General features: G+C 36.3%; 4 protein-coding genes and 1 pseudogene across 4 annotated transcripts; all 5 read left to right on the top strand.

Moving 5' to 3' along the window:
- Nucleotides 1–14,177: 14,177 nt before the first annotated feature.
- Nucleotides 14,178–14,765, top strand: LOC142635839 (inactive cytochrome P450 76AD1-like). The gene has a single exon (XM_075809907.1). It carries the CDS (start codon nucleotides 14,178–14,180, stop codon nucleotides 14,763–14,765), a length of 588 nt encoding a protein of 195 aa, XP_075666022.1.
- Nucleotides 14,766–23,386: 8,621 nt separating this feature from the next.
- LOC142635838 (cytochrome P450 76C4-like) lies at nucleotides 23,387–24,697 on the top strand. The gene is made up of 2 exons (XM_075809906.1): nucleotides 23,387–23,542; nucleotides 24,035–24,697. The coding sequence occupies exons 1-2, from the start codon at nucleotides 23,387–23,389 to the stop codon at nucleotides 24,695–24,697; spliced, it is 819 nt and encodes a 272-aa protein (XP_075666021.1).
- A 13,562-nt stretch (nucleotides 24,698–38,259) lies between these two features.
- Nucleotides 38,260–43,515, top strand: LOC142633713 (cytochrome P450 76T24-like). The gene is made up of 2 exons (XM_075807954.1): nucleotides 38,260–39,290; nucleotides 42,775–43,515. The coding sequence occupies exons 1-2, from the start codon at nucleotides 38,406–38,408 to the stop codon at nucleotides 43,381–43,383; spliced, it is 1,494 nt and encodes a 497-aa protein (XP_075664069.1). The 5' UTR covers nucleotides 38,260–38,405; the 3' UTR covers nucleotides 43,384–43,515.
- An 814-nt stretch (nucleotides 43,516–44,329) lies between these two features.
- On the top strand, nucleotides 44,330–66,776 carry LOC142635837 (cytochrome P450 76T24-like; annotated as a pseudogene).
- Nucleotides 66,777–67,636: 860 nt separating this feature from the next.
- LOC142636911 (cytochrome P450 76T24-like) lies at nucleotides 67,637–71,165 on the top strand. Its single transcript, XM_075811206.1, has 2 exons — nucleotides 67,637–68,560; nucleotides 70,422–71,165. The coding sequence occupies exons 1-2, from the start codon at nucleotides 67,676–67,678 to the stop codon at nucleotides 71,028–71,030; spliced, it is 1,494 nt and encodes a 497-aa protein (XP_075667321.1). The 5' UTR covers nucleotides 67,637–67,675; the 3' UTR covers nucleotides 71,031–71,165.
- The last annotated feature ends 924 nt before the right edge of the window (nucleotides 71,166–72,089 follow it).

Raw genomic sequence — 72,089 nt, 5'->3', positions numbered from 1 at the left:
TGAGAAATCTTCATGTCTTCAATGTAACCACTTGTAATGATCATTTTGAACCTACTTAGATTTACCAAAATACAAGTAAAATGTGTTTTGTCAAAAGATATGTCAATTACATAAAAATGTCCCTTACATCCTTTATAGACTTGGAGAGACCACCCGATAGGAAGGCTGAAAAAGGAAAGATTAAATAAACGAAAAAGTAGAACAAAACCCAAATATGTGGGCAATGGTACAAGACTCAACAATATGCCAAAACCCAAATTTATTTATGCCCAAAAGGTTTTTATAGCAAGACATTGACTTTAAAGGCCGCTATCTTGAGCTCATTCCCTTTGGACTTGGAAGAAGGGTATGCCCTGGATTGCCAATAGCTAACATAATGGTGCACTTGATGTTAGCTTCTCTTGTTCGCTACTTTACTTGAAAGCTCTCAGATGAGATGAGGCTAGAAGACATGGACATGGGTGAGATGTTTGGGCTTAACTTACATAGGGCAGTGCCCCCTCTGAGCTATTCCCATCAAATCTGTGTAACTTTAATTGTTTGTTCTTAGCCCAATATTGATGTAAATCTGTCTCTTTTTAATATAATGTCTTTAATATTAGGATTTTTGATAAGTAGAATAGAGGAAAACAATTATATATCATATATCATTATTTTGTTGTTCTATAATGAGTTTTAGTTAGCTCAATTAGTGAAGTACTTTATTGTCAAATAAGGTTCGAATTCCGCCTACAAAGGCCCAGTAATCTGGCTTTCAAAATGGAGATAATCGTTTGGCATTTATCCTAGCCCTCGTACTTGTTTGTCCAAACTTCTAGACGAGAGATTGTCTCATATGGTCAATTATTATTGGAGGTGATGAAATTAAAGATTGCAAGAAAATGGAAGCAAAAGTTAAAGTTAAAAGATAAATAGATAACACGAAGTGATTACTTGATTTATCTAGCTAGCCTGAGTCCACAAAATGAAGTCCTAGGTGGCTACAGCTTTTATATTCTCAATTTTTCTTACAATATACTCTAAATAGGGTATAAACAACGAAAAATTTTACAATATGGGATTCGAAAATATCTTTAACAGGACAATTTGGATCCCATCCAGTGGCGGGGCCAGAAAATTTTGCCAGTACGGGATAAGCTAAATATAACAAAAAATTCATAGACTAAATTTTTGTAAATTTACTTCAACTTGTGTCATACGCACTTTTATGATACAAATATTATATACAGTTAATATAAAGCAAGTTTTATTAGCAATCTCTCGTTTCATATACGCAGTTAAACAATAACTGAAAATGCATTCTCAATCTTGGTAAGAATCTTCGTTTTGATAAGTTTCATGTTGAAAATACACATTTCATGGTTGTTCTTTTTTTTTTTTTTGGCTAAACATTTCATGGTTGTTCTTAAAACAACAAGAGTAAGTCCAAGTCTAATTAATCTACCAACAAGATATAAATGGTTGATTTTTTATCTCTTACCCACCCTTATGATAATTCAAAAAAAAAAAAAAATGGTAGATAGTGAAGTGTAAATTATTATTTAGGAGCTGTTTAAAAAACCAAACAATTGCACAAAATATAAAACTTGTATATAAAGCTTCAACGTGTAGCAAACAAGGCATTTCTTTTTCTTCAAAAAACCTTTAATATTATAGAAAAAATAACTTTTTTATAACTTTATACATTTTTCCTGTCTCATCAAATATATATATATATATATATATATATATATATATATATATATATATATTTTTTTTTTTCCTGAATCTTTATACATTATATTATATATTATAACGTTCAGACTGTTTAGTACTCAGTAGCCATCAAAAAATAAAATTAAAATTAAAAAAAGCACTAATAAGTAGCCAAGATTTGAATACTATTACTTTTGGCCTTTTGCATCTAAATCGTGTTCTAAACATCTAGTCCTCGATCAATTTCAAGGACACCCCAGATACATGTACCATATCAACGCATTTAAGTCCATATTCTTATTTTGCTTTCCTCCTAACACCGTACAAAGTATATAGGACACACCGAAGCATGTTTTATGTGTTTCCTTATTGATTGTCTTCTTTATAATCTATGCTTGTACCCAACGAAAATAAGACACACAAGAAACATAAACCAACTTCAAGAATTAATGGACTACTTATACTTCCCATTGTGTGGGCATCAATTCGTGTGCTCACCTCCAAACTAGCAAGCCAGACTCTTCCCCCAGGGCCTCACCCAATTCCAATCATTGGTAACATCTTGAAGCTAGGCAAATTACCCCACCAAGCAATTGCCAAGCTCTCCAAAACTTATGGTCCCTTAGCTAAAGAAGCACTTCAAAAAAATGACCAAGCTTTCTCTAGCCAAACCATTCCAAATATGGTCCATGTATTCAACCACCACAAAGTTTCAATGGCTTGGATTCCCATAAATACTCAATGGCGGAACCTTAGGAAAGCTGGTGTTACTGTTACCCACATATTTGCTCGACAACGACTTGATGCCACACAAGCCCTTCAATTAGCAAAGGTACAAGAACTACTTGATCATGTTAACCAAAGTTGCAAAAGTGGTGCACCCATTGATATTGGTAGAGTAGTGCTCACAACAGTCCTTAATGCCATATCAAACACTTTTTTCTCTATTGACTTGCCCCAATATGACTCAAATCTCTCCCATGAGTTCCAGCACCTTGTGTGGTGTAACCGAAGAAGCTGGAAGGCCAAATATCGAAGACTATTTTCCAGCACTTCGTTTGATTGACCCCTAAGGTGTACGCAAAAGGGCAATGATTTATTTCTCAAAAGCATCTGGGATTTTTGATGTTATCATCAAGGAACGACTACAATTAAGACCTTCATCAAAGGGTTCTAAATAAAGCAACGATGTTCTAGATTCACTCCTTAATCTCACTGAAGAAGATAAGTCAGAGATAAGTCTCCTCGATATCAAACACTTGCTTCTGGTAATTGACTACCTCTTTAAAACTTTGTTTCAAAGTAAATATATAACAACTATACTTAAAAATATAATTTAGTACTCTATAATGCCTCAAGTATGTGGTTCGAACCTCACTTCCCCTTCTCTCTTCTCTATTATTTACCTTTTTTAAAAAAAAAAAAAGAAGCAAATAATTAATAATATTTAATAGTAGGCTCAACAATTAGTTTTCTGAAAAATAATTTTGAGTTTTGAATATAAATTTTGTTCCCAGTCAAATATTGCTTTAATCATGGTATTAGGTTAATAACTCCTAGGGTTATAAATGAATCAAACTATTTATGAACAACTCGAATTCAGCTCGGGAAAAAACTTGTTTATATGTTTGCTTAACAAATAAGTCAAGCTCAAACTCAAATTTAGATTCAACTATTAAATGAGTCAAATTCAAACAATACATTGTCTTCATGAACAAGTTTGTGAACAGGAATACTCGAATAAATTATATATAATATTATATATTTATATATATGTATACATTGTATTCATGAACAAGTCTATATATGTATATTCATATAGACTTGAGATTAAATTGTATAAGTTTGTAAATAGGTTCATATAATATCACTTTATTATTTGTAGTTTTAATAATATAAATAGTCTGTTCGTAATAAAAATTCATAGATTTGTAACAAGGTTAAAAATTTTAGTTGTAGTTTTAACTTTTAATATATGTTGGAAAAGAATAAATTAATCAACTAACTTGTGAAAAATTTTGAGCTTTTTTGACAATAAAATGAACTAAGTTTGAACATGTAATTTTGTTTGGTGATGAGATCAAGCTTAACTCATTTTCAAAATAAAAATAAATGAAGAAGTTTGAACTTTTAATACGCCACTCAGCTCGACTCGATCAAAAGCCCTAACAGCTTTTGCTTTTATAGGGTCATATATTCTGATTTTTTGGGATATGAAGAACATTATATAAATTGAAACAAGGAATCACTTAAGATATATATAGAGAGAGAGGTTTTGATAAGGGGGATTAATTTCACGAGACCTGTATCAACTTTTTGCTATTGTTTTTCTTTATTTTATATTTTTTATGTAAGCTTTGAATTTTTTTAAGAATTATAATAATTTTTTCATACTTTTAGGAAATGAATACAAATTTTCTTGGTTCTAAGTATTTTTTATTGTGACAGTGTAGTAGCACATCATCATTATCAATAGTGTGACGTCAACATGATATCATCGTAATTTTGACAATTAGGTGTTTGGTAATGTTGTTCTAATTGTTTGTATTTTTTAAAAATACGTGTGGGTGAAAAAGTATGTGAAAATACATGCACTACAAAAAAAATTGCTATTTGAGATAACAATTTTTCAATGATTACAAAAAGCCGTCGTAAAAACTAGCTTTTTCGATGACAAGTCTTTTCTGTCAACAATGACTCGTCCAATATCAACACATTTGTGACGGCAAAATGAGTCTGCCGAAAATGCCTATTAATTTTGTCGAAAATGTGATTTTTTTTTTTTGGGAAATGTTCTTGCCTTACTTTTACGATAGCATAAAAATGTTCATCGCTAGTAAAGTATTATTTTTTATGACTGAAGAAAACCATCGGAACTATTAACACTTGTGACGGCTTTGGTACATCAAAAATACAAAATACTTATATTATTGTGTTTGTATTTGCAACAAACATGATTCCATCGTAAATAAAAATAAATAAAATAAAAAAAGGATATTAGCGACAGATATGAAGCCATCAAAAATGGTAAAATATTTTGGAGGGAAAATTCACCCCTTACTTTTCACATTTGTGACAACATTTATCCATCGCAATTGATTTTTTTTTTTTCTAATTGAGTTTGTATTTACAACAAACATGCTAATTGTCGTAAATAGTTAATTTACTTTAAAATAAAGAATGTATACTTTAAAATTTGACAGCAAATTTTTTTTTCCTTTACTGCCACCCCCTCCCTCCTTCCCTCACCCCTCTCAAAATTTAGAATTTGGCAGCAAAAAATTTAAAATTCTAATCATCCTAAAAAAAATTAATTTATACTTTAAAATTTTATAATTGACCCTTATAAATTTGTCAAAAAAAATTTCAAAAAATAAAATACAGTTGGTACAACAATGTGAACAAACCCATCTTCTCAACAAAAAAAAAAAAAAACAAGGGGGGGGGGGGGTTAAAAAACCCAAAAATATACAAAATTCCTTTCAGGTAAACATATCCCTAATTACAAAAAAAAACAAAAAAAAACAAAAACAAAAAAAAAAACAAAAACAAAAAAGCCCAAATCTGTCTTCCTTAACAAATCCTAATTCCCTATACAAAAACCAAAAAACAGAAAAATAAAAAACGCAACGCTGTCTTACAGTTTCTCTCTTGCACCGTCAGTATCTTTGCTTATCTCTACACCAACGTTCTCCATACTTGCCAGAATCCAATTGCCTTGCTGAGCCACTGATATCACCTACTCTCTCTCACTCTCTTTGTCTGCACTCTATTTTTTTGTACAGTTTTAATACTGCATATTCTGGTTAAATGAATCCACAGAATAGAGATAAAGTGTAGTGGATGGTTGGGTGGTGAGCCAAAAAGATAATGAATGAATGACTGAAATTTTTTTTTATTATAAAAATATATTTGAATAATGGTTGGTGTTTGTGTATTTGTGTTGTGAGTATATAATAATATAATATTGATTAGTGTACCGTTTGAATAATTTTTTTCTCTGTCAAACTACAAGGGGAGACTAGAATAGTACTATTGACCACTTTTCAATGATATAAGTATTTGTTGAAGTTGTAATAATAGTATAATAATAGTATTTGTGTTATGGATATATAATAATATATGTATACCAGTAAAAGTAACTTTAGCAAATTTTTTTTTTTTTTTTTGGTTCTAAAGTTTAGTAACTTGTTGAACCTATGCATGTTATATGTATATAATTATTTAATTAAATTACTGGACCTCTAAAGTTTAATTAAGTTTTTTGTGTTAGTTTACAATATATTCAAAGGTGGTGTTGTTAATTTGGTGCTTTTATTTTTAACTTTTATAATAAGTTTATCTATCACAATTTAGACAAGAATAATTGTTAATATTTATGTCAATTTTTGAAGGGTGTAGATATAATGCCGATTGATAAATCTTGGATCAGTCTTTCTAGTAGGTCATGTAAGGAATATATAAATGGAGTTATATAGTTTGTTGATTATGCATTTCAACGTATCAAAGACGAAGATATGAAGATAAAATGTCATTGTAATGATTGTAACAATAGATATAGAAGAACACAAGTTGAGGTTACAAGAGACCTCTTGTGGAAAGGGATGAGGCGTGATTATACTAGATTGCATCTCCATGGAAAGGGAAATAGTGTGAGGATGAGGATAATAGTAGTGATGATGAACGAAATATTGATGATATCCATAATATGATACGGGATGCTTATCCTCATATAAGAGATGTTGAGGAAACAAGTGGGAGTGAATCACAAGATCCAAATGAAGAAGCAAAGGAGTTTTATAGATTGGTTAGGCAGACCAACAGCTTTATTTGGGATGTAAAAAGTATTCCAATTTGTCCTTTATTGTCAAATTAATGTACATAAAGTGCAAGAATTCATGGAACAACAACTCATTCACAATTTTATTGGAACTACTAAACGATGCATTTCCAATGTGCGAAAAATTGCCCATATCCCACTATGGGGCAAAGAAGATTGTGAGTGATCTTGGTCTAAACTATGAAAAGATCGTTGCATGCAAAAATGATTGTATGCTATATTACAAGGAGCATTCGGAAGCAGATAAATGCTCAGTTTGTCAGATCTCAAGATGGAAGTTGAATAGCAAGGGTGGTAAAAGGGATGCTAAAAAAGTCCCATGGAAGGTATTGCAATATTTTCCTCTTAAGTCGAGGCTAAAAAGATTATTTATGTCATAAAAAACAACTCCAAACATGAGATGGCATCATGAGAATCGTTCTAATGATGAAGTACTAAGGCATCCCGCAGATGCTAAGGTTTGGAAATCATTTGATCGAACTCATGAGTCCTTTTCCTCAAATCCTCACAATGTAAGGCTTAGGTTAACTACCGATGGCTTTAATCCTTTTGGAAACATGAGTGTTAGCTATAGTTGTTGGCCTGTTGTATTCCCTTACAACATTCCCCCGTGGATGTGTATGAAAGAGTCTTACCTATTCATGTCTCTACTTATTCATGGCCAAATGGGTCCTGGCAATGATATTGATGTATTTTTAAGGCCATTAATTGATGAGTTAAAAGAATTATGGGAAAATGGTGTTGAAACCTATGATGCTTCAACACAAGAAAACTTTCAAATGAGAGTTGCATTAATGTGGACTATCAATGACTTTCCTACGAACGCTTATACCTCGGGTTGGAGTACACAACGGAATCTTGCATGCCCTTATTGTGGTAGTGAGACTTCTCATCGTAGGTTAAAGCATGGTAGCAAAATGTGCTATATAGGTCATCGTCGATTTCTTCCTCCTGACCATAAATGGCGATCACAGAAAGCACAGTTTGATGGTAAAAGAGAGAGAAAAGGGGTACCAAAACGATTATCTGGTGATGATGTGCTAAATCAACTTGGTACTCTACTACCAGTAACACTAGGCAAGGCCGTTAAAAGGAAAAGGTTACCTGGGCGTGGAAAAAGCCACAATTGGAAGAAATGTAGTATTTTCTTTGATTTGCCGTATTGGAGAACATTGTTGTTGCGTCATAATTTATATGTGATGCACATTGAGAAAAATATATGTGATAGTGTGATGGGGACAGTATTAGATATTGATAAGAAAAGTATAGATTCCTTAAATGCTAGGCTCGATCTAAAAATGATGGGTATACGGAAGGAACTTCATCCTGAAGATGGGAAGACTACTTTTCCTCGTGCTTGTTATACACTCTCAAAAGATGAGAAAAAGGCTGTGTTTTAGTGGTTGCAAAATGTAAAGGATCCGGATGGTTACTCCGCAAATTTATCTCAGTGTGTGAATGTAGGGGAACTGAAGATTTTTGGTACGAAAACTCATGACTGTCATGTCTTCTTGGAGAGATTACTCCCTCTTGTAGTGCGTGAATTATTACCTAAAAAGGTATTTGATGCTTTGATCGAGCTTAGCAATTTTTTAAAAGAATTATGCTCTAAAGTTTTATGGTTGGAGGACTTGGAGCATATGGAGCACACAATCCCTATAATTCTTTGCAAGTTAGAAAGTATTTTTCCACTTGCTTTCTTTGATGTAATGGTACACTTGCCAATTCATCTACCTTGGTAGCTAAAGTTGCCGGTCCAATGCAATATTGATGGATGTATCCGGTTGAAAAGTAAAATGAGGTTTTTTTTTTTTTTTTTTTTATAAGTGAAAGGTAAAATGAGACATTATTTAGAATATAGTTTTTTTTAATTACTCATATTAATTTGATGAATCAATAGGTATTTGTGTAAGCTCAAGGGTTATGTTCGTAACAAGGCACACCCAGAAGGGTATGTGGCGGATGAATGTCTAACATTTTGCTCACGGTATCTAATTGGGATCGAAACAATATTTAATCAACTTGAGTGAAATGATGATCGATGTCTAGCAACATGTGATGATACCCCTCGATTACCCATATTCTCTAGGAGAGGCCGCCCTTCTAGGAAGAGTGTAGTATGAGAGTTAAACAATACTGATTACTATGCAACATCGCTTTATGTCCTACAAAATTGTGATAAGATCGAGCCCCTTGTTCAATAAGACTTACTTCTTGTACATCAACTCTTCAATATTCTTGTATAAACTTTGAAGATTGACTATTATGATATCGTATATGTAGAGAACATAGGAACATCCTTGTAGACTTGGGTGTCAATGTTGACGAGATGCATAGACATGAGTTCATTTGTTTGTTCAAAGAAAGGGTACAATCACATTGGTTCATCCATTTAAAAAATTAATTAATTACTTAAGCATGAATCTTACATTATTTATATATCTTTGTAGATCACAAAACTTTATAATGATGGAAACGAGCATATGCGATCATTGGCTTGGGGTCCAGATAAACGAGCTACACATTACCAAACTGTTGTTTAAACACTAAAAAATGTTGTTCTAGTTACACTACCAAACAACCCCCTAAAATAAAGACATTTATAACCCATTAAGACATTTATGACCCCCATTTTGCCAAATGTTCCTTCTTCTTCTTCTTCTTTTGAGAAACCAGGCCAAACCATTAATCTATTAATCAAAGAACAATAACATCTACAACAACCAAGTAAGAAATGTCTAGTGGAACAAATTCTAGCCAAACTTCAAACGGAAAAGAAAGCTTAGCTCTCCTAGTTAAGGCATAGGCTAAAACATTACCTTGCCTCCTAGTATGAGATAAAGAAGGGATTTGTAAAAAACCCGAGATTAACTTAGTGCCTTTAACAATATGACCTACAGATGAACAAGGCAAAACCTACCCGGCTAAAGCCTTGATAATTGTTTCAAAGTTCCCCTTGAAAAAAGACCAATAGAAGCCGATCGAGTTCTACTTTGAAAGGGGCTGCCCTCAAACCATACTTTGATTGTTAATGCATATATATATGATCACCATTTTAGAACGTTAATTGGTGCATCTCGTGCATCTTAGGAATGTTTCTATTTAATTTTCAAAAGTAAAAAGAACATTTAAAAAATATTTTTTAATAACTAAAAAATTTACAAAGTGATATGATTAGTTTGTTTCACATCAACAACACAATAAACAAATTTCTAATTATTTTTTGGCATAAATGCACTTTTAGTCCCTTTATTCTGGGGCTTTTTTCTATTTTGGTCCCTACATTTTATTTTTACCACTTTTAGTCCCTAAACCAATTAACACGTGACATTTAAGTCCTTACCGTTACCCAACTAACAGAAAATGCTAACGTGGCTAACGAAGGAATAAAATATTATTAAAAATCCACCGTGGCACTCATCACCCATGCCACGACAGATTATAATTAAAAAAAAATAATTTCTCAATTTTAACAAAAGAAAAAATATGAGTTAAAATAATAATTTCTCAATTTAGCAAAATAAAATACAGAATTAAAAATTAAAAGTAACAAGAATTAAGATCTGAATTTAACTTGATCAAGAACACAAACCCAATTCAATATCATCAGTTAACCCATCACATACCCAAATGTTAACAAACTCAAAATACCCAAATATGAACAAAATACCAAACCGATTTACAACCACAATATTAATCAATATTAACACACCCGAAATAAATAAATAAAATTTAAAAACATGGCTGCCATGCGTTTGTATATCTCCCAATTCCCAATTTCCAAACATTAATAGATGGGTTGGATGCCACATGCAGGTTTTTAATTAGATTTTTTGGAAGAATAAGTTTTTCCCAAAGAACATTCATATGTTCTCTCTCTCTCTCTCTCTCTCTCTCTCTCTCTCTCTCTCACAGAAGCCGATTTTCATTTATGGAATTTTAGTTTTCTGAATTTGTATTTTGGTGGTTGGTTCGAGTTTATGGATTTATGGGTCTTTGATCTTTCTCTTTTCCTTAACTGATTGAGTGCTTAAGAATGGGACTTCATCTAGATCAAATCTCAAACTCGGGCTCACTTCAACAATGGAGCTTTATGGACCAGTGAAGGCAGGTAACCACGCCGAAATCAAAGACTTTGACACCTCCACTTGAAGGCTTAGATTCTCAGGTTCAAAATCTCAGATCTTCGGTTATGGTTTTAGTTTTATATGGGTTTGGGTTCTCAGTTTCATATGGGTTTGTTTGTATTGGGAAGTTGCAAGGATTGGTTGGGTTTGAAGGGATCTTGCTCTAATGGTCTTTGTTTGTTTTGAATTTTTAGTTCTGAAATTTATGGGTTCAAAAAGAGCCGGTAACGAATTGAGAAGATAACGAGTTGACTGATGGGTCGGTCGATTTGCCCTGGTGCGCCATTGTGTTTGGGATTGGAGAAAGCAACGTGAAGTGAAGAGAGAGAGAGAGAGAGTGGCGTAGCTTTTCCAATAGGAATCTAGGTCCGGTTCCGTCTCGGTGGAAGGGAGCTTGTTGGTAGGTGCTGGGTTCGACTGGGTTCGTTGGTTGGGATTGCAGGGTTTGTTGTTGTTGTTGGTCTTATCGATGTGGGTTTGTTGTTGTTGGTTTGGGTGTGGTTCGGTCTAATCGATTATGTTGATGTTGATGGTCTTGATTCTGGGTTTGATGTTTGATGTTCATGTTCTTGATTTTGGGTTTGTTGTTGTTGATGTTCATGTTCTTGATTTTGGGTTTGTTGTTGTTGATGTTCATGTTCAATTTTTTGTTTTTAATTTTTTTATTTAATTAATATTAATTTAAACGCTAATGTGGCAATTTTTTGATGTCAAAATAGATTTTTTAATTATTATTTTACTGTACCGTTAGCCACGTCAGCATTTTCTGTTAGTTGGGTGACAGTAAGGACTTAAATGTCACGCTTTAATTGGTTTAGGGACTAAAAATCGTAAAAATAAAATGTAGGGACCAAAATAGAAAAAGCCCCAAAATGTAGGGGACTAAATGTGCATTTACGCCTTTATTTTTTTAGTAATATTGTAGTTAGTACAAATTTTACTACATATAATTCTAACAAATATTTATAATATCTAAAACCTAAAGCATATCATTTATTGTTACTACACTTCTTTTGAGTCACATCAACATAGCAATTTTGTCCACTTTAGTCCAATTTGGTTCATTTTGATCCACTTCAATCCATTCAGTCCAAATAAGTCCACTTCGGTCTATTCGGTCCAATTCAATCCATTAGGTCCACTTCGGTTGGTACAGTTCGGTCCATTCGTTCCATTTTAAACTAAATGTGCCTTAAATTAATTCCTTTTGTAGGTTGTCTTTTCCAATTTTGGGCTCAAAATTTTGTTCCTTAATTTTTGGGATGAACTATATGAAACTTTATTTTATTTGGGTTAGACTCTTTAGTTTAGGGCTAAAAAACACAAACAAAAAAAGGCATTATAAGTTAGAGATATGAGCCCTAAAAAACCTATAAATATTCAAAATATTCAAAATATTACCTTAAAATTCAAGTTTCAATAATGTAGGCAATATACTTATAATTGGAAAGGAAAAAAAAATTCTGCAATTCTAAACTTATATAATAATTTAAAGTTAATAAAACATGTTACATGTGTTCTATGGAATAGGGGTGTACATTATTTTTCAATATTCTTGGACATGTTCATATTAGTCAACCAATACCGATTTGGGTATTTTCTTTTTCTTTTTTTAATTCCTTTTAATAATATCTTCTCAATTTATATAAAACAATATTATAATTATGTCAAATCAGAAAAAAAAAATTATAATTATGTAATTTAAATAATTTTATTTAATTTCATTTTTCATGCACGCACACCCCGCGCGCACACACACACATATCTATATATGCACTATTTAACCTACGAATTTTACATTATATTCTCATAAAATAATTAAATTACATTTTCCCAGACATTGTCTACGTTTGGTTTGGGACTAGTTTTTTTTTTTTTTTTTTCTAATCATCAATATGATTTGTTGAGATTAAAGTAACATAGGCCATAAATTTAGGCAACTTAGTTGTCGCTTCTTTACTGCAAGACTTATTTATTGCAGGAATTGACACAACGTCAAGCACAGTGGAATGGGCAATAGAGTTATTACACAACCCCAAAAAAAAATGACAAAAGCCCGAGATGAGCTTGAAGAAGTCTTAAACAAGGGCGGGCACGTTCAAGAATTAGACATCTCAAAATTCCATTATCTTCGAGCTATACTAAAAGAAACCTTACGACTGCACCCACCAGTGCCTTTTCTAATTCCATGTAAGGCTGAGACAAACATAGAAATATGTGGCTTCATCGTGCCAAAAAATGCTCAAATACTAATAAATGTGTGGGCAATGGGAAGGGATCAAGCATATGGCAAAACCCAACTTTAAAGGTCAATATTTTGAGGTGATTCCCTTTGGAGCTAGAAGAAGGATTTGCCCTAGATTGCCATTAGTTCACAAAATGATGCACTTGATGTTAGCTTCTATTGTTTACTACTTTTCTTGAGACACTTGGGCTTACCGTACATAGGGCAGTGCCCCTCCAAGCTATTCCCATCAAATCCTTGTAACTTTGATTGTTTGTTCTTAGCCCAATATGGATGTTAATTTGTCTATGTTTAATTTGATGCCTTCAATGTTAGGATTTGCCGTAAGTATATATAATAGAGGAAAACAACTATATATCATACATCATTATTTTGTAGTTTTATAGTGGGTTCTAGCTCAATTAGTAAAGCCCTTTGTTGTTTGATAAGGTTCGAATTACACCTACACTTGACCAGTAAGCTTGCTTTCAAAATGGAGATGATAATTGTTTGCCATTTATCTTGGCCTCTGTATTTTGACTTTCTTGTCTGTACGAACTTTTAGACGAGATAGTACCTCATATGGTCAATTCTTATTGGAGATGATGAAATTAAAGATTGCAACAAAACTAAAACAGAAGTAAAAGAGAAAGAAAGAACGTAAAGAAATTACGTGATTTTGTATGACAACGCAAAATCACAACATGCGTTCACATGATAAAGTCTCAAGTGGTTACATTGTTTAATTTTTTTTTTTTTTTTATTAAACGACATCGTTTAAATTTTCAATTGTATTTACAATAAACTCTAAGCAGGTATATACTGTGACGGTAGCAATAAGTTTAACCATAGATAGATTTTACAATATAATTGGACCAATCGGAGCGTTAGACATACTCACATACCAAATCAATAAAGAGAATACGAAAATGATTTTACAATATAACTGAACCGGAGCATTAGACATACTTAATCAACGAAGCGAATATAAAAATGATTTTACAATATAATTGAACCACTCAAACATTAGACGTACTATTTTTTTTGCTGAATAAGCATTAGACGTACTAAATCACATAAAGCTGATACGAAAATATCTTTAAACGAATGGTTAATATCATCTTCGGCCGCCCCGCTTGACTTTTGCATCTGAATCAATTTCAGGGACAACCCCAGCTGCCTTATATAGATAGACACGTGTACCACTATCGGGGCATTTAAGTCCATATATCCTTATTTTAGGTCTGATAAGTATTCAGGAATTACCATAGTTTAATTGGGAATCGCAAATATGGCCCATGTATTCGACCATCACAAAGTTTCAATTGGTTGGATTCCTGTAAATTCTCAATGGAGGAACCTTAGGAAAGCTTGTGCTACCCAAATATTTGCTCCACAACGTCTTGATGCCACAGAGGCCCTTCGATTAGCAAAGGTACAAGAACTACTTGACCATGTTAACCAAAGTTGCAAAAGTGGTGCACCCATCGATATTGGTCGAGTAGTGTTCACAACAGTCCTTAATTCCACATCAAACGCACTTTTCTGTATTGATTTAGCCCAATATGACTCAAATTTGTCCCAAGATTTTAGAGATCTTGTGTGTGGTTTAGCCAAAGAAGCAGGAAGGCCAAATATTGCTGATTATTTTCCAGTACTTCGTTTGATTGACCCGCAAGGTGTACGCAAAAGGACTAGGATTTATTACTCCAAATTGTTGGTGATTTTTTATGGAATCATCCATCAACGACTCCAATTAAGAGCTTCATCAAAGGGTTATAAAGCAAGCAATGATACATTAGATTCACTGCTCAGTTTAATTGAAGAAGAATTCAGAAATAAGCCTCCTCAATATCAAACATTTGCTTCTGGTAATTGACTACCTCTTTAAAACTTTGCTTCAAAGAAAATATCTAAATAAAAATTCTACTTAAAAAATATAATTTACTACTCTATAATAGACTGTGATTTGAATCCCACCTCCTCTTTTCTCTTCCCATTATTTACCTATTAAAAACAAACAAATAATAATATTTAATAGTAGGCTCAAAGATTAGTTTTCTGATAAATAATTTTGAGTATTGTGAATATAAACTTTGTTCTCTGTGGAATATTGTATTAAGTCCTAACAACTCTTGCTTTTAAAGAGGTATATATTTTGATTTTGAGATATGTAAGAAGACAAAGAATCACTTAATATATATATAGGGGCTGCGTTACACACCCCCCAAGGGTTCAAATGAACTCCCCTAAATGCCCCCAAAACAAAATTATATATAAATTTTTTTTTGACCCCTTTAAAATAAAAATTTGAACACAATTATATTTTTTTTTTTAAATCCAACCGAACTCAACTTAAATATGATAATTTTACTGTTGTTTTTCACAATATTTTCATAATAAAACTTTAAGTAGTAAGTTGTATTTGGCTTTTATCTAGATTTGTAACTAACATAACTTTTTTACTTACCATCTAGATTTTGTTGCGATATTTTTGTGAAAGTGTTGTGTCAAACTGTCAATAGCATTACTCTTAGAAAATTTAATTTTATAAGAAATAAAATAGTTCAAATTTTTGCTCATTCGTTAAAAAAATAATTTTAAAAGCCCTTTTCGGACCTTGGCATTGACAATAGAATAAATTTTGTTTTTAGATGTGGTTTACTAAATGTATAATTAGTTATTTAATTCTATTTGTTTATGTATTCAATAGTTGTTCTCTTACCAATCTTTAAACTACTAATAATTTTTTTAGACTACTGTAAAATATAGTTGTATTGTATACTAAATTGTATGGAAGTAGTATATAAAGAAACAAAAAATCCAGTCCTTATTTTATTTTTTACTTCCCTATAAATTCTTAGCTCCGCTAATGCTGACCCTCCTAGAAAAAAAATCTTGGAGCCGCCAATGTGTGTGTGCGTGTGTGTGTGTGTGTATATATATATATATATATATATATTTCACGAGAGGTGCCAAGTCTAATTCAAGGTGATCATAGGGCCACCCTGACTTGAAAAAAAAATATTTATATACCTTATAAAATAAAAATTTTAGATCAAGATGGGTTGTTGACTACCCTAGAAAAAAAAAAACTTGAACATCCTAAATAAAAAATTTGAGTCCATTAAAAATAAAATTTGACCTCTCCCAAATTTTGGTTAGTTGAAGAATGAATCAAAAATTGACGAGAAACGTTATGTTTATAACATTTTTACAACATTTTCATAATAAATCCTAAGTATCAAATTGTTATTGGTGAACAAAAAGGTAATTTTAGTGGTATGTAAATTAGAACCAGTAACAAATTGTCACCTATCATTTGTTGTGAAAATGTTGTAAATATAGCATTTTCAAAAATTGCCCAAACAAAAAAATTAGCTTGAAAGCCCAGGTCAAATGTTTAATTGTGATGTTTTAAATTGTTTTCAAAAGACATATTTTAAAATCACTATTTCAATAAAAATGCTAATTTTCAAATAGCTAGTTGGTTAGTACTTTCTTTAGTCTTTAGTTATATTTGTTGGATTCATGTGACACATCTTGTACATATGCATATCCATTAAAATAATGTCTCAATATTTTATTGAACATGATTAATTTAACGGTTTAATGCTAAGTTGAATATACTGAATGAACTTATTATTCCATTCTTTTGCTATCATGTGTATTGCAAAATTCATCTTCTAAGCAAATTTGTATTGACTTGAATAATATTCTTTTAGATCCTAGGCTATAAGAAAATGTCTCATCTTTTTATGCTAATGATTAGGATAAAATAAAAAATAGAGTATTTACAATGAAGTTCTTATCAAGATGATAAAAAAGGATGATGTATTTTTTTTTTTTATTGTTACTTATTTAGGCAAGATGTTGGTAATTGAATGAGATCGACATCAGTAGCTTAGTGATTATTTGGTTAGGTACATTGAAAAGATATAGCCGATAACATTAATAATAAAACTATCATACATCGATTTCAAAATATGAAAAATTCGTAGAAGAAAATTTTAAAACTTTATGTATTTGCACTTTTTATTTTTTTGGTGAAGTCAATATATTCAAGTTTTATTTGTATTAAATTTTGTTTAATTTAAATTTCTTAATAACCACCCTGACAAAAATTTCTAGAGCCACTACTGAAGAGACCTGTATCAACTTTTTGTAATTTTTTTTTTCTTTTTTTTTTCTCTGTAAATTATGAATATTATTTAAAGAATTAATAATAAATTTTCATACATACAGGAAATGAGTAAAATATTTCTTGGCTTCTTATTATTGTGACGATGTAGTAGCTCCTCATCGTAATCGATAATTTGGCGTCAACATATATCATCGTACGTAATTTTGACAATTACATAAAGACATTTATGACCCCATGAACACATTTATGACCCCCATTTTGCCAAGTATAACCATAATTTGCTTGTAGTGCACATGTATAGGTTCACAATTTTAGAACGTTAATTGGTGCAACTTGTGCAACTATCTTCAGAATGATAGTCCCCTCTGGTTGCTAGCGAAAGTCGTTGGGCGCTCCCAAAACTTCTCTAAGAACAGTAGAACGATTGTCCCTTCCTAGTGAAGGCTTTTCTGTCCCCTCTGATAAACAGCGTTTATCTGTAGGGCTTGTGGGGTTTTTCTTTTGGGGTTTAGGGAAACACTAGTCTACCATGGAAGAAATCACAAACAAATGGTGTCGGTTTTCTCTCTCTGAACAAGAGGGGGATGGATTTAGTTTACACAAAGAAATGAGTTCCAACGAATTCATTCTTGCTGCAAAATTCTACACAAACCGCAAATTGAATACAGAGTCCATTGCGAGGACTTTCACTCAATTATGGCGGTCTCGAAACGGTTTTAGGATCAAAGATTTGGGAAATCATATAGTTCTCTTCATCTTTGATAATAAACTTGAAACTGATCGGATTCTTTAAAACCAACCTTGGAGCTTCGATAAGCATGCACCTAGTGGCTCTTCAAATTGAATCACGACAGTTTGGATGTATTACTCATTCTGATAGAGACTGTAATTTGTGGATTGATAGCGAGGGTTCTCGCCAAATTGAATCACGACAGTTTGGCCCTTGGCTTCGCGCCCCTCCTTTTTCCATGTCAAAAAAGTCTACAATTATACAGTTCCCAAATTCTACAAGCAAAAGAAGGAGGAATCAAAAAAAAAAACCAACCGGTCGGGGAGGTTCCTCAGTCACCCACGGTGCATGTCGCAAAGCAGTCCAGTCACACAGTTGTCCACTCAGAGAAGGTAATCCCTGAATCCGAGACAATTTTAAATTCTTTTCCAAAAATTTCGAAGCCACCTCATGATGAGAATGATTTTCCTCCGGGTTTTGAGGGTCAAGGATGCCTGAGAGTTTTTTTTTTTGCACGGCAATTAGAAGAAATTGATGGTGCGTTGAAAATATATGATTATATGGAGGGAGTGGATAACTATACAGATTCCATTCCAAATTTGGAGTCCTCTGATGTGCCTGCTGGGACATTTACTGATCCTAATATAGGTGGTTCCTCTCCTATAATTTCTACCTCTCTTTTTCCATCATTAGCTTTGAATGATCTATGATATATCAAATCTCCAGCATCTTTCCATCCCCACGTCCCAAACCCAAACATGGAAAAGACTTAACCGTGCTGACTCATCAAAGAATAAAAAAAACAAAAGTGCTGTCCGGGAAAAAAAGGGTGTCTACAGGTACAGGTGCTCATGTTGAATTACTGAAGAAAAATAAATCAGTTTTTCAGGATGATATGGAAAATTCAAGGATATTGGTGGAGGCTGTTTACCAGCCCCGCCAAGAGCAATAAGTCTTGTATGTTGGAATTGATGTGGGCTTGGGAACCAACAGACAGTTCAAAAGCTTAGTGATTTAGTCTAGGCATAAGATCTTACAGTGTGTTTTTAGCTGAAACATTGTTGGATGAAGCTAGGCTAATTGGTATTAAAGAAAATTTGAAATTTGGTCACTATCATGGTGTGTCAAGAATAAATCATGGTGGCGGTTTAGCTCTCTTTTGGAAACAGGACTTTGATTTGCATGAATCTTCCTCCCTTAATCATATTGATGCCTTAATCAATAGAGGCAAAGAATCGGCATGGCGTTTCACGGGCTTTTGTGGTGCACCCGATACTCAGATGAGAATAAATTCGTGGAATCTTTTGAGAAATCTCCATAGCTACTTTTCTATACCATGGCTGTGTGCTAGCGACTTTAATGAACTTGCAAAGACAAATGAAAAGCTGGGAGGCCGAATTAGACCTTATGAACAAATGAAAATTTTCCAAGAAGCTTTGGATGAATGTGGTTTACGGGACCTGGGTTTTGTTGGCAGCAAGTTCACGTGGTTTAAAAATTACCTAAATGGAGGATTGTGTGGGAGAGGTTAGTTAGGGCAGTAGTTACAAATGAATGGGTGGATTTGTTCCCTGCTACTAAGGTACATACTTTGGAGGTGGGTTCATCGGATCATAAACCTATCTTAATTCTACCTAGTGGTTTTGTTGTAAAACCAAAAAGACCTTGGCGTTTTGAGCAAATGTGGCTTGAGGATGATGGTTGCCATGACACGGTGACTACTGCTTGGAGTATAAATCCAGAAGGTCCACCAATTTTCAAGGTAGTAGAAAAAATAAACACATGCCAGAAAAAATTGAGGGGTTGGAGAAAGAATAATTTCTGCAATGTGTCTCGCACTTTGAGTGAAAAAAAGAAGAGCATGAAAGCAGCGGAGGAGTTGGCAGTAAGGGGAGGTGGTGTGGACTTCTTTATACAGCTCAAGGAAGAAGTGCAAATATTGTTAAGACGAGGAAAAGATGTGGCGGCAGCGCTCCCATGATCGTTGGATGGTTTCGCGGGACAAGAACACAGGTTACTTCCATAATAGAGCATCTCATAAATTCCGGAAAACTACTATTTCTGAGATCAAAGATGTTGCTGGAGTGATTCAGAGAGGGGATGAAAAATTGCAGCAGTTCTTGTGGACTACTGTCAGCAACTATTCTCAACTGCAGGTCCGAATGGAATTGAAGAGGTGGTTCAGCTCACTAGCAGATGTGTTATTGAGGATATGAACTCAACTTTGACTGCAGATTTCTCAAAAATTGAAGTGGAGGCGGCCCTGAAACAAATGGCCCCTCTAAAGGCACCGGATCCTGACAGAATGCCTCCAATCTTTTTCCAACACTACTGGTCAAGCATGGGAAATGATGTTGTCAATGCAGTCCTATCTTGTCTAAATTCGATCAGGTCAAATACTTCTAAGTTTGAATCACACTTTCTTAACTCTTATTCCAAAAGTAAACTGTCCAGATAAAGCTAATGATTTCGTCCCATTGCTTTATGTAATCTTGTATAAATTTGTCTCAAAAATGTTGTCAAACATATTAAAAAGAATTCTGCCTCAGCTTATCTTTGAATCACAGAGTGTTTTCCAATCTGACAAAGCCATATCAGATAACATCCTAGTGGCTTTCGAAACACTGCATCATATGAAGACAAAGAAGTTTGGGAAAAGGGGTCACTTGGCACTAAAATTGGATATGAGTAAGACCTACGATAAAGTTGAATGGGTTTTCTTAGAAAAAATCATGTTGCAGATGGGGCTCAACAGTAAATGGGTGGGCTGGATTTTGGAATGCAGTAGATCAATCACATACTCCATCTAAGTAAACGGTGAACCACAAAGACACATTGTTCCAACAAGGGGGATTAAGCAAGGCAAACCCCTTTCGCCGTACCCATTTTTGCTTTGTTTAGAAGGTTTAAATGGGCTGCTCCAGATAGCAATAACCAAAGGAAATATCCAAGGTGTTTCACTTTGTAAAAATGGGCCAAAAATTTCTCATCTATTTTTAGCAGACGACAGCCTCCTCTTTTGCCGAGCTAGTTTAGGGGATGTTCAAACCATTAAAACACATTATGGAGATTTATGAAAAAGCTTCGGGCCAAAAACTCAACACAGAAAAGACAACCCTCTTTTTTAGCAAAAAAGTTCCGGATTGTTCAAAGCTATCTATAAAAAATCTCCTTGGTTTACCAGAAATAAGGGAGTATGAATCCTATTTAGGTTTACCTACGCTGATGGGAAAAAACAAACAAGCAAGAGTTTGGAGTAAGTTGCAGGGATAGAAGAAGAAATTGTTGTCACAAGCGGGGAAGGAAGTTTGTTGAAGGCAGTGGTGCAAGCAATTCCAACATTTGCCATGAGTTACTTCAGATTACCAGTTGGCCTTTGTCAAGACATTGAAATGCTCATAAGAAAATTTTGGTAGGGACAAATGGGGGAAAGGAGAAAAATTCATTGGACAAAATGGGACTCAATGTGCAAACCAAAAGATGAGGGTGGATTGGGATTTAGAGATCTTTGTAAATTCAATGAAGCTATGTTGGCGAAACAAGTTTGGAGAATAATATAAGACAAAGAATCACTGTTTTATAGAGTTTTTAAGGCCAAGTATTTCCCAAATGGCTCTATTTTCTAAGCAAACTCATCATCAGATTCTTTGCTTGGAAGAGTATTATGTTGTTTAGGAAAATCATCGCCAAGGAAGCAAGATAGAGGGTAGGGGATGGAAAATCTACACGCATATATGGTGATTCTTGGCTATTAGGCACGGCAGGGGAGAAGGTCAGCTCTCCTTCCTCCTTTCGCTCATCGGAAGCAACTGTGGATACTCTAATTGATCCACACACGGGTTGGTGGAATGTGCACCTTATTGACTTATATTTTTATCCCCCAGAAGCTCAGCAAATTAAGTCCATCCCTTTGTGTTCTGTTCCACAACCTGATATTCTTATCTGGCCAAAGGAAAATTCAGGTGTGTACTCGGTAAAATCTGGTTACAAAGCTCTCTGTGAAGAGAACCTGCAGAACCCGATCCTTCCCCAAGAAGCAACAGCATAAAAAACTTTCTAGTGTGGGATTTGGGAGCTGAAAGTACTAGGTAAAATAAAACATTTCCTTTGGAGATCTGTTTCTAACTCTCTACCTACAAAATCCAATCTTGTCAACAGGAAAATTCTGCAAAACCCAGTGTGTCGCTTATGCTCATCAACACCTGAGGATGTGATTCATGTTCTCTGGGGTTGTGAAAAAATAAAGCATATCTGGTCTGAAGATTTTGGCTGGGTGGATAGGACAGCAGCAACAAATTTTCTTTCAAGGACCTGGTCGACAAAATAAGGGAGAAGCCTCAGACCTTAGCACTCTTTGCTGTCACGGCTTGGTCAATTTGGCAACATAGAAACAAGTCTCGATTGCAAGAACCCTCGATGCCACTAGAAAAAATTGCTACTTATGCCAAGAACTATATTAGAAATTTGAAGAACCTAGAATATAGACAGCCACGTACACAGAGCAGTGTTAGCAAGAAATGGAAGCCTCCTCCACTAAATTCATAAAAAACCAATTTTGATGGGGCTATGTTCAACGAATTGAGTGAAGCGGGGATTGGTGTTGTTATTAGAAATTGTAAGGGAGAAATCATGGCGGCACTTTCAGACAAAATTTAGAAACCACAATCTGTCATGTTAAGGACATATTTTATGTAGTTGGCTAATCCTTTGACAAAATGCACTTTACTTGTATTTTGGTAGATTTAAGATGTGTTTAATACTTCAAAGAACAAAAGTTCAAATCTAGTATTTAAGTCATACAAATCTGTCCAAGAAACAAGTGAAGAAGTGCTGATTTATTAAAGCTCGATAGCTACTCAACAGATAGTTATCTATCGAGGTTTAATGAGGCTCGACAGATTCTATCTATTGAGGTATCTATCGAGGTTACAGAAATCAGAATTTTCAGATCTGATTTTCAGCCCATGCTTATGTATTTGTGTAGGGTTTCTTTTCTCACAACTCTAAACATATATAAGGCTTATTTTAGAGGCCGTCACATAAGAGAATACAAGGAGAACATATAAAAAAGGTGACCGAAGCCTTATTCTCTCAGAAAAAAGGTACTGCGTCTTTGCGCCTTAGGGTTTTGTAACCAAGTGCTTCTTGATCTTCATTGTTGATGAAGTAAAGAACTTTGCAGCCAACATTTTTCTTCCTCAAGTTGTGAGTGAGTCACGTACTGGGATTCGTGCATCAAAAGGGTGGCGTTCATATATTGAAGAGTTTAGAGGTTCTGAAGCGGTAGAAGGTTTCTGCTGTAAGTTTGTCTATGGGAATTGTAGAGTCTAGGGACAAAAGTATTATACTAGATCTAAAATTTCTCTTTACTATAGTGAATTGCTTTTCGATAAGGTTTCCCCCCCTCCCAGGTTTTTTACTGTGAAACTAGTTTGTTTCATTGGTTTTCCTAGGTCATCATATCTTGTTTTATCTATTTTTCCGCTGCATTATTTGTGACATAATATTGATATTTGTTTGTTTTAACAAGTTTTACTCATAATAAATCTAATTAATAACTTGGGTTTAAAATTTGTTAATTCTATCAACCGGGGTCTAAATTTTTCAACATGTCGTGACCTTGGAGATGTTAGCTGCAAGAAGGGCAGCCCTCTTTGCCTATGAATGTGGTATTCAACAATCTTCATTCGAGGAAGATTCTGAGTTTGTGATAAAGTCTCTAAGAAATGGAGAAAGGCCGCATTCCTCTGTTGGTCATATTCTAAAAGACACATTGTCTTATGTAAGCTCTTTTCAGAGCTTTTCCTTCTCTCATGTGGGTAGACAAGGCAACTCCGTTGTCCATGCCTTAGCCCAAAGAGCAAGGCTTTCTTTTCATATTGTAGTCTGGATCGAGTCTGTTTCTCCAGACATAATGTCTTTTTTTATGTCAGATATTCTATCCATTGAGTAATAAAGCTTACACATATTCATTCTAAAAATAAAAAATTTGATAGTCCACTCAAAAAAAAAAAAAAATCAAAATGATAGTGTGTTATTTATGTGCTCAAACAATTCACATATTTGGAAATTTCATAGAACATTTAAAGCAAGAATGAATGTTAATCAGTACTCTAAATGACCAGTTTCAATCCTCATATAGTTTCAAGTTTCAACAACTTAATGCCTAGTTAAGATCTTTGTTAGTTTGTGTGGGCCTTAACCTTTAGCGCCAATAGTAACGTTAAGGACACAACACTTTTTTATAATTATCGATATTATTTGTTGTGATTAGCATAACCTAGGCGATAATCTTAAGCAACTTAGCTCTCACACTTCTTTATTGCAAGATTTATTTCATGCAGGAATCGTGACAATGTCAGGAACAATGGAATGGGCAATGGCAATGTTATTACAAAACCCAGAAAAAATGACAAAAGCCCAAGTTGAGCTTGAAGAAGTCCTAGGCAAGGCTAGGCGTATTCAAGAATTAGACATATCAAAGTTCCTTTATCTTCAAGCTATCGGGAAAGAAACCTTAAGATTCCACCCATCAGCGCCAATTCTACTTCCCCGTAAGGCTATGATAGACGTAGAAAAATGTGGCTTCATTGTGCCCAAAAATGCACAAATACTAATAAATGTGTGGGCAATGGGACGAGACTTTAGCACATGGCCAAACTCAAATTTATTTATGCCTGAAAGGTTTTTAGAGCATGCAATTGAGTTTAAGGGCCAAGATTTTGAACTGATAACCTTTGGAGCTGGAAGAAGGAAATGCCCTGGATTGCCATTAGCTAACCGAATGGTGCCCTTGATCTTGGCTTCTCTTATTCACCAATTTGTTTGGAAGCTTCCCGATGAGATGAAGCCAGAAGACTTGGACTTGGGTGAGATGTTTGGGCTTACTTTACGTAAGGCAGAGTCCCTCTTAGCTATCCCCATTAGATCCTTGTGACTTCGATATTGTTATTAGTCCAACAATATATGTGAATTTTCTGCGTGTTTAATTGAAAATTATAATATATTAAAATTAATACAATATATGTGATACTATCAAATTTTTACTAAAACCCAAAAATTATAATATATTAAATTAATTCAAAATAAATAATAAGACTTCTTTTAAAATTCTTAATGTGGGGGGATGAACATAAGCTCGGGCTGAGAGCCAAATGCCCAACAGATGATTTCTTAAAAGATGGGCCCTGCCCAAAGATGTGGATATGAATGAAGAGGCCCGGGGAATAAAGATAACTCCACGGAGTGGATCCCGTGGAGGACCGGGTGGACTTCCATCACTAAGGTTCACTACCGAGGTGATAATTAAGCAGAGCCTTTCCTATAGTAAATATGCAAGGAACCACGGGTGACTAGTTCTCCTCTAGACCGAGATGCCACCTTCCATCAAACTCACCACAAGAAACACTATGAAGAGATAAGGACCACTGTAGCAGTCACTTCCGCATTAATGAGATGTTTTCACCTAATCTCTGCCACGTTAAATGCTAATTGACTAACCTAAACAATGGAAACACCCCCAAAAATCCAATTTCATGATGAAAAAGTGGCAAAGTAAAGAGGTAATAGGATAAGTATCCCCCAAATCCAATTGGGAACAAGCCAGCTGGGGAGAGAGGGAAGGGGAAAATGTCTATAAAAGGAGGGGAGGTACAACAAGTTGAGGGGTTCAATAAAATTAAGAGAAGAAGTTTAGAGAAGAACAAGAGAGAGAAAGTTGTAGCCAGTGAATATGTGTAAGAGTTTTTAGTCTTTTGATCTTATCCAATTTGCCTCGAGAAACTTTTTTCTATGTCAATAAAAGCCTTCCTTAGCCTTTCTTATCTTTCAATCTGCTGTTTAGATCTACCATTGTTGAATATTTTACCTTTTTTCTCTTTATAAATTAATTGTGTAAGTCATCCTTCATCACCTTTTTCTTTTGGTGATTGTTTTTCACAACCACACTTGAAATTGTTGATAATTAAGTTTCCAATGGAAATAGTATTATCATTTTACAAATTTTTGGTAATAGTGTTTCACTTAAAATAAACTTATTATTAAATTATAATCTTTGATTTATTTTTAAAAACTTGATTGATTATAAAGTTATATTATATTTTATTACATTATATTATATATATATATATATATATATATATATATATATATATATATTGTAAGTGCACAATTGCACCTGGCCCCAAGAACAGTTACGGGCTCAGGCCCAACGAGCCTTAAACAATGTAATTTGTAGAGTGTGGGCTTGAAACCCAGGTTAGAAGTGTTTTAGGATTAAATAGCAAACTAAAGATTATAAACACTTAAAGACAACAAAGAATGCTATAAATCAATCTACTCGGACGTAAGCCGAGAACTGTTCTTATATAATTTCTCTCTTTCTTTTTCTCTTTCTTTTAGGTTACACCGAAGGAGATCCCTTTTTCTGTCTTAGATTGCTCTTTAAATACTAATCTTTTGAATACTTTGTACACGTGTTGCTTTACCTCCCCTTTAACCTAGATATTTCTTTTCCCAGTGCCTTTGAATAGTAACCAGAAGTTTCTCTTCCACTGTTCAGGTGTCACTTCCCCATCAATGCGGCCAGGGTGGTAGGTGCAGGGTCTTTAATGTGGAGGTAGCAGCCTTTATCTTTGACATTTCTTCAACACCAGTGCTTCTGGGGCATTCTAGGGTTTACCCCTTTTAACCATTGGTCTTAACCGTGTCATCCCCTAATCTTTATTGCGAAACCCCGAGTTCTTCGGTGTCCGTCCGAGGATAAGTTCACCCTCGGCTGGATCCTCGGACCCTCGGCGTATGGGCCGACCCATAGTACCAACAAATTCTAAACCCAGTAGCAGGTCGGCCTTCCTTAACACGGCCCAAAAGGCCCACATTCTCATCAGGATCTTTTAGCCCCTCACAATAGCCCCTCAAAACTCTAATTTTCAACGTCCGAGGAGAAAAATAGGGTTTGATCCGACGAGAACCTACTCCATTCACTTTGTTAGTAATGGTACGTGTGGAAATCGTTTCGCGTCCCAGAAGACGCCATTTGGCGGTTTTATTTTGAACAACGCGCGTATTTAATACTGCCAGTTACACTTTGTCCCTCACGTTCAACGGTGAGATGGGCATCCAACGGCCCTCATTACTCCACGAAATTTTAGGCGGGACAAATATACTTTCGAGGCCGCCTTTTCGCACGTCGTGACGCTTCGGGAACCTGCGCCTTCATTTAATTCATCAGGGATCAATCCCATCAAAACACCTACAATCATTCTTTACCAGCAGAAAACCGTGGAAACCCGTACCTCCAACTTTGTAAGTTCTTGCTCTCTCTGTTCTTAACCTTTTCTCCTCGGATACAGTCCTCGGCTGTCTTCGTAAACATTTTTTCCTTTAAAGTTTAGCCTTTCGTTCTCTTCTAATGGGTAGGTTTAAGTGTCTAGTTGATTCCGTCGTTGGGATGGAGGGTTTTAGGGCTAAATACCGTATCCCCAGCGATGTAGGACTAAAATATTGCCCGGCAGAAGCCGTGGCCGGTTCTAGGAAAGAGGAAGAGGTCATCATCCCTATGATAGCCTTTATAGAGGGTGGGATGACCCTTCCAATGAAACCCGTAATGAGGGAATACCTTCGCAACCACCGGTTGTGTCCCGATCAATGCCTCCCGAACGTTTTTAGAGTTCTAGGTAGTGTAGATGCTCTCAACGAGCAGATGGGTTTAAACCTCACATAGCACGATGTCGTGTTCCTATATGAGTCCCATAAACTTTCTAAGGTAGGTTATTATATTAAATCTCGGTCCAACACCGTTAGGCTAATCTCCTGTCTGCCCAAATCAAACAAAGGCATGAAGGACGACTACTTGATCGTGTCTGGGAACTGGCACGACGGCCTCCACTGCCCAGTTGAGTAGGGGGATCCAGGTGCGACGCCGTAGGATTAATCTCCCCACAACACAACTTCTCCTAACACACACAGAAATGCGTATTCGTATTTACTTAAATTTGTTAAATATTCATGTGAATCTGACCAGATTTGTTTGTTTTGATGTCTTTTTTGCAGATAAGCAGCACGTGCGTCCTCGTCTGAGTCACTGTAACATTGCCGATCTAAACCGAGTACTTCGCTCCGAAGTGTTAGTTAGTGAAGACTTACAACTCCGGGCTGCTCACCTCATTCTAGGGTACAATCCCCTTTCCTTGGACTTTCAGGAGATAGAGAACGCCATAATTGCGGGCGACCGAAGACGAAGGAAGATAAACGTAGCTCGGCCCCACTTTCTGGACGACCGCGAACTCCCGGACGCTCCCAACACCATTTTGTACAACCGCCCTATAGCAGCAATCCCCCTTGTTGTGCATTCACAAACAACTGTCATTCCAGAAGAGCAGGTGTCTTCTTCACACACTCTTGACGACGAGATAGATCAATTCCATCTCGAAGACACCGAGAGACCCCGCGGGAACCAGTTTGTGGTACTTTCCGACGAGGAGGAAGAAGCCACCGAGGCCTCTGGAATTGCAGGGTTTGTAGTTGCCCTTCCCGAGGACGAATTTGAAGAAGACATGGGAAGAATGGAGGGTCTCCTCACCAATAGGGCTGCTAAGGTTGCAGAGAAAAAGAAAACGGGGACGTCCCAAGTTCCCCCAGCTTTACCTCCTCCTCCTCCTCCAGCTGAGCCAAAACTGCCAGCCGAGGATCCCAAGAAGAAGAGGAAGGGGGACAATGAGGGGACGATTAATAAAGACCCCAAGAAACCACGCCAACAACTCCCACCGGCCCAGCAGCAGAAGCTGGACAAGGGCAAGGGTAGAGCCCGTTCGGTTGAACTCGGGGAATTTAAGGACGAGGCTGAAGTGCGCCGAGCACCGAGCACCTGGTCCCCTGATCTAAGGCTGGACGGCGCACCCATCTCCTGCCATTCCAGTATAAGGGCGGTTCAACAAGGCCACGCCCACCACCTGGCCGAGGTCTTGGAACGCCCTCTTCTGCTGCCCAAGGACATGGAGACCTTGGAAAAGATGGGCCAGCCACAACTATTCCTCTCACTAAAAAGAGACTTAGCGCTGGTAAGTTTTTCTCCTTTTTTAGGAAGATTCCACTTTTAATAATATTTATAGGAAAGTTTGTTTTTTATTACTCCTAACTCCATCATACTTTGTTACAGGCTATTCAGGAGGTCTTTGTAGCTGAAAAGTTTATTGAAGACACTCGTAAAGTAGCCAGAACTGAGCTCGAAATTAGATTGGAGACTGAGAAGTCCTTGGGTACAGCCCTTGCTGAGAACGAGAAGCTGACCTCGGAGGTGTCAGATCTGAGGAGAGAGAAAAATGGGGTCGAGTCTAACTTGAGGACTATGAAGACCCAGATAGAAGGACAGCGCAAGCTCCTTCATGAAAGAGATGAAGAGCTCTCCCAAGCTCAAAGGGAGTGCTCGGATCTGAAGAAGCAACTGGCGCTGATGAAGGAAGAAGCCAGCTCCTTCCAACTCTCTCTTCAAGCTGCCAAGCAGGCAAGTTTTGATGAAGGGATAGCAACCACCGAGGAGCAGTTGACAGAGGAGTTCGCGGCTTTATGCCGCGAATACTGTCAAAAAGTATGGGGGGAAGCTTTAAACGCAGCAGGAGTTCCCCAATCTTTGGATTTGAGGAAGTCCGAGAACGTTTGGCTTCCCCTAGAGATACATGAGATTGAAGAGGCTCCTGCTGCTACTCCTACCCCTGAGACAACTCTTCTTGCCCTACCTCCGGTGGTCCCACAGCAAATTCCTGATCCTACAGAACCTTCTGGTTCCAACAAAGAGAAGGAAGGAGGAGGGGATGCAGAGAAGGACTTAAGCCAAACAGTTGACCCCAACGTCCTTCCAACGAAGACAGCAGATAAGGGAAAGCAGATCTTGACTCCCTTTGAGCTGGAGTTGAGAAAGACCGAGGGTACTAGTACCTCTCAGCAAGAGCCTCCTCCAAAAGCTTAGGACTTAGCTTAGGGCTTCTCTTTTTCCATTCTTGAATTATCTATGTAATGCATATTTAACTGATTAATGAAGAACAATTTCATTTGCTTTTCACTTGGGTTGTATCTGTTATACTTTACTTTACTTTTTTTTGTATTTGTTATAAATATTGCCATTAGCACATAACCAAAACTTCTCAGAGTAAACAAATCTAACTCCAAGAATTGCACAATTATAACTTTCACATAATCTTATGTACATCATTGAAGATTTAATAAAAAGTGACATGGTTAATATATTTAAACAATGCCTTGATTAAAAAGAAAAGAGGACTTCATATAATGATTAAACCCTTATAATGCACAACACTGTTTATAGTAGGATGTAAGATCCGAGGACCATTCCTTTCACAAAATTGCTTAACACTTAAAGATATGGAACTTAAGGTCCGAGTTTAATAAACAGTAACGCATTAACATTCAGACATAATAAGGAGATAACCTTGATCAAAGTTATGGTCCGATGATAAGACTTCACCAATTTTACGTTTGATTCTTAAAAATTACAACTTCAAATGTTAATTTTCCCCCAGTAGGAGGTCCGAAGACCTGGCATAACTAAGGTTCTGTTTAACAAATGACAAGAAATCAATTTCCACAAGGTTTGTGGTCCGAGGACTACACTTAACCAAGTTTCTGTTTGATTCTTAAAAGTGATAACTTCAAATGTTAATTTTCCCAAAGTAGGAGGTCCGAAGACCCGGCATAACTAAGGTTCTGTTTAACAAATGACAAGACATCAATTTTCACAAGGTTTATGGTCCGAGGACTGCACTTAACCAAGTTTCTGTTTGATTCTTAAAAATGATAATTTCAAATGTTAATTTTCCCAAAGTAGGAGGTCTGAAGACCCGGCATAACTAAGGTTCTGTTTAACAAATGACAAGACATCAATTTCCACAAGGTTTGTGGTCCGAGGACGGCACTTAACCAAGTTTCTGTTTGATTCTTAAAAGTGATAACTTCAAATGTTAATTTTCCCAAAGTAGGAGGTCCGAAGACCCAGCATAACTAAGGTTCTGTTTAACAAATGACAAGACATCAATTTCCACAAGGTTTGTGGTCCGAGGACTGCACTTAACCAAGTTTCTGTTTGATTCTTAAAAGTGATAACTTCAAATGTTAATTTTCCCAAAGTAGGAGGTCCGAAGACCCGGCATAACTAAGGTTCTGTTTAACAAATGACAAGACATCAATTTCCACAAGGTTTGTGGTCCGAGGACTGCACTTAACCAAGTTTCTGTTTGATTCTTAAAAATGATAACTTCAAATGTTAATTTTCCCAAAGTAGGAGGTCCGAAGACCCGGCATAACTAATGTTCTGTTTAACAAATGACAAGACATCAATTTCCACAAGGTTTGTGGTCCGAGGACTGCACTTAACCAAGTTTCTGTTTGATTCTTAAAAATGATAACTTCAAATGTTAATTTTCCCAAAGTAGGAGGTCCGAAGACCCGGCATAACTAAGGTTCTGTTTAACAAATGACAAGACATCAATTTCCACAAGGTTTGTGGTCCGAGGACTGCATTTAACCAAGTTTCTGTTTGATTCTTAAAAGTGATAACTTCAAATGTTAATTTTCTCAAAGTAGGAGGTCCGAAGACCCGGCATAACTAAGGTTCTGTTTAACAAATGACAAGACATCAATTTCAACAAGGTTTGTGGTCCGAGGACTGCACTTAACCAAGTTTCTGTTTGATTCTTAAAAATGATAACTTCAAGCGTCAGAGCTACTCATAATTTTGAAATACAAACTGACAAAAGCTCATTTCATTAATAATAATACCTTCTAAGATTATTTACATTCCATGGACGTGGTACTATTCGTTCGTCTAGATCAGCTAGCCTATATGACCCTATGCCTGCTACTGAAACAATGCGATAGGGGCCTTCCCAGTTAGGTCCCAGCTTGCCCCAAGCTGGGTTCTTAGAAGTGCCTACAACCTTCCTTAACACAAGATCACCAGGTGCAAGTGGTCTTAGCTTCACATGGGCATCATATCCTCGTTTTAGCTTCTGCTGATAATAAACCATCTGGACCATCGCTGCCTCGCGCCGTTCCTCAAGCAAATCTAGGCCCTTTTCCAGGAGTCCATTGTTATTCTCAGGACTAAAGGAGCTGGTCTTTAAGGTGGGAAAACCAGATTCTAGAGGTATTACCGCCTCGGCTCCATAAGTCATAGAGAATGGAGTTTCTCTAGTGGACCTGCGCGGTGTGGTCCGATACGTCCACAGAACGTGAGGGAGCTCTTCTACCCATCTACCTTTCGCATCATCCAACCTTTTCTTTAGCCCACTGACAATGACTTTGTTAACGGTCTCGGCCTGCCCGTTTCCTCGAGGATAAGCTGGGGTGGAATACCTATTTATAATACCCATGTCACCACAATACTTCCTAAAAGCCTTACTGTCAAACTGAACACCATTGTCCGAGATGAGCGTGTGTGGTATCCCGAATCTGGTAACGATGTTTTTCCAGACAAACTTCTTGGAGTCAATATCTCTTATATTAGCTAAGGGCTCGGCCTCAACCCATTTAGTGAAATAGTCTGTTCCCACAAGAAGCCATCTTTTATTGCCAGCAGCTCTCGGAAATGGCCCTACAATGTCCAAGCCCCATTGTGCAAAAGGCCAAGGGCTGGAGAGAGGGTTAAGAACCCCCCCAGGTTGGTGAATATTAGGAGCAAATCTCTGACACTGATCACATTTCCTGGCATAGTCTTGGGCCTCCCTTTGCATATTGGGCCACCAATAACCCTGAGTCAGAGCTCTGTGAGCTAAGGACCTTCCCCCAGTGTGGCTGCCACAAATCCCTTCATGCAATTCTTCTAGAAGCCCCTCCGTTAAATCAGGGTGTACACACAACAAGTACGGTCCTGAAAAGGATCGTTTGTACAATTTTTGATCCTCGGACAGCCAGAATCGTGGCGCCTTTCGGCGTATCTTATCTGCTTCGGATTTGTCCTCAGGAAGGACATCATCCCTAAGAAAAGATACGACCAGGTCGATGCAACTAGGTCCAGGCCTTATTAGATGGATACGAGGCGCGTTGGTAATGACAAGAGAGGGCTCTAGCAAATCCTCAACGAGGATAACCCTAGGTAAACCTTGAGCCGAGGATGTTGCCAGCGTGGCTAAGGAGTCTGCATGGGTGTTTCCGCTCCGAGAGATATGAGTTAAGGCGAAGGAGCTAAATTGAGTTTGCTGACGCTTGACCTGGGCCAAATATTCCTGCATCCTTGGATCTCTAGCCTCCATGGTCCCCGTGACCTGTCCGACCACCAGTTGAGAATCCAAGAAGATGTGGATTTCCCTTCCACCCATCCTATGCACCATTTTCATGCCTACCAAGACCGCTTCGTATTCGGCCTCATTGTTAGTAGCCGAGAACGCCAATCTCAAAGATTTTTCGAAGACAATTCCCTCTGGGGACGTAAGAACAAGTCCAACACCAGATCCTCTCTGATTAGCCGCCCCATCCACATACATTTTCCAAATCGGAGGCACGGCAGTTGTAATCACACCAACTGATTTTTCATCCATATGTGCTTCTTTTAGAGTTTCTTCGAGTAATGGCTCGGCAAATTCCGCCACCAAGTCAGCGAGGACCTGGCCCTTCACCGAGGTGCGAGGCTTATACTTTACATCAAAAGCCCCCAGGATGGTCCCCCACTTTGCTATCCTTCCTGAGTAATCGGCGCTACGCAGAACTGCTTTGAGGGGCAATTGGGTCAGAACGACCACTGTGTGGGACTGAAAATAATGGGGAAGCTTTCGCGTGGCATGAACCACGGCTAGGAGCGCTTTCTCTAAGGGTTGATAACGTACCTCGGCATCACCCAAAGACTTACTAACATAATACACCGGTCTTTGCACCCCGCTATCATCTCTTATCAGGACAAAGCTGACCGCGTGGATGGCCACTGCCAGATAAGCAAACAAAATCTCTTGTGCCTCTGGACGAGAAAGAATGGGTGGCCGAGATAGATATTGCTTAAGCCGTTGAAAGGCTAACTCGCAGTCCTCGGTCCATTGAAACCCTTTCCACCTATTCAGCAGTTGGAAGAAAGGACGACAACGGTCAGCTGATCGAGATATGAACCTGTTCAAAGCGGCAATCATTCCCGTCAACTTTTGAATTTCTTTTGGGTTCCGAGGAGGCTGCAAATCCTGAATAGCCTTGACCTGTACCGGATTTACCTCTATGCCTCTATGTGTAATCATGTATCCCAAGAATTTTCCAGATCCCACGCCAAAAGAACACTTGGAGGCGTTAAGGCGCAACTTATACTTCCTTAGCACCTGGAAGGTGTCGGCCAAATCTGTCATATGCGAAGGTACTGTCTTACTCTTCACCACCATATCATCCACGTATACTTCTATGGTTTTCCCCAGTTGCTGCTCAAACATTCGGGTCATCATTCTTTGGTAAGTAGCCCCAGCATTTTTTAACCCAAATGGCATGACCTTATAATGATAGTTCCCGGTTGGAGTAATGAAAGCAGTCTTCTCCTGATCCTCCAGTGCCAAGGGAATCTGGTGATAACCCTGGAAGGCGTCTAAGAAACTCATCCGAGGATGTCCGACAGTGGCATCCACCAGTTGATCAATACGTGGCATTGGGAACGAATCTTTGGGACAGGCCTTGTTCAGATCAGTAAAGTCCACACATACCCTCCACGTTCCATTTTTCTTTTTAACGACAACTGTATGGGCTAACCACTCAGGGTAGAAAACTTCTTTGATAGCCCCAGCCCTTTTGAGTTTGAGCACCTCTTCCTTCACAGCCTCGGAATGTTCCCTGGAAGATCGCCGAGGTGGCTGCCTTCTCGGAATGATAGCCGGGTTGACATTTAGGTGATGATAAATGAAGCCCGGATCCAGGCCCGGAGCTTCATAAGGATCCCATGCAAAAACATCAACATTATCCTTCAAGAACTCTAACAACTCCATTTTCTCTTGGTGTGGTAAAAGTACACCGACTTGGAAGAATCTCTCCGGGTCATCGGCCACTGGAAACTTCTCTAATCCCTCGCACTGTGCCTCATCTCCTGTCACCACTCCAGATGAATCAGGAGCCGTTAACTGCTATAAACCCTTGTTGATCAAAGCCAAAGACTCGGCTTCTGTCTGATGCAGTACCGCAGCCGATATGCACTGCCTGGCTACTGATTGGCTGCCGAGGATTTCCTCAACACATTCCCCCGAGGGGAATTTAACTTTAACATGTAAGGTAGAGGAGACGGCTCCAAGTGCATGCAGCCAAGGCCTGGCAAGGATGGCCGTGTATGGAGAGTACGCATCAACGACGATGAAGTCCACCTCCACCGTTTCTGAGCCGGACTGAACGGGCAAACGGATCTGTCCCTTCGGCACAACGGCTCTCCCTTCGAAGCTTATAAGTGGCGAGTCATAAGGAGTAAGGTCTTCCAACTTCAATCTTAACCCCTTAAACAGATCAGGGTACATGATATCTGCACCGCTGCCCTGATCTATCATCACCCTTCTCACGTCATAGTTCCCAATTCTGAGGGTAACCACGAGAGCATCGCCATGGGGCTGGATAGTCCCTACCTTATCCTCCTCCGAGAAATCTAAGACGGGCAAAGTGCCCTTCAACCTCTTCGGCCTGTGACCCATGTCCTCGGTCTGTTGATGGGAAACCGCCATCACCCTAGTGGGACCTGAGCCGGTCCTGCCAGGGGCAGCGAAGATAACATTAATTGTTCCCAAGGCTGGCCGAGATGTATTGTTCCTCTGGTTGTTTGAACCAACTTGACTGACCTGCCCAGTGGGCTGACACAAGTGCTGCTTCAGCTTTCCCTCACTGACGAGCTGCTCTAGATGGTTCCACAGAGTCCGACAGTTCTCGGTAGTGTGGCCTACATCCTGATGGTACTGGCAAAAGAGATTTTGGTTTCTTCTCGCGGGGTCCCCTGCCATCTTGCCTGGCCACCTGAAGAAAGGCTCTTTACGAACTTTCTCTAGTAACTGATGCACCGGCTCTCGGAACACAGTATTTACAGCCTGAGGTGCTGCCGAGCCGGATTGCCCGAAGTAATCCCTCCTCGGCTTGTTGTTATGGTATCTATCCGACCTGAAATCCCTTCTCTCCTGCGGGATAACCTTTTCCTTTCCCTTCCCTTGCTGCTGGTCTTCTTCTACCCTCTTGTACTCATCAATACGATCCATAAGGCGGCGTACACTGCGGACGGGCTTTTTCGTCAAAGACTTTCTTAGGTCGTGGTCAGTAGGGAGACCTACCTTAAAGGTATTAAGCGCCACCTCATCAAAGTCACCATCTATCTCGTTAAACATCTCCCAGTATCGGTCGGAGTATGCTTTCAGTGTCTCCCCTTCCTTCATGGCCATGGATAGCAGCGAGTCCAATGGCCGAGGGACTCTGCTACATGTAATGAACCGCGAAGCAAATGCCCTAGTCAGCTCCCCAAACGAGCCTACGGACCCAGATTTGAGACCGTTAAACCATCTCATAGCCACAGGTCCCAAGCTGGAGGGGAAAACTTTACACATCAGAGTCTCATTGTGAGAGTGCACCGCCATCCTCTGGTTGAAGTGACTCACGTGCTCCACCGGATCAGTTCGGCCATTATAAATGGTAAATGTGGGCTGAGTGAACCTCCTGGGAAGCCTACCCTTCTCAATCCTCCGTGAAAACGGAGATTTAGAGAGTTGGTGCAACGCCCTACTCATGGTATCGTTGCCTAGGCCCCTAGAACGAGGCTTCTTACGTCTGCGAGTTGGTTGGCTGCCCTCCTCACTGGAGGATGTTGCACTGGTGGGAGTGCGCGACCTTGAGCTGTGGCCAGCTCCCCTATCCTCCTCTGAGGAGGAATTAGATGAGGATGATGAAAACCTACGCTTAGCGCGGCGTAGCTTTCTCTTTAGACGGTTGATTTCCTTCTGCATGGACTTAGAACCCTCATCATGGGTGGTGCTACCCCCTTCATGAATATGGCCATCACCTGGATACTCTGTATGGACGCTTCCCTCACGATCCCTACGATGTTCAAGACGTTGGAAATGATCTTCCGGTTGTGATCCTTGTGACTCTGCATGGTGAGAGCCTAAGCTTGCCATAATATCCCTACCTCTTCTAGACTAGATTTCCCACAGACGGCGCCAATTGTAAGTGCACAATTGCACCTGGCCCCAAGAACAGTTACGGGCTCAGGCCCAACGAGCCTTAAACAATGTAATTTGTAGAGTGTGGGCTTGAAACCCAGGTTAGAAGTGTTTTAGGATTAAATAGCAAACTAAAGATTATAAACACTTAAAGACAACAAAGAATGCTATAAATCAATCTACTCGGACGTAAGCCGAGAACTGTTCTTATATAATTTCTCTCTTTCTTTTTCTCTTTCTTTTAGGTTACAAAGAAGGAGATCCCTTTTTCTGTCTTAGATTGCTCTTTAAATACTAATCTTTTGAATGCTTTGTACACGTGTTGCTTTACCTCCCCTTTAACCTAGATATTTCTTTTCCCAGTGCCTTTGAATAGTAACCAGAAGTTTCTCTTCCACTGTTCAGGTGTCACTTCCCCATCAATGCGGCCAGGGTGGTAGGTGCAGGGTCTTTAATGTGGAGGTAGCAGCCTTTATCTTTGACATTTCTTCAACACCAGTGCTTCTGGGGCATTCTAGGGTTTACCCCTTTTAACCATTGGTCTTAACCGTGTCATCCCCTAATCTTTATTGCGAAACCCCGAGTTCTTCGGTGTCCGTCCGAGGATGAGTTCACCCTCGGCTGGATCCTCGGACCCTCGGCGTATGGGCCGACCCATAGTACCAACAAATTCTAAACCCAGTAGCAGGTCGGCCTTCCTTAACACGGCCCAAAAGGCCCACATTCTCATCAGGATCTTTTAGCCCCTCACATATATATACACACACACACATAAAACTTACATCAAAATGGCCAGCATACTAGTACCAATTGAAACATACTTTAAATTATTCCAAAAAGATCATAATATAATCAAGATCCCCTACAATCTCTGTTTAAACACCAAATTTCACTAAAATATAGACAACTCTTATTGAATGTGTTAAATTAAAGATGGAAAGAAAATGGAAATATAAGTAAACAAGAAAAAGAGAACACAAAGAAATTATGTGATTCGCTTGACAATATTCTACGTTTACAGGATAAAGTATTAGGTTGCTACATCTTTTATATTCTAAATGTGATTAGTTACAATAAACTTTAATCATGGTATGATTTTTTTTTTTTTTTTGTAAAAGGAAATGATGGTATAAATAGAGACTATAGAAATAGGATTTGCCCTAGATTGGATTATACAATATAATTGGAATACTTGGACCTAATAAATCTCATAAAGAAAATACAATTATACCTTTAATTAAACAATTTATTAGATTCCATCAACAGCCAAAACTTCACTAGCAAAGTCCAAATTTCTAATAAAAATAAAATAGGCTCTTAAAGCAATGGCTAATTTTATATTCGACCGCTTTAGTTGACATTTGTATCCGAATCTTGTTCTAATCCACAATCAATTTGAGGCACACCCCTAGCTTTCTTCTTCTGGAATCTGGATGAACATCCACCACTTTCTAGTGCCCAACACAAGAAATACAAACCAACTTTGAGTTAACGATGGACTACTACCTAGTATTTTTGCTGATACTTCCCTTTGTGTGGGCATCAATTCGTGTGCTGACCTTCAAATTAGCAAGCCAGACTCTCCCCCCAGGCCCCAAGCCTTTTCCAATCGTTGGAAACATCTTGCAACTTAGCAACTTACCCCACCGAGCTCTTGCAAAGCTCTCCAAAACTTATGGACCCTTAATGACTCTCAAGCTTGGGAGCATAACAACAATTGTCATTTCCTCTCCAAACTTAGCTAAAGAAGCACTTCAAAAAAATGACCAAGCTTTCTCTAGCCGAACCATCCCAGATATGGCACATGTATTTGACCACCACGAATTTTCAATCGGGTGGTTGCCCACAAATTCGAAATGGAAGAACCTTAGGAAAGCTTGTGCTACCCAAATATTTGCTACACAACGTCTTGATGCCACACAAGCCCTTCGACAAACAAAGGTACAAGAACTAATTGACCATGTTGACCAAAGTTGCAGAAGTGGTGCACCCATTGATATTGGTCGATTAGTGTTCACAACAGTTCTTAATTCAATATCAAACACTTTTTTTTCTATGGACTTGGCCCAATATGACTCCAATTTGTCCCAAGAGTTCCGGGACCTTGTGTGTGGTGTAGCCGATGAAGCTGGAAGGCCAAATATTGCTGATTATTTCCCAGCACTTCGTTTGATTGACCCCCAAGGCGTACGCAAAAGGACAAGCATTTATTTCACAAAATTATTTGGGATTTTTGATGGTATCTTCAATCAACGACTTCAATTAAGAGCTTCATCAAAGGGTTCTAAAGCAAGCAACGATGTACTAGATTCACTCCTCAATCTCATTGAAGAAGATAATTCAGAGATAAGCCTCCTCGATATCAAACATTTACTTCTGGTAATTGACTACCCACCTTTAATATTCTGTGGTATATCATGTTTGGGTTCAAACCCATCTCCTCCTCCCTCATTATTTATCTATGAAACAAATAATTATGTTTAATATTAGGTGAAAAATGTTGACTTTTGTGAATATGTATAAACCATGTTCTAAGTCGAATACTGTTTTAATTCAAGGTAATTGATCAATAAGTTCTGCTTTAATAGATGATATATATATCTTAATTTTGAGATATACAAAAAGATGTGTAATTAAACTGAAACAAGAAATCACTTGAAAAATAGGTTTTTTCATAAGGTGGACTAATTTCATTGGACCTGTATAAAAAAATTCATAGGAGACCTGTATCAATTTTTATTTTTGTTTTTGTTTTTGTTTCTCTTTATTTTATTTTCTTTGGAGTAAGTTAGAATTTTCTTACTTTCAGGAAATGAATAAAAAATTTCTTGGCTTCTTACAATGTACTAGCTCATCATCGTTGTCGATAGTCTGAAGTCAACATATATCATCATCATTTTGGCAAATAGGGAAAGACTTTACGAACCCCATTTTGACAATTAGACCATATATTGATTTGTAATGCATGTATATGGTTACCATTTTTGACTGTTAATTGGTGCAAGTAACTATCTTGAAAAAAAGTGTTTACAGCAAGAAAACATAGGTAGGGTCCATCTTTCTCCTTTTTCGTGCTAACCATAAATTTAATGCTTATCATAGATGATAGAACATTTGAAGCTAGAATTAATGGTAATCACTCTGTACGACCAGTTTCCATCCCTCAAATAGCTTCAACAACTTGATGGCTAGTACTTTTTTTTTTTTTTAGAGTTTTACAACTTATAATGTCTGCTCTTAATAATAATTCTTTATCATCAAACCAATACATCAATTGATTTATGGTTTTAAAATTTTGGCTTTTGGCACTCAAAAAATGCTACTTAACTATTTCAACTCACTATTTCACAACTCACCCTACATTAATACTATTATTTTTCATAATAGAATTAAACACTATTCATTTATTTATTATTTCTCTCTCTTCTTCTCTATCTCTCTCTATTCTCCCTCTCTTCAACCCACAACCACTAAACCCATGACCCAAAGTCAATCACCATCATCACAGCACCACCACCACAGCCAGCAAACTCAACCCACTACCACAGCACCACCTTATAAACACACAATCCACCACCACAGCATCACCTTAGAGTGGCAAAGCTAAAAGGCTGCTTTTAGGAGGGGAGGTGGTGGTTTGTTCCCTCCGCATTCTAGTGGATACCCGGGGGTATCCATCCCACCACACTTAGATTTTTTATATATTTAATTTATTATAATTTTATTTTGAATGCAGTAAATTAAATCTTCATAAAACATTAAAAAATATATATACATATAAAAAAATTAAAATAAAAAAGTTCTAACTTTACAATACATTTTCAAATCATAAAAATACAACAATTCAAGAAATAAAAATAAAATAAAAAACAATTCAAACATAGCAAAAAAATAATAAAAAAATATAAACAATGTAAATATTAAAACATAAAAGTATGATTCAATAATAGAATATATGAAAACATCATAAATTTAAAGTTAAAAGAGTAAAAACACATGTATTTCTTATAAATAAATAATAATAAAAACCTAAAAAGAAAAAAATGTAATTGTTAAAATATAAACAGAAAGGATGCGAAGGAAAATGTTAGCCCTCATCCGTGTTATGTGGGCCAGGTAAAACCTGACCATTAAGGGCGGGTGAGGTGAGAACTTGCAAGTGCAGGTTTAAATGATCATCCACTCATCCTAGCTTTTCATAAATTCTACTTACAGTGCTACTAAATTTGAAAATTATCTCAAATTTGCAAATACACCCACTGGCACCCCTAGGATTTGAGGGAAAAAAATAGTACTGGTTTAGAATCTTCTCAGGAAATTGATTTGGGCCTCCATCGAATTTTAAAATTGGTTTTAAAAAAAAAAAAAAAAATCTAGCCCATTCATTGAACCATAACTGGTCATCCCTCCAAATAGATACAAACAACAAAATAACTTTAACTATACCCAAATTAGTAGCATTATCAAACAAAACCTTTGTAAATAAGGACTCCTATAAATTCAAAAATAAAAAAAAATATATAATTCTACGGCTTAGTAAAAAACCTAAACCTAAATAGTAATAAAACCCAACTTTAGTTGCCGCCTGAGCCATAGCCAGACTTCACTCCAGCCCTACTCGAAGACCTGTGCCGGATTCCTGCAGATCTATTCATCAGTCTACTGTATGCATTGGTATCAGTCTCTCTGTTTGTGTTTGAGATCTAATAACTGAAACTAAACTTTGTTGGTGATGCTAGGTAATAATTAATTATTCTACAAATATAAGTTCTTGTGGAGACTAAACTTTGTTGGTGTTATAAAATAACAAATAGTCACTCCCCGGGTGTAAGTGTTTGTGAAATGAAAAGGAAGGGTCGATTAGATTAAACAAAAAAAGATTTCTATCTAGTATAAAAAAAAAAATGAAGTCTATATCAATAGACTTTTGACAGTTGAGTAGATATTTTTTGTGGTTTAGAAGTTGAACATATAGTATTATTTTATTATTTTATATTTAGGTTCCGTGATAGTGCTGTGGTGCTAAATAAGTCTAATACTACAAACTTTTTCACAATTTTGCCACAATTTTGCTACGTGATGAGTTGTAAGTGGTGAAAATAAAATAGTAGATTCATTGGGGTTCATAATTTCACTACTCACGAATCACGAGTCACCATGTAGCAAAGTTATGGCAAAATTGTGGAAAATTTTGTAGCACTAGACTTAGGGTCCGTTTGGATAGAACTTATTGCTGAAAACTGAAAACTGAAAACACTATAGCAAAATAATTTTTAAAGAGGCAAAAAACACTGTCCATTTCAGAAGTTACTGTTCATTGGCCTAAAATCACTGTTCATGACCAATGAACAGTAACAAACACGTGTTGGAAAAAAAAAACCGTGGACGCAGCTAAAAGAAGCTGGATCCAAACGTATTCTTACTCTACTCTGCTACCTATCTATTTTGTGGACAAAACCGTGCGAATGTTTGTAACGGGGTAAATGTATGTGGTCTACAACTACAACTTCTTGTTTTTTTCAGTAATACACTTCTAATGTTTTACTATATTTTATATTATATTTAGTTTAGATAACAGTGTATTGTTATTTTTTTTTTTTTTTATAAATATTGGTATACTTATATATGTTTGTTTATTTTATATGTGCATTTATTATAATGAAGCATTGAGATAACTACAGATTCACTTCCTTAGTATCTTTGTTACTTTGTGGGTGTTTACCTTTAGCACCAGTAGTAATGTTAGGGACTGCACTAACAGTTACCAACATGATTTGTAGTGATACTCACACTATTTTTTATTATTCACCGATTATAATAGGCCATAAATTTAGGCAATCAGTTCTCATCTCCTTTATTGTAGGACTTATTTCTTGCAGGTATCGACACAACATCAAGCACAGTGGAATGGGCAATGGCAGTGTTATTACACAACCCGGAAAAAATGGCAAAAGCCCAAGATGAGCTTGAAGAAGTCCTAGGCAAGGGTGGGCATGTTCAAGAATCAGACATCTCAAAGTTCCATTATCTTCAAGCTGTAGTGAAAGAAACTTTTCGATTGCACCCTACAGTGCCTTTTCTAATTCCCCATAAGGCTGAAACAAACATAGAAATATGTGGCTTTATCGTGCCCAAAAATGCACAAATACTAATAAATGTGTGGGCAATGGGACGAGACTCAAGCATATGGCAAAACCCCAATTTATTTATGCCCGAAAGGTTTTTAGAGCAAGACATTGACTTTAAAGGCAGAGATTTTGAGCTAATTCCCTTTGGAGCCGGAAGAAGAATATGTCCTGGATTGCCATTAGCTAACAGAATGGTGCACTTGATGTTAGCTTCTCTTGTTCACTACTATGCTTGGAAGCTCCCCAATGAGAGGAGGCCAGAACACATGGACATGGGTGAGACATTTGGGCTAACCTTACATAGGGAAGTGCCCCTCCGAGCTATTCCCATCAAATCCTTGTAACTTTCATTGTTTGTTCTTAGCCCAATATTGATGTGACTCTATCTGTGTTTAATATAAAATGTCTTCAATATTAGGATTTTCCATAAGCATAATAGAGGAAGACAATTATATATCATACATCATTATTTTATAGTTCTACAATGAGTTCTAGTTACTACAATTAGTAAAGTACTTTATTGTCAAATAAGGTTCGAATTCCATCTACAGCCCAGCAATCTTGCTTTCAAAATGGAGATAATCGTTTGGCATTTATCCTGGCCTTTGTATTTGCCTTTTTTGTCTGTCCGAACTTATAGACGAAAGACTGCCTCATGTGGTCGACTCTGATTGTAGGTGATGAAATTAAAGATTACAAGAAAACATAAACAAAAGTAAAAGAGGAAGAGAGAACACAAAGGGATTACGTGATTAAGCTAAACAGCCTGAATCCACATAATAAAATCCTGCGTGGCAACATCTTTTATATTTTCAATTGTGTTACAATGAAATCTAGGCAAGATTTAAACAGAGATGGATTTTAAGATATAGGATTTTACAATATAACTGGACCGCTCGGACCATTAGACATACAGAGCCACATGAAGCGAATTTGAAAATATCTTTAACAGGACAATTTGAATCCCATCAACAGCATAAACTTGTAACCAGCACAAAATTGGATCTTAAATGAATGGTTGATATTATCTTCGGCTGCCCCACTTGAGTTTTGCATCTGAACCATGTTTTAAACATCGTACAAAGTAGACAATATCTTTGGCTGTCCATATCCTTATTTTGTTTTTTTTCCTAACATCGTACAAAATAGACAGGACACCGAAGCATGTTCCATGTGTTTCCTTTTTGATTGTCTTCTCTATAATCTATTCTTCTACCAAACGAAAATATGACCCACAAGAAACATTAACCAACTTCAAGAATTAATGGACTACTACCTAGTATTGTTGCTGATACTTCCCTTTGTGTGAGCATCAATGCGTGTGCTCACCTTCGATCTAGCAAGCCAGACTCTCCCCCTGGACCCCCCAGTGCCTCACCCTTTTCCAATCATTGGTAACATCTTGGAGCTTGGCAAATTACCACACCAAGCTCTTGCAAAGCTCTCCAAAACTTATGAACCCTTAATGACTCTCAAGCTTGGGAGCATAACCACCATAGTCATTTCCTCTCCAAACTTAGCTAAAGAAGCACTTCAAAAAAATGACCAAGCTTTTTCTAGCCAAACCATTCCAAATGTGCTCCATGTATTCAACCACCAGTAAGTTTCTATGGCTTGGATTCCCACAAATTCTAAATGGAAGAACCTTAGGAAAGTTTCCGCCACTCAAATATTTGCTGCAAAACCTCTTGATGCCACACAAGCCCTTCGACAAACCAAGGTACAAGAACTACTTGACCATGTTAACCAAAGTTGCAAAACTGGTGCAGAGCAGTGCTCACAACAGTCCTTAATGCCATATCAAACTCCTTTTTCTCTATTGACCTGGCCCAATATGACTCAAATCTCCCCCATGAGTTTTAGGACCTTGTGTGTGGTGTAACCGAAGAAGCTGGAAATCCAAATATCGCAAACTATTTTCTAGCGCTTCGTTTGATTGACCCCCAAGGTGTACGCAAAAGGACAAGATTTATTTCTCAAACTTATTTGGGATTTTTTATGGTATCATCAATCAACGACTACAATTAATAGCTTCATCAAAGGGTTCTCATAAAGAAAGCAACGATGTCCTAAATTCACTCGTCAGTCTCACTGAAGAAGATAATTCAGAGATGAGCCTCATTGATATCAAACACTTTCTTCTGGTAATTGACTACTTCATTAAAACTTTGGTTCAAAGTAAGTGCTCTATTTGATTCTCAAAAAAAAAAAAAAAAGTAAGTGCTCTATAATGACTCATGCCTGTTATTCTAACCTCACCTCCCCTTCTCTCTTCCCTGTTATTTACCTATTAAAAAACGAATAAAAATATTGAAAAGTAGGCTCAAAAATTAGTTTTCTAGAAAAAAAAAAATGTTTTGTGAAGAAAAGCTTCGTTCTCAATCAAATATTATTTTAACTCATGGTAATAGATCAACAACTTCTAGAGCTGTAAATGAATCAAGTTGTTTATAAATAGTTTGAGACAAGGAATCATTTAAATATATATGGATTTTCATAAGGGGGATTAATTTCATAGGATTTCAACTTTTTATTATTGTTTTTTCTTTATTTTAATTTTTTTATGTAATTTTTTTTTTTTTTTGAGAAGGAATTTTTTTATGTAAGTTATGAATTTTTTTATTCTTTTGAATTATTAATAAATTTTCATACTTTTAGGAAATAAGTTAAATCTTTCATGGCCACTTGGCATTTTTTTATTGTGACAATGTAGTAGCTCCTCATTGTTAATTATTGATAGTTTCATGTCAATTTATATCATCGTAATTTTGACAAAAAAAAAATTAACGGATGCTCTGAATGCATTAATTTAGAAAATATTTTTAGAAACTTTTTGTGAGAAAAAAAAAATACAACTAATAATTTTAACAGCTTTGTATATTTCTTATAAAAGTATTATTAAAACTTTCTTAAAATAGTTCATTAACAAATAATTTAAGAGCACTTGCTAGCCAAACCTTTTTCATAATAACATATATACATTTGCCAAATATACAATATTTTTAAGATAGTGCCAAATATATAAGGATATGGACAGCCAAAGATATTGTCAACTTTGTACGATGTTTAAAACATGGCTCAGATGCAAAACTCAAGTGGGGCAGCCGAAGATAATATCGACCATTCATTTAAGATCCATTTTGCCAAATATACAATATTTTTATTTGTAATGCACATGTATGTAATCACCATTTTCGAAAGTTATTTGGTGCAATGCAAATCACTATCTTGAAAATAATCAAAGTCTATTATTTATGTCTTCAAACAATTCACATATTTGTGAATTTCAAAGAACATTTACAGCAAGAATAAATGTTAATCACTCTATATGACCAGTTTCAAGATAGTGGCTTGCATTGCACCAATTAACTTTCGAAAATGGTGCATTGCATCACTCTATATGACCAGTTTCCATCCTCTTATAGCTTCAACAACTTAATGCCTAGTTAAGATCTTGTTAGTTTGTGGGCCTTAACCTTTAGCACAACATTAAGGACACAAAAATTTTTATAATTGTTGATATTGTTTGTTGTTATTAGAGTAACATAGCCATAAAAATAGGCAAGATAGTTCTAGGACTTATTTATTGGCGAAATTGATGCAATTTCAAGAACAATGGTGATGGGAATATACACGAAATTCCCAAATCTATGAGATGCAAACTTAGAGAAAAATATGTGTCAAAGAAAAATAATCACACACAAGACAGTATTTATGTGGTTCGGCAATTTTCCTATGTCCACAAAATTGCAGGGATTTCAGTATTCTCAGGGAAAAATACAAAGTGCGGCGATACAATTTTCTCTCTCAAAAACAATATAAAACCCTAATCTCCAAAACAACAGTTTTATATCATGTACAGAATTTTTATATAAGCGCTACGACTTGGGCCTATTAGCCCAAGCCTCCGTTCCATGGACTAAGCCTCAAAAAATCTCCCATTAAAAACTGTAACAATATTATTTCGGGCCTAGTCATAATCCGAATCAAACACAACTAAGCTCCACAAAACCCAACAAGTCTCCCACTTGGAGACTAGTTCAATGACCAACATCAACCACAATCCTCCAAAGACAATCCTTATCACTGCAACTCATTCTCCTGTCCTTAAGCTAGAAGACCAACTGAAACTGCACACAGCTTCAGCTTCTTAATAGTGACACCCTTAGTCAACATGTCTGCCAAGTTTTTAGATTCACGAATCTTCTAAAGTATTACCAGTTTATCTTCAACAAGGAAACGGATAACATGGTATCTCATTTGCATATGCTTCGACTTTGAATGAAAAGCCAAATTTTTAGCAAGAAAAATTGCACTCTAACTATCACTGTGTAGAATGCCCATCTCTTGCTTCTTATCCAATTCATCCAAGAAGTTATGCAGCCAAATCATCTCCTTTCCAATTTCAATCGCTGCAATGTACTCAACTTCTGTAGTATATATAGCAACGATATTTTGTAGATTTGAAGCCCAAGATATAGCTGTACCACCCAAAGTAAATACAAACCCACTAGTACTCTTTCTACTATCAATATCACCTACTAAATCAACATCTACATAACCCTGCAATTTCAAACTTGCACCTGTGAAGCAAAAACATGTATCTGTTGAAGCTCTTAGATACCTCAGAATCCACTTGATTGCCTTCTAATGCTGCTTTCCTGGCCTACTCATGTATCTACTCATAACTCTCACTACATGTGCAATGTTTAGTCTTGTACACACCATAGCATACATCAAGCTGCTAATAGCTGAGGCATAGGGCACTTTTCTCATATGGTCCCTTTCTTCTTTTGTCTTCAGTGACTGTTCTTTACTTAGTTTGAAATGACTACCCAAGGGTGTGCTCACTAGTTTAGTTTTATTCATGTTGAACCTACTGAGAATCTACTTCACATATTCTGCTTGTGAAAGCTTTAATACACCATTAGCCATATCTCTAGTGATTCTTATACTAAGGATTTGTTTTGCAACTCCCAAATCCTTCATTGTAAACTATTTTGACAATTGCTTCTTTAGATTATTAATCTCCTCAGTGCTAGACCCTGCAATGAGCATATCATCCATATACAATAGTAAAGTAATATAAGAATTGTCAAAGAACTTAACATAGCAACAATGATCAGCTTCACATCTCTTGAACCCAGTTCTATTCGTAAAACTATCAAATTTCGTGTACGATTGCCTTGGAGTTTGCTTTAGGCCATAAAAGCTCTTTCTCAGTTTGCAAACTAAACACTCTTATCCCTAAACAATAAACCCTTCTAGCTGACTCATGTAAATGTCTTCCTCCAAGTCACCAAGAAGGAATGATATCTTCACATCTAACTATTCAAAATGTAGATTCTCTACAGCCACCATTCCCAGTATTAGTCTAATTGTTGACATCTTCACAACTGGAGAAAATATTTTTGAGTAGTTGATGCCCTTCTTCTGTTGGAACTCTTTGACAACTAATTTGACCTTGTAGCATTTGCTACCATCATGCTCATTCTTTATTCTATATACCCACTTGTGTTGCAAAGCCTTCTTTCCTTCTGGCATTTTAGTCAGTTCCCATTTTTGATTCCCCAACAAAGAATCCATCTCATCCTTCATGACTAACTTCCACTTGCTTGAATTTTCATCTTGCGAGGCTTCATCATAATATTCTAGCTCACCACCATAAGTCAACAGCAGATAATTTAGCACATGTGAATTACACCATGAAGGTCTAATGATCTTAGAAGATCTACGGACTTCAGCTACAGGTGTACTCTGATCTACCTGTTAATTTACATTCTTCTTTTCTTCTTCACCCCTTTTCTAGACAGTATTTTCAGTCAATTCATCTAAGTTGACAAACTCAAATTTCTTTTGATCTATCTCTATAATATCTGGCACTACAGTTGATCTGTCCTTGTACATACTTGTTCATTAAATATCACATTTTTGCTTCTGATGATTTTCTAGTTTTGTTCATCCCAAAAACGATAGCCAAATTTCTCATCACCATAGCCAATAAAAAAAACATATTTTAGACTTTGCATCAAGTTCACTACAAGCATCAAAATCAATATGAACATAAGAAACACAACCAAAAACTTTTAAATAGAAAAACTTTACCTCTTTATCGCTCCAAACCTCTTTAGGAACTCCATGGGAACTAATAGTCCTCGGTTTATCAAGTAAGCTGCAATACTAACAGCATCGGTCCAGAAATTTTTTGGTAATCCAACATGCAACCTCATACTCCTAGCATGCTCATTAAGAGTTTTGTTCATGTGCTCAACCACACCATTCTGCTGTGGTGTCCTAGGAATGGTCTTCTCCATCTTATTTCCATGTGCAACACAATACTCATTGAACCTTCCATCTATGTACTCTCCTCCATTGTCTGACCTCAGACATTTTACTTTCAAATTTGTTTTTGTCTTAACCATGGCCTTCGACTTCTTAAAAGTCTCAAATACATTAAATTTATTTTTTTAAAAATAAACTCATACTTTTCTGCTTGAGTCATCAATGAAAGTGATGTAATAACTTGAACCTCCAAGGGATGCAACCAGAGAAGGCCCCCACAAATCAATGTCTACTAACTCCAATTTTCTAGCCTTTAGTGTCCTACCAGTTTTCAAGAAGCTCACCCTTTTCTGCTTTCCTAAGATGTAGCTTTTACACATATCAAAATTAATAGACTTCAATTCTGGCAATTTCCCTTCTAACAATAACATCTTCATCCCTTTCTCACTCATGTGACCAAGTCTACGGTGTCATAAACTTGCATCAATACCTACTTTAGCAACTGCAATTGCTTCTCTAAACTTGAGGTCATATACAAAGTACCAGTTTTCTTTCCATAAGCCAATACCATGGCTCCTTTTGTAGCCTTCCAAGTACCACCAACAAATAGTATTGCATGCCCTTCATCATCAAGTTGTCCAACAAGAAATCAGATTCCTCTTTAGGTCAGGAATATGTCGAACCTTCTGCAATAACCAGATAAACCCACTGGGCAGTATAATCTAGACGTCTCCCATACCCACAACATCCAAGGCTTCTCCATCAGTCAAATACACCTTACCAAAATCTCCTCTAACATAGTTTTGTATGATTTCTTGACGTGGAGTGGTATGAAACGAAGCTCTTAAGTCCAAAACCCAATCATCAAGTGGACTATCTGCAACAAGAAGTAGTACATCATGTACCTCATTTGTTATAACATTAGCAAAATCATCATCGTTCTTCTTCTTAGGGCTTTTGCAATGCATCTTAAAGTAGCCAACTTTGCCACAGTTTCAACATTGTACTTGTTGGCTAGATCTAGATTTACTTCTATTCTGATTGGAATTTCTGGATTTTGATCTGCCCCAATTTGAATTTTTGTCATTACCTCTATCTCTTGTCTCCAAGGTTTAAGGCAGAACTAAATCTTGAGGATTCACCTACATCTCTTTTGCGAATCTCCTCAACTAGAACTAGATCTCGTATGTCATTATACTTCAGCTTTTCTTTTTCAGTAGAATTGCTTACTGCCATTCTCATAACCTCCCAACTATTTGGCAAAGAAGCCAAAATGACCAGTGCACGAATCTCATCATCAAAATCAATTTCTATAGAAGACAGTTGATTTGTGATGGCACTAAATTCATTCAGATGTTGTGTTATTGATGCATTCTTGGCTTTTCCTACATACCAGACAAAGCCTTCATCAAATCTACTATTGTCTTCTACATAACATTGTGTGCAACAGACCTTAACAGAGTTAATCTAATTTGCAACTTCCTCCCATATAGGTAGTCCTCAATTTGCATCCTCTTGAAATCAAAGTTTGTGCCATCGAATTTTCCTATTCTAGACGCCTTTCATGTTTCCTCTGCCATTGCTCCCACTCAAGCCTAACCCTAGGCTCTAATACCACTTATTGGGGGGATAAATACCTTGGGGAGATTGCTTGAGTAATTAATATAACATATAGAAGCATACTTTAACCCAAAAGGCCTAAGGCCAATGAGTTTATGCTCAATTATGTTATATTAACCACTTATTCTTATCATTATTATTTAATTTAAAACTTTACTTACACATATAACCCAATAGGTTTTACTACATTGAACTCAAAAATTGATGTGTTATCATTATAAAGAGACATATTTAGTTACGAGGTTGTTAACGTTGACCAATCAGATTTATTATTGTATCAATTTATAAGATTTATACCATAAAACTTGTAATACATTTTCCATTTTCTTTCACTTATGTTTTTTCTTGTGTCAAAAAAAATGTCAAACCACGTTTTTGTTAGTCAAAAATTTTGACTAATAATATGCATAAGAAGACTGGCATTTGCCATATTTTTGACTAATAAATATGCATAAGAAGACTGGCATTTGCGTATGGCAAGCTAGATGTGACTGGAGTCTACGTCTCCAGTATCATTATGATAGATGCCTTTGACGAGTTGACAATAACTTTGACCTTCATGTATTTAGTTTACATCCACATTCATGCCCAACTTTGACTTTGCCTCCGCAATCTACTATCAAGTCATTCAAAAAAAAAAAAAAATCTACTATCAAGGTACTCGAGCCTGGTGAGCTCGAGTACCGTAGAAATAAAATGAAAAGCATTTTATTTATAAAAGGTACTCGAGCATGTTATACTCGAGTATCGTGTTGCATGGTACTCGAGTATACCAAGCTCGAGTACCACATTATTTTTTTTAATCGCCCAATTTCCACCTCAGCAGTGCCACGGTGGCAAAACTTCTAGGAACTCAAGTGTCTTAAACTCGAGTTCCAAATGGTACTTGAGTTTACCAAACTCGAGTACCATAAAAGTGGTGTTTCCCTATTTAGTTCCGAAACAGTGTTTTTTTGCTACAAATTTCAGAAAAAGATGGTATTTGGCCATTTTGGCCCCAGACTCTATTTTAGATTCTCAAAATTTATTTTATTTATTTTCAACTAACCCAACGTGGTATCTATTTTTAGATACAACTCATTAAAAATATAAATTATAATAACAAATAATATTAAAAAAAAAAAATTCAGTTCCTCTCTCTTCTCTCCAATCTTTCTTTTCTCTCCGCCTTTTTCTCTGTCTCTCCAAACCTCAGCCACACTCAGCCACAAACACCAAATCCACCACCACTAAAATTACTCCAAAAACAAACTGCCACCACCAACCACCCATAGACCCACTGCAACACCCACAAGCCCACAGACCAACTGCAACACAACACAAATTTGACCTAAATCCGTAGCCACCTCCGTAAACCCACAGTGAACCCATCCCCATCACCACCACAGCAACCCTCCACTGCCACCACCATGAAGCTGCAAATGCACTGATACCCACAACAAAAATTCAAAGCAAAACCAAAACTTACACCCAATCTAAGAGGGAGAATCGGAACACCCACAAACCCACTACCACCAAATGGCCACCCACATGTGTAGCAACCTCCATAAACCCACAGTGAACCCATCCCCACTAACAACACATCAATCCCCCACCGCGGCCACCATGAATCTGGCATCAATACCCACAACAAAAATTCAAAGCAAAACCAAAACTCACATCCAATCTGAGAGAGAGAATCGGAGTAAGAGAAAGAAGGGATCGGAATAAATAAAGAGAGACAAGCCTAATTTGTCCTACATCAGGATCTTCCTATCTTCTTTTTTTTTTTTTTTTTTTTTTTTGATAGGATCCTCCTATCTTTGATAGCTTATTCACGCTCTAGAAAAGGTCATCAAATATATGCATCATCTTTGAATAGGTATGGATCCCACACTATTGTAGTATTCTACACAATAAAAAAAAGAATGATATAGTATCTTACGTGTTAAAAATAACAAAGTCCAAACCTAGTTGAGGCCCATTTGCAATAATAATTGGTGCTCAAGTAAAGTAATACCTAATTCTATTTGGACTAATATTTTAAGCTAATGTATTTGGACTTAAAAAATATGGGAATTTTAACTTCTAACTATATACGGTGCATCAATACGAACCAGAAATAAATATTTTGTTTGGTTGGCAATGCCTTATTGCTTGGAGCTCAAAAAGTTGTCTATAGCTTACATAAGTTTCTTATATTTTTCAATTATTAGTTTATGAGACTTGCACTGTAATTATAGATTTTTTTTTTTTTTTTTTTTTGGATAGAGTTTAAGCTTATGGCGTTTGCTTCCAATAATCACATTTTTTATCATCAGACCAAGACATTAATCAGTTTTTAGTGTAAGTGGGAATTAAACCTCAGATCTCTTATGTAATGATCAGGCAGCAATTATAGATATTTAGAGGTCAAACAAAGAGTACAATCCACTAATTTAAGTAGGCCATATTCACCACCATTTATATTTTACTTTTGGATCACCAGGTACAGAAGGAGAATAAAAGAATTATTATTTTCACTTTACATATACGGGAGCTAAACTATCTTGGAGAAGTAATAGAAAAACCAACTAGAAAAGTAGCCCGCATCTCAATTACTGAATCTTATGACAATGACCAAGTTTAGATTTTTTTTTTTTTTACAATAATAATTTAATAGTTACAACAATGGGGAGGGGAATTAAGAACCCCAATAATCAAGTTAAGGTGCATACAGCCTAATTGTAAAAATATAAGCAATAGCACCAACTTACATATGTTCTATAATACAAAGAGATTAAAATGTTATATTGTCCTACAAATCCTTATAGAAGCTATTTAGATGCATCTGACTAGAAGCTTTACCTTTAAAGTCTATTTGGATTGTGGGGGAGGGAGGGAGAGCAAAGTAGATTTGATTGGAAATTAGCAAATTTCGGTCAACTCTACTCTCCTTCCCCTCCGTCCCCCTCAATCCAATACGCTATTAGCGAGCTTCAACCTTAGTTATTATCACATCATTTATAGAATAAAAGCCTCCCCCTATGTCTGATCCCAAATCATTGATAGATCTTCTAAAAATAGAAGCAGGTTGTTTAGGAGAGGGAAGAGTTGTTTCACTACTCAGCATGAGAATAACTACTAACATTGTTTGTCAATCCATTGCATCTTCTTAAACATGTAAGAGCCCAATTTGAATGCATCTCAAGACTTCATGGGAAACAAATGACTCATTTATTGATAAATCAACTATATCTAAGGCTTTTTCTTCTCTCCATAGTTCCTAAACCCGTGTGGTTTGTAGCATTATCCATACGAGTTTGTATTATAAATGCAAATGGTAAAGATTTTTGTGTTCTATTACTTACATGCCTTTTTAAAGTTTGGGAAGGGTGATTCTGATAAGAATCGTTGTTCTTCTTGTCACTTATGATCTCCAACAATATGATACCAAAATTAAAGACATCTGACTTGGTTGAAAATTTCCCAAACATTATGTACTCTGATGACATATAACCACTGCATGTGAACAATATTAAAGATAATGTTAAAGTTTGCATATGCCATTATTTTTTGTTTATGTGGCATGTGTTTGTTTGATACTTACTATGTTCCGACAACTCTAGTTGTCTCATCTTGAATTTGATCCCCTTTGAATATACGGGCTAATCCAAAATCCGAAATTTCGGATTTTGGGGTTTAGCTCAGCGTCTAGTAAAACATTGTTGGCCTTAAGATCCCTATGAATAATTCTTAATCTTGAATCTTGATGAAAATAAAAAATCCCACGAACAATCTCAATGATGATTTCAAAGCGTTTACTCTAATTCAATGATGAACTTCTTTTATGATCTACAACAAAAGTTTTCTCTAGTGTACTCAAAACACGTGGTTTTATGTACTTCAAAAATATTCTTTGAACATATGTAATAAAGCAAAATTAGACAAAATGAATGCAATAGGTCTTTAGAAACAAGACATACCAAAAATGAAGGAGTCGAAGCTTTTTTTGGGCATGTACTCATACATCAACATCTTTTCTTCCTCCTGAATGCAACAGCCATAAAGCTTGACAAGATTTCAATGTTGAAGTTTTCCAATCAACATAACTTCATTTTTGAATTCTTCTACTCCTTGTCTTGAACTCTTGCCTAGCCTTTTTACAACTATCTGTTGTCCACTAGATAATTGACCCTGAATTCATGATTCAAAATTAAGCTTACTAATAAGTCATAAATATTAGTTTTAAGCAATTGAGTTCATGAATTGTAATTGTACTTTAAAAACAGAGCCAAAACCACCTTGCCTAAGTTTGTTGGCCAGAGAAAAATTTTCAGTAGCAGCAACTATGCAACTTAGATCAAAAATCAATAAATCTGGATATGAACCACTATCCTTAAGCTCATTACCATCCAAAGAGCCTTTGGTACTGGTAAAATTATTGGATTGATTGTGCAAGCTTCTCTTGACTGTCCTAAAACATATTGATAGATATTGCTCACTATAATTTTACTATTGACCACTTATATGCGTCACAAGGAGGATTAATGATGTATATGTGTGTGTGTGTGACAATACAATGGAAGCGATTTTGTTACCTTTAGTTTTCCTTTCCGAACGTCTCATCCTCCTCCATCTTTATCTCTTCAAAGCTAGTCGTGAGCCTCTAGAGCTTTGAATCCTTGACAACCTTAGTCTCTTCATAGATTGTTTGGAGGATGGTCCATGCTTCCTTTGTAGTTTCAGTGGATGATATTTTCTTGAACTTCTCATTGGCCACTGCACTAAATAGGGCATTCAATGCTCTGTTGTTAAAGTTTGCTACTTTGATCTTGGCCTCATCCCAATCAACTGGCGCTTCCTTTAGCCTCACCCAGCCAATTTCCACAGCTTGCCAGACTTTCTCATCTAAAGACTGTAAGAAAGCTCTCATGCGTACTTTCCAGTATGCATAGTTAGTGCCATCAAATAAATGAGGTATAATAAGAGACTATCCTCTATCCATGACAAACATGGGTCAATGGATCACACAGCAAAAATTAAAACCTAATCAGAGTGTGCCTACTCTGATACCACTTGTTGGATTAAAATGAATTGTCCTCTTGCAAATTAATTAATTACCCAAGTTAATTAATTAGATCAAATTACATGTGATAGACCAAGAATGTATTGACCCATTGTGATAAATTAACCAATTGATTTAGCCAAGTTTATTAATTAATTCAATTAGCATGCAAAATGTGTGGTAGCACAAACAAATCACCAACTAAGTAAATATGTAGCGGAAAATAAAATTGACACGGTGATTTGTTTACAAATGAGGAAAACCTCCAAGGAAAAAACCCCACTGGGTCATTTTAAGGTCACCAATTACGAGAATCCACTATTATCACAACAAGCGGTTACAAGTAAAGGAATCTCAGTACTATATACCAACCTACAGTTGAACTCTTGCCCCAATACATAATTGGACTTGTTCTGTAGTGACAATCTCTCCCTTTCAATGCACGGCTCCCAGTATATGACTAACCAATAGATGAGTAGATCCCAATACGCAACTTAATCACCAACTTGAGAAAGATGTTGGCTACAAAGTTCTTCAGTTCATCAACATGATGAAGATCACGAAGCTCCTTGGTCACAAAATCCAACGGCGTACAAATGTAGTAGCTTCTTCAAGAGAAAGATGAATTAGGGCAACTTCTATCTCTGGTCACAATTTGCATGAACAAAACTTTGCTTCACACTTGTGCAATTGTGCAACCTTAGATGGCCCTTAAAATAATCCTTATATATGTTTAGGGTTGTGAGAAAAAAAAAAAAAAAAGCCTAAACATGTACTCACAGATTGGAATGAAATTAGAACTGAAAATCTAATTTTCATAAATCTAGATAGATAGCTTATCTATCGAGTAGCTGTCGAGTATTAGGCCAAAGCTACCTTTTCATCCTTGATAGATTCTATCAGTCAAGCTAGCTGTCAAGTTTTAAAATCTAGCACTTCTTTACTTGATTCTTGGACAGATTTGCATGGCTTTAATACTTGAACTTGAAACCTTGTTCCTTGAAGTATTAAACACATCCTAGATCTACCCAATTACAAGTAAAGTGCATTTTGTCAAAGGATTAACCAATTCTATATTGACATATGTTCCTAACATGATTCACATATGTCCTAAAAACAGTCAAGAGGTATCAAGAAGCTATCAAGATTGCTTAAAAACAGTTTTACTAAGAAGAGAAAACACATAAATAAATGCAATCGAACATGCTACTCAACCAAGGATCCAAACAATATTTTAAGCTCTCAAAAGCATCTCTCAACAAGAAAAATGTCATGCATTTAGATCCAAAACACACACACACTAAACAAGTCTAACCAATTTTATATTTTAAAAACAAGCTAAAACAGTTTAGTGAGCATACATTAACACTAGTATTCCTTGTGATGACCAAATCACATTGTACCTGCACATGTATCAAAAGTAGCAAGAAATATTGCGTGTTATGTGTGAAGAACATTGCAAGATTGTATAAGTGTTTTTGCTATGCTAAGGCATACAGATTTCATTTCATGATTGGCGGACAATAGTGATGAGATGATTATTTCTGCATTTCTCTTAGGATTTTCTACTCCTATCCATCAAAAATAGTGATATGAGTGTTAAGTACAAGATATTACTTAATCTTACTCATCACAAACACTAGCCACAAAACTCACTTGCTTAGTTATGCATAGAAATGCACATCTAAGTTACAAGAGATACAAAGTTTAGAAAATTTTGTTTCAATGGCCATCCAAGGTACACAAGTACTAATGTATACAAACGCATACTGTTTTTGTATTTTTCTGATTTTTCAATTTTTTTTATTTTATGAAAAGACAAAATAAAGCAAAATTGAAAACAAACAAACAAAAACATGTTAACCAAAGCAATGCATAAAACTAGACTGACTCAAAACAAGAAAGCAAAACACATAAGCAATGTAAGCAAAAATAAAGAGGGAGAGAGAAAAAAAAGTGACAAAATCACTTTGAGCATTTTTCCTTCCACGCCTTGGAAGAACCTTTCCTTTTAGTGAACCCTTAAATCGGCGAAATGGGGAAAGAATTGCAACCGTTCAAGTTCGAAATGAACATGAGGGTTTTGAGTAGATCTCCAAGAGGAGCAAGAAAGGATGGAAATTGATTCTGGTTTCCTGATGAGAATATACCGTTGCTCTGTTGAGTGGCTAGCCACTTAGCAACTAGGTCAAGTATGTCCGGATGCTCCATAGTGATGGTAAAGATGCTGCTTCTTCTGTTTAGGCTTTTGGGTATTGCACTTCTTAGCCCTAAGGTGTTTGGTTTATTTCTTAGTAAGCTTAGGGGTTGCTCCTAAGATAGATTTACCTTTGTCTATGTTTTCACTAACTAACACAATTTTGACATCATAGTTCTCAGATTCAACATTATTAGCAGGTGAAACAAAAACAGTAGTACTGGAAGAAGCAATATTAGGAGAAGAGAAATCATACCCTAAACTAGTTCGATCAGAAACAGAGTTCTGAAGGCTGAGCATTTCATCTAGCTTTGCACTTGAAGTCCTCTCAAGCTGAGCTCTGACTTGGAATAGCTTTGCCTCAAGCTTTTTGGTCTTCTCAGCCAAGAAATTATTTTCAAATCTCAGTGCTCCAATAGTCTGATTGGTTTCATCAAACCTTGTGGAGATTTCTTCTCGTTCAAGCTCCACCTCACTGAGCTTCTTGGTGGCCAACCTATACAACTTCTCATGCTTATCGGAGACCTTGTATAATTTTGGATAGGCTGTGTGTATGTCATCTTGTTCATCCATCTTCTCAAACGTAGACTCCACCAAGTCTTTTTCTTCATCCACATCTTCTACAATCCCCTCAGTAGGATTGACAGTGGTGGTGAAGGCATTCAGAATTCCATCATCCTTATTTTTGAAATCATCCTCAAGTCCAGTGTCACTCAATGTAGTAGCAAGTGCCTTGCTCTTCCCAATGATCTTAAGATACATAGGGCGCTCTTGTTTCATGTGATCGAATCCTTGACATCTGAAACACTTGGGTCCCAAGGGAACAGTGTACTGACCACCATCCTTAGCATCCTTCTTCCCTTTATCTTGGCCCTTGAACTGAGACGAACTGGACTGCTTGAAGTCTTTATCAAATCCTTTGGCATTGGCATTCTTCATTAACTTTTTGAACTGCCTTGTAATGTAGGGTTTCATTTTAGAATCTTCATCATCAAAAGACTCATTGGTGTCGCTGCTTTTGGCATTCAGTGCCATGCTCTTGCTCTTGCTCAATTTCTCGATCCCAGATAAACCCAACTCATATGTCTATAGATTGCCGACCAGCTCTGTCAAAGGAATTTTATCAATATCCTTTGATTCCTCAATTGTGGTGATCTTGGCATGAAATCTTTCGAGTAGAGATTTGAGTACCTTTCTAATAATCTTGGGTTCGAGAATGGTTTTCCTGAGATTAAAAGCTGAGTTCACTATGTCCTTGAGCTTGACATTGAACTCATCGAATGACTCATCCTCCTCCATTTTGATCTCTTCGAAGGTTGTAATAAGCCTTTGAAGCTTCGAATCCTTGACAACCTTGGTTCCTTCATAGGTTGTCTAGAGGATGGTCCATGCTTCCTTTGCAGTTTCTGTAGACGCTATCTTCTTGAACTCCTCATTCGTGACAGCACTAAATAAAGCATTTAATGCCCTGCTGTTGAAGTTTGCCACCTTGATCTTAGCATCATCCCAATCGGTTGACACTTCCTTCGGCTTGATCCAACCTATCCCCACAACTTGCCACACTTTCTCATCTAAAGATTACAAGAAAGCTCTCATGCGTACTTTCCAGTATGCATAGTTATTACCATCAAATAAAGAAGGTATAATAAGGGACTATCCCTATCCATGACAAATAGGGGTCAATGGATCACATAGCAAAGATTAAAACCTAATCAGAGTGTGCCCACTTTAATACCACTTGTTGGATTAAAATGAACTAACCCCTTGCAAATTAATTAATTACTCAAATTAATTAATTAGATCAAATTACATGTGATAGGCCAAGAATGTATTGACCCCTTGTGCTAAATTAACCAATTGATTTAGCCAAGTTAATTAATTAATTCAATTAACATGCAAAATGCGTGGTAGCATAAACAAATCACCAACTAAGTAAATATGCAACAGAAAATAAAGTTGACACGGTAGTTTGTTTACGAATGGGGAAAACCTTCAAGACAAAAATCTCATCGGGTGATTTTAAGGTCACCACTCCTAAGAATCCACTATTATCACAACAAACAGTTACAAGTAAAGAAATTTCAGTACCTTATATCAACCTACAGTTGAACCCTTACCCCAATACACAATTGGACTTATTCTGTAGTGACAATCTCTCCTTTTCAATGCACGGCTCCAAGAATGTATTGACCCCTTGTGCTAAATTAACCAATTGATTTAGCCAAGTTAATTAATTAATTCAATTAACATGCAAAATGCGTGGTAGCATAAACAAATCACCAACTAAGTAAATATGCAACAGAAAATAAAGTTGACACGGTAGTTTGTTTACGAATGGGGAAAACCTTCAAGACAAAAATCTCATCGGGTGATTTTAAGGTCACCACTCCTAAGAATCCACTATTATCACAACAAACAGTTACAAGTAAAGAAATTTCAGTACCTTATATCAACCTACAGTTGAACCCTTACCCCAATACACAATTGGACTTATTCTGTAGTGACAATCTCTCCTTTTCAATGCACGGCTCCAAGTACGTGACTAACCAATAGATGCGCAGATCCTAGTACGCGACTTAATCACTAACTTGAGAAAGATGTTGGCTGCAAAGTTCTTCAGTTCATCAACACGATGAAGATCACGAAACTCCTTGGTCACAAAACCCAACGGCTTACAAATGCAATATCTTCTTCAAGAGAAAGATGAACTAGGACAAATTCTGTCTCCGGTCACAATTTACATGAACAAAACTTTGCTCCACACTGGCGCAACTGTGCAACCTTTGACAGCCCTTAAAATAATTCTTATATATATTTAGAGTTGTGAGAAAAGAAAGCCTAAACTTGTACTAAAGGATTGATATGAAATCAGAATTGAAAATATGATTTTCACAAATCTCGATAGATAGCTTATCTATCGAGCAACTATCGAGCATTGGGCTAAAGCTGCCATTTAAACCTTGATAGATTCTATCTGTCGAGCTAGCTGTTGAGCTAGCTGTCAAGCTTTAAAATCCAACGCTTCTTTAGTTGATTCTTGGACAGATTTGCATAGTTTTAACACTTGAACTTAAAACCTTGTTCCTTGAAATATTAAACACATCCTAGATATACCCAATTACAAGTGAAGTGTGTTTTTTCAAAAGATTAGTCAATTCTATATTGACATATGTTCTTAGCATAATTCACATATGTCCTAACAACATGCAATGGCGTAGTAGCACAAACAAATCACCAATTATATTAAATGCAGTGGAAAATAAATTTGACACAGGTGACTTATTTACTAATGGGAAAAACCACAGAGGCAAAACCCTATAGGGTGAATTTAATGTCACCACTCCCAAGAATATACTATTATCAATCACAAGCGGTTACAGTATAAAGAACCTTACCAAACCCTTTGGCCTATCCCAAAATATCAACCTACAGTTGAACCCTTATCCATATACCCAATTGGACTTGTATTGTAGGGGCAATCTTTCTGTTCAATGCACGAATCCCAGTATGTGACTAACTCCACCAACTTGAAGAAGATGTTGGCTGCAAAGTTCTTTAGTTTATTAACAATGAAGATAAGGAAACTCCTTGGTCACAAAACTCTTGGCGTAAGGACACAATAGCTTCTACATAGAGAATAATGAACTAAGGCACTATTTGTTGTATTCTCTTTTTGCATCAACTTATGACGGCCTTTAAAATAATCCTTATATATGTCTAGAGTTGTGAGAAAAAAAACCCTATACAAATATACAAGCCTGGGCTGGAATTTCTGATTTCATAAGTCTCGACAAAAACAACTTGTGTCGAGCTTTTGTCGAGCTTCAACATTAAATCTCGATAAAATTCTTTCTGTCAAGATTTTTGTCGATCTTTAATGAACAGCTCTTCTTCACTTGCTTCATAATCAAATCTTCATGGCTTTAACACTTGACTTGAACAACATGTTTCTTGAAGTCTTAAACACATCTTAGATCTACCCAATTACAAGTAAAGTGCATTTTGTTAAAGTATTAGCAAATTACATAAAATATGTCCCTAACATTCTCCCCATTCGGCAATCTGTGACAAAACCACAATAAAACAAAAAATCATGAGAGAAGTCTTAAATCACTAAAATCTTAACCACTTGTTGTATTACAAAAAATAAATAAATAAATAAATAAATCTAACCCTAACACAAACTCTTGAAAAACTTTGCAAGAAGAGAGTTCATGGCAAAATAGACTTTCACAACCTGTCTTTTTGAAACACTTAAACTAAACTCATCCAGGCATCATGTGTAAAACAAAAATAAAGATTGCGTACATAAAGAAACATATGTATGAAAAGAGAAAAGAAGCAACACATTTAGAGGAAGGTGAATAAAATGAACATACATCATCATCATATATAAGAAAAGAAAGTACAATGTATGTCATAATAAAAATGGTCACAAAACTGGTGTACAAGAGGCTAATGTAGCTAAAAAGAAAGAAAACTACATATAAACCTCACTACATCCCTCAAACCTATACACACTCCCCCTAACAAAAAAAAAAATGTCATATACTAACTCTTCTCCTAAGTACAAGACTACTCTCAACCCAAAACCACTCTCCCTTTTTGTCACGAATGACAAAGGGCAAGTCATTGAGAGGTCGTCATCACCGAAAGAGTCAGCATCATTCTCATCATCCTCATCATCCGCATCATCTACAGAAGGAGAGGCCTCGGGACGCTCTAGAGATGGTGAAGAAGCAAAGCCAGCCATGCGAGTCTATCTGCGGGCTATGCGACTGATTCGGGTGTTTATTTGACACATCTCATCTGTGAGATAGTCAAGACGACCACCAAAGTTGGCCTCCATCCGATGAAGCTACCATGATGGTGAAGAAAGGAGAGAGAGGAATGGGAAAGTGAAGATGCTGAAGGATCCATGTGATAGCCGAAGGGAAGATGAGCTTATCATGGGTAGCAGTGTCTTGATACACATCTAGAATAGATGTGATGAAGTGAAAGGGAAAATAGATGGTAAGATCCTCCATCAAGGAATGAAGAAAATGAGCATGAGGCTTAGTGATGGAGTTATAGGGAGACAATGGTGTGAAAGTGAATGTCATCACCATATTAAGGAATCTCAGGCCTTTAGCAAAACTCGAGCATGGAGTGTTTAGCTTACCACCCCATATGGAAGAAGTCTCACAAAAGTGAGAGATAAGCTCGTCTCTAGACACAATCTGTAGACGATCACAACCAGGGTAGTCAGGATGTGCTACCCTAGGAATGTGTAGTACCTCTGATATAAGATTCAGAGTAACTACGATTCGTGTACCTCGGAATATGATAACAAACTGAGGCATAGAGGTATCGAACGTCTCATCCTCTTCCATCTTTATCTCCTCAAAACTAGTCATGAGCCTTTGGTGCTTTGAATCCTTGACAACCTTAGTCCCTTCATAGGTTGTCTAGAGGATGTTCCATGCTTCCTTTACAATTTCAGTGAAGGATATTTTCTTGAACTCCTCATTAGTCACAGCACTAAAAGGGGCCTTCAATGCTCTGCGGTTGAAGTTTGCCGCTTTAATCTTAGCCTCATCCTAATCAGCTAGCGCTTCCTTTAGCTTCACCCAACCAATTTCCATAGCTTGCCAAACCTTCTCATCTAAAGACTGCAAGAAAACTCTCATGCGCACTTTCCAGTATGCATAGTTAGTGCCATCAAATAAAGGAGATATAATAAGAAACTGTCATCTATCCTTTTTTTTTTTTTTTTGACAACGACTGTCCTCTATCCATGACAAACAAGGGTTAATGGATCTCACAGAAAAAATTAAAACCTAATCAGAATGTGCCCGCTCTGATACCACTTGTTGGGTTAAAATAAATTGGCCCCTTGCAAATTAATTAATTACCCAAGTTAATTAATTAGATCAAATTATAGGCAATGGCGTGGTAACACAAACAAATCACCAATTATACTAAATGCAGTAGAAAATAAATTTGACACAGGTGATTTGTTTATGAATGGGGAAAACCACTGAGGCAAAATCTCACCGGGTGAATTTAAGATCACCATTCCCAAGAATCCACTATTATCAATCACAAGTGGTTACAAGTATAAGGAATCTTACTAAACCCTTTGGCCTATCCCGAAATACCAATCTACACTTGAACCCTTACCCCAATACCTAATTGGACTTGTATTGTAGCGGCAATCTTTTCGTTCAATGCACAAATCCCAATTTATGACTAATCAATGATGCACGAATCCTAGTACGTGACTAACTCCACCAACTTGAAGAAGATGTTAGCTGCAAAGTTCTTCAGTTCATCAACAATGAATATTAGGAAGCTCATTGGTCACAAAACCCTTAGCGTAAAGACGCAGTAGCTTCTACAGAGAGAATGATCTGGCTTGCATTCTTCTTTTGCATCAACTTGTGGAGGCCTTTAAAATAATCCTTATATATGTCTAGGTAGGGATGGAAATTTCTGCCTGATTCATAGGTACCTGGCTCGGCCTAACCCTAATGGGCCGTGTTTTACCCGGCCTGATAAAGAATAGGGTTAGATTTGAGTTTGAAAAAAAAAAACAGAGCCAAGTCCAGGTTCGGGTTTTTACAAAAACCCAGTCCAAACCCAACCCGGTTATATATATATATATATATAGTTACTAAAATACCTTTATATATACATATATATATATATATATATTGTTATAAACCCTAAAATTCCTATCCCTTATTTCATTTCAGGCTTTTTAGCTCACACCTCACACAGCCCGCTACCTGCCTCTCATCTCTTCAGCTCACCAGTACCACTCTCACTCACTCACTCACAAATTACAATCTTACTCACTCTCAATCTCACCGCCGGCCAACTACCCAATCACTAGCTTTTTTATATTGATGTACTCAGTCTATTTGTTTTGTTTTGTTTTGTAGCTAAATCAAACATCTTTGATTTCTCTTTGCATTTGCCAAAGTCTTTGAGAGGGGTTTTGTGAGTTAAATGCCCGGTTTTGTATTTGGTAGGGATTATGTAGCTAAATCAAACATTTTTTTTATTTCTCTTTGCATTTGCCAAAGTCTTTGAGAGGGGTTTTGTGAGTTAAATGCCTGGTTTTGTATTTTGTAAATCGGTAGGGATTTCGTTGCTAAATCAAACATCTTTGATTTCCCTTTACTTTTGCCAAAGTCTTTGATTTCAATCTTTTTTTTTGGTTGGGCCGCATATTGGGCCCAAATCTAGTTGGGCCAAACGGGGCCTGGCGGGGAAAATCTATTATTAACCGGGCCGAGTCTGAGTAATGATTCCAAGCCCGCAGGGCGGGTCCGAGTATGAAAAAACCTAGCCCGAATCTTACCTGTTGCCATTCCTATGTCTAAACCTATATAATAATTTAAAGTTAATGTAACATTTACATGTGTTCTATAGAATAAGGGTGTAAATTTTTTTTTCAATATTATTGAATATTTTTAAATTAGTTAACCAATACCAATTAGGTTTTTTTTTTAAGTCAATTTTAATAATATCTTTTCAATTTATATAAAAAAAAAATTATAATTATGTAATTTAAATATTTTATTTTTCACACACACACACACACACACATATATATATATATATATATCACTATATATTATTATTGTTGACTGTAAAATACATTTTTTTTATACAAAATAGAAATTCTACTCAGCCTAATTTAAGTGTATATGTGTGTAAAGCTCCCTTCTGGAGACTTGAACCTCAACCCTTGCCCCCAACACCCTACAAGCGCTTATACTTATAAAGTGACTATTTCACCAAGAGTGTACAGTGAATGTAAAATACATTGTATGTTCTATTACATAAAATACTTTTAAATAATAAATGCACTTTTAAATATTACATTTTCTCATGCATTGTGTGTGTTTGGTTTGCGACTAGTTTTTTATAATTGTCATTATGATTTGCTGTTATTAAAGTAACATTGGCCGTAAACTTAAGCAACTTAGTTCTCAAACACCTTTATTGCAGGACTTATTTCTTGCAGGAACTGACACAACGTTAAGCACAGTGCAATGGGCAATGGGCAATGGCAGAGTTATTACACAACCCAGAAAAAATGACAAAAGCCTAAGATGAGCTTGAAGAAGTCCTAGGTAAGGGCAGGCACGTCAACATCTCAAAGTTCAATTATCTTCGATCGAGCTATAGTGAAAGAAACCTTGCAATTGCACCCATCAGTGCCTTTTCTAATTCCATGTAAGGCTGAGAGAAATATAGAAATATGTGGCTATATCGTGCCAAAAAATGCACAAATAGTAATAAATGTGTGGACAATGGGACAAGACTCAAGCATATGGCAAAGCCCAAATTTATTTATGCTTGAAAGGCTTTTAGTACAAGACATTGATTACAAAGGCCAAGATTTTCAGCTCATTCCTTTTGGAGCTGGAAGAAGGATATGCCCTGGATTACCATTATCTAACTGAATGGTGCACTTGATGTTAGCTTCTCTTATTCACTACTTTGCTTGGAAGCTCCCAAATGAGATGAGGCCAGAAGACATGGACATGGCTGAGACGTTTGGGCTTACCTTACATAGGGCAGTGCCCTTCTGAGCTATTTCGATCAAATCCTTGTAACTTTGATTGTTTATTTTTGGCCCATTATGAATGTGAATTTGTCTATGTTTAATATGATGCCTTCAATATTAGGATTTTCCATAGGTATAGTAGTGGAAAACAATTATGTATCATACATCATTATTTTGTAGTTTTATAACGGGTTCTAATTAACTCAATTAATAAAGTTCTTTGTTGTCAAATGAGATTCAAATCTTACCTACACTTGACCAGTAAAAGAGAGAGAACACAAAGAAATTACGTGATTTTGCATGACAGAATGCATCCACATGATAAAGTCCCTAAGTGACTACATTGTTTAAATTCTCAATTGTATTTACAATGATCTCTAAGCAGGTATATACAGAGACCTGTAGCAATAAGTTTAACCATAGATAGATTTTACAATATAATTGGACCGCTCGAAGCATTAGACATATTAATCTCATAAAGCTGATACGAAAATATCTTTAAACGAATGGTTGATATTATCTTCGGCCGCCCCGCTTGACTTTTGCTTCTGAATCAATTTCAGAGACCCCCCTAGTTGCCTTATATATATAGACGATACATTTACCGTCATCGGAGCATGTATAAGGCAACTATTTTGTATCGTCCATATATATAAGGCATGTATAAGAAAACAAAATATCTTTAATCCTTATTTTGTTTTCTTCCAAACTTCGTACAAAGTAGATACTAGATAGGTTTGATAAGTTTTCAAGAATTATCATAGTTTAATTAGGACACCGTAGCAAGTTCCATGTTTTTCCTTTTAACATTTTCTTCTTTATACGCTATTCTTGTTACCCAACGAAAATATAAACAGGCTAGTATTGCCTTCGTATAATATATAGTGTATTTTCTTGTACCAAACGAAAATAGAAACACAAGAAACATAAACCATCTTGGAGTTAACAATGGACGACTACCTGGTATTGTTGCTGATACTTCCCTTTGTGTGGGCATTCATTCGTGTTGTTTCCTCCAATCTATCAAACCAGACTCTCCCTCCGGGGCCTCACCCTTTTCCAATCATTGGTAACATCTTGGAGCTTGGCAAATTACCCCACCAAGCAATTGCCAAGCTCTCCAAAACTTATGGACCTTTAATGACTCTCAAGCTTGGGAGCATAACCACCATAGTCATTTCCTCTCCAAACTTAGCTAAAGAAGCACTTCAAAAAAATGACCAAGCTTTCTCTAGCCGAACCATTCCAAATGTGTTCCATGTATTCAACCACCACAAAGTTTCAATCGCATTGATTCCCACAAATTCTAAATGGAAGAACCTTAGGAAAGCTTCTGCCACTCAAATATTTGCTACAAAACCTCTTGATGCCACACGAGCCCTTCGACAAACAAAGGTACAAGAACTACTTGACCATGTTAACCAAAGTTGCAAAAGTGGTTCACCCATTGATATTGGTCAAGTTGTGTTCACAACAGTCCTTAATGCCATATCAAACACTTTTTTCTCTATTGACTTGGCCCAATATGACTCAAATCTCTCCCATGAGTTCCAGGACCTTGTGTATGGTCTAACCGAAGAAGCTGGAAGGCCAAATATCGCAGACTATTTTCCAGCACTTCGTTTGATTGACCCCCAAGGTGTACGCAAAAGGACAATGATTTATTTCTCAAAAGCATTTGGGATTTTTGATGTTATCATCAAGGAACGACTACAATTAAGAGCTTCATCAAAGGGTTCTAAAGAAAACGACGATGTTCTAGATTCACTCCTTAGTCTCACTGAAGAAGATAATTCAGAAATAAGTCTCCTCGATATCAAACACTTGCTTCTGGTAATTGACCGACTCTTTAAAACTGTGGTTCAAAGTAAGTACTCTAAAATGACTCCTGTGGTTCTAACCTCAATTCCCCTTCTCTCTTCCCTATTATTTACCTAAACAATAATATATTTAATAGTAAGCTCAAAAACCAGTTTTCTGAAAAATAATTTTGGGTTTTGTGAATAAAAGCTTTGTTCTCAATTAAATATTATTTTAATTCATTATAATAGATAAACAACTTCTAGAGCTATAAATAAATTAAGTTGTTTAAATAGCTCGAACTCAACTCAGATTAAAACTTATTTATGTGTTTGTTTCACAGACAAGCCAAACCCAAACTCAAGTTTAGGCTCAACTAATAAACAAGTCAAGATCAAATATAACATTAATTGCATTAATGAATAAGCTTGTGAACATGATAACTCAATTTAATTATATAGAATATTATATATTTATATGTATACATGTTTAAAAATATACCTATATAAACTTGAGATTGGACTGTATATTTGTAAATAGGTTCAAATAATATCAAATTGCTATTTGTAGTTTTGATAGTATAAACAGTCCATTCGCAGTAAAAAATCTATAGATTTGTGAATAGGTAAAACATTTTAGTCATAGTTTTATTAAATTTGAGAAAAGAATAAGCTAATTAAGTAGCTCATGAACAAGCTTGAGTTTGTTCGATAAGAAAATGAACTAAACTTGAATATGTAATCTTATTTAGTGATGAGATCAATCTCAGCTCTTGTTCTAAATTAAAAGAAATGAACAAATCTAAAATTTTGATACTCGGTTGGACTCGTTTACAACACTAACAACTTTTGCATTTATAGGGGTATATATCTTGATTTTGATATATATATATATATATATATATAGAGAGAGAGAGAGAGAGAGAGAGAGAGAGAGAGAGAGAGAGAGAGAGAGAGAGAGAGAGAGAGAGAGAGAGAGAGAGAGAGAGAGAGATCAGGAATCAATTAAATATATATGGATTTTCTTAAGGGGGATTAATTTCAGGGGACCTGAATCAACTTTTTGTTATTGCTTTTCTTTATTTTTTTTATGTATGTTATTATATTTTAAAAAAAAAATTGAATTAGCAACAAATTTTCATACTTTTAGGAAATGAGTACATATTTTCTTGGCCTCTTAGTATTTTTTTTATTGAGACTATGTAGTAGTTCCTCATCATTATCGATAGTTTCATGTCAACTTAGATCATCGTAATTTTGATGGGAAAAAATTGACAAATGCTTTAAAGGCATTGGTTTAGAAAACATTTTTAGAAATTTTTATGGAAAAATAAAAAAATAAAAAAAAAAACTGATTTTTTTAATAGCTTTTTATATTTCTTATAAAAGTGGTAATAAAATCTTCCTAAAATAGTTCATTAACAAATGCCCTTAAAGACCTATTAACCAAACCCTTTTGACAATTGCATTTATGATCCCATGAAGACATTTGTGACCTCCATTTTGCCAAATATACAATATTTTTATTTGTAATGCACAATGTATATGATCACCTTTTTAGAACGTTAATTAGTGCAAGCAAGTCAAGCAACTATCTTGAAAATGATCAAAGTCTGTTATTTATGTCTTTAAAGAATTCACATATTTGTGGATTTCAAAGAACATTTAAAGCAAGAGTGAATGTCAAGCACTCTATATGAACAGTTTCCATCCTCATATAGCTTCAACAACTTAATGCCTAGATGGGACCTTGTTAGTTTGTAGGCCTTAACCTTTAGCACCTATAGTAACTTTAAGGAGACCGCGTTTTTTATAATTAATGATATTGTTTGTTGTTATTAGAGTAATATAGCCAAAAACTTAGGCAACTTAGTTCTCACGCTCCTTTATTGCAGGACTTATTTATGGCCGGAACTCACACAACATCAACCACAACTGAATGGGCAATGACATTGTTATTACAAAACTCAGAAAAAATGACAAAAGCCCGAGATGAGCTTAAAGAAGTCCTAGGCAAGGGTGGGCAAGTTCAAGAATCAGACATCTCAAAGTTCCATTATCTTCAAGCTATAGTGAAAGAAACCTTACGATTGCACCCACCAGTGCCTTTTCTAATTCCACGTAAGGCTGAGACAAACATAGAAATGTGTGGCTTCCTAGTGCCCAAAGATTCACAAATACTAATAAATGTGTGGGCAATGGGACGAGACTCAAGCATATGGCCAAATCCAAATTTATTTATGCCTGAAAGGTTCTTAGAGCAAAACATTAACTTTAAAGGCCAAGATTTTGAGTTGATTCCCTTTGGAGCTGGAAGAAGAATATGTCCTGGATTGCCATTAGGTAACAGAATGGTGCATTTGATGTTAGCTTCTCTTGTTCACTACTTTGCTTGGGAGCTCCCAGATGAGATGCCGCCAGAAGACATGGACATGGATGAGCTTTTTGGGCTTAGCTTACATAAAGCAAAGCCCCTCAAAGCTATTCCCATCAAATCATTGTAACTTTGATGGTATATTTTTAGTCCAATATATATATGAATTTGTATGTTTGTTTAATCTAATGTCTTCAATAATAGAATCTTGCAGTATGCAGATCTATGGTAAAATCCTTTGTTGTCGAATAAGATTCGAATTCTGTCTACACAAAAGACTAATTAGTGTTTTAGCCTGATGGTAAAAAGCATTCATGTTTAATATAATTTAAAGTGAATCATAATAATATAATTATAAAACTAGTTTGTAACTCGTGCTTACGCACGGAAAATTTGAATAATAGTGAAAAAATACTGTTATTATTTTTATGTTAAATGTGACTTCATTGTTTGTGAAGAATTAATGACATGTATAACCACTGCTGTGACGCAATCTCACATTTGTTGTATTAGATTCTACAAAGGGATCCTTGGCCATTCTAAAAACATAAACCAAGACAATGTTTTTGTTAAGCAATTCAAAACTAGTATTCATGTATATTTCTTTCTTTAAATGCTATATAAAATTCACAAATTTCTGATTTTTTTTAGAAGAAATTTCGGAATTGTTTGAACACAAACTATAGACTTTAATCTTTTTGAAGATAGTTACTTGCACCCATTATCGGTCTAAAAGTTACCGTATACTTGTGCAATGCAAATCAAAATATGGCCCAAGTAGCAAAATGGGATCATACAGATTTTATTTATTGCCAAAATTCATGTTGACGACAAACGAAGAACTGCCAATGACCTTTAGGTGAACAGGAAATTTCTAGTATTTTTAACAAAAACATCACTCAGGTTTGAATTTCCTGCACTTAAAATGTATTGCAAAAAATATATTGATAACTATGAGGTTAGAATGTCGAGTAGATTGCTCCAAATGCCAGGAAGCCAAGAAAATTTACTCATTTTCTAAAAGTAATAAAAGATCATGATAGGCCAAAAATGTATTGACCCTTTGGTAAATTAATCAATTAATTAAACAAGTGAATTAATTAGATTCAATTACATGTGATAAGCGTGGTAGCACAAACAAATCACCAATTATACTAAATGCAGCGGAAAAGAAATTTGATACGGGTAA

This window comes from Castanea sativa, chromosome 5 (assembly GCF_040712315.1).
Source record: "Castanea sativa cultivar Marrone di Chiusa Pesio chromosome 5, ASM4071231v1".
Classification (NCBI taxonomy): domain Eukaryota; kingdom Viridiplantae; phylum Streptophyta; class Magnoliopsida; order Fagales; family Fagaceae; genus Castanea; species Castanea sativa.
This window is presented reverse-complemented; position numbering and strand designations above follow the sequence as displayed.

Bases quoted from the DNA above. Each gene is read 5' to 3' on its own strand.
- LOC142636911 (XM_075811206.1), top strand. From the start codon at position 67,676: ATGGACGACTACCTGGTATTGTTGCTGATACTTCCCTTTGTGTGGGCA. The intron at 68,561-70,421 runs GTAATTGACCGA...CCTTTATTGCAG, and splicing joins ATATCAAACACTTGCTTCTG to GACTTATTTATGGCCGGAAC.
- LOC142633713 (XM_075807954.1), top strand. From the start codon at position 38,406: ATGGACTACTACCTAGTATTTTTGCTGATACTTCCCTTTGTGTGGGCA. The intron at 39,291-42,774 runs GTAATTGACTAC...CCTTTATTGTAG, and splicing joins ATATCAAACATTTACTTCTG to GACTTATTTCTTGCAGGTAT.
- LOC142635839 (XM_075809907.1), top strand. From the start codon at position 14,178: ATGGCCCATGTATTCGACCATCACAAAGTTTCAATTGGTTGGATTCCT.
- LOC142635838 (XM_075809906.1), top strand. From the start codon at position 23,387: ATGTTAGCTGCAAGAAGGGCAGCCCTCTTTGCCTATGAATGTGGTATT. The intron at 23,543-24,034 runs GTAAGCTCTTTT...TGTTGTGATTAG, and splicing joins TAAAAGACACATTGTCTTAT to CATAACCTAGGCGATAATCT.